This window comes from Microcebus murinus, chromosome X, assembly GCF_040939455.1.
Source record: "Microcebus murinus isolate Inina chromosome X, M.murinus_Inina_mat1.0, whole genome shotgun sequence".
Taxonomy (NCBI): Eukaryota; Metazoa; Chordata; class Mammalia; order Primates; family Cheirogaleidae; genus Microcebus; species Microcebus murinus.
In genome coordinates, this window is record NC_134136.1 from 47432428 (window position 1) to 47493375 (window position 60948).

Consider the following 60948-nt stretch of genomic DNA (forward strand, 5'->3'; position numbering starts at 1 on the left):
ATTCAGGAAGCTGAAGTAGGAGGATCAATTGAGCCCAGGAGTTCAAGAACAGCCTAGGCAACATAGCAAGTCTCGAAAATATAAAATAAGGGCTGGAGGAAACTAGTTTATGCCCCTTTTGCTCTGCCACCTTCTGCCATGTGAGGACATAGCATTTGTTCCCTCTGACAGACACAGCAACAAAGCACTATCTTGGAAGCAGGAATAACAGGGCCTTTACCAAACCTACCAGCACCTTAATCTTGGACTTCTCAGTCTCCAGAACTGTGAGAAATAAGTTTCTGTTCTTTATAAATTACTCAGTCTGTTATTTTGTTATAGCAGCACATACTAAGATAAATATCATAAAGGTCCACAGGGGAGAGATGGAAACATACTATTAAACTGTAAGTGAAGTGGGATAATATCACTTGAAGATAGGCCGGGCGTGGTTGCTCACGCCTGTAATCCTAGCACTCTGGGAGGCCAAGGCGGGCGGATCGCTTGAGGTCAGGAGTTCGAAACCAGCCTGAGACCCTGTCTCTACCAAAAATAGAAAGAAATTAATTGTCCAACTAAAATATATATATACAAAAAATTAGCTGGGCATGGTGGTGCATGCCTGTAGTCTCAGGTATTCGGGAGGCTGAGGCAGGAGGATTGCTTGAGCTCAGGAGATTGAGGTTGCTGTGAGCTAGGCTGACACCATGGCACTCACTCTAGCCTGGGCAACAAAGCGAGACTCTATCTCAAAAAAAAAAAAAAAAAAAAAAGAGAGAGAAAGAGAGAGAGTGAACATCCTGCCTGATTTCTAAACTTAGAGGGAAGGCAATTATTCTTTCATCATTAACTGATGTTAGCCACAGGCTTTTTGTAGCTGCTTTTTATCAGATTGAGGTAGTTCCTCTATCATGCTAACTTACTGAAAAAAAAATGTTAATCATAAATGGTAGGTTTGGAATATGTTGCTTCTTAAAAAATAAAAATAAACAGGTGTTGGATTTTTATCAAATGTTTTCTCTGTGTCAATATACATGATAATATGATTTTTCTTCCTGGGCCTACTAATTTGGTGGATTACATTGATTGATTTTTGGGTGATTTTGATTTTTTTTTTTTCTTTGAGACAGAGTCTCACTCTGTTCCTGGGCTAGAGTGCTGTGGCATCAGCCTAGCTCACAGCAACCTCCAACTCCTGGGCTCAAGCAATCCTCCTGCCTCAGCTTTCCGAGTAGCGGGAGTACAGGTATGCGCCACCATGCCCGGCTAATTTTTTATATGTATATTTTTAGTTGTCCAGCTGATTTCTTTCTATTTTTTTTTTAGTAGAGACGGGGTCTCACTCTTGCTCAGGCTGGTCTAGAACTTCTGAGCTCCAAAGATCTGCCCGCCTCAGCCTCCTAGAGTGCTAGAATTACAGGCTTGAGCCACTGCGCCCGGCCTAGGTGTTAAACCAGCCTTGAAAACAGGCACATCTAATTTTATTGCACTTCACAGATATTGCATTTTTCACAAATTGAAGGTTTGTGACAATTCTGCATCAAGCAAACCCATTAGCACTATTTTTCCAACAGCATGTGCCCACTTTGTGTCTCTGTGTTAGCATTTTTTAGCAATAATTTTTAAATTAAGATATAGGCCAGGCATGGTGGCTCACACTTGTAATCTTAGCACTCTGGGAGGCCGAGGCAGGCAGATTGCTCAAGGTCAGGAGTTCAAAACGAGCCTGAGCAAGAGTGAGACCCTGTCTCTACTATAAGTAGAAAGAAATTAATTGGCCACCTAATATATATAGAAAAAATTAGCCGGGCATGGTGGCACATGCCTGTACTCCCAGCTACTTGGGAGGCTGAGAAAGGAGGATCGCTTGAGCCCAGGAGTCTGAGGTTGCTGTGAGCTAGGCTGACGTCACGGCACTCACTCTAGCCTAGGCAACAAAGCAAAACTCTTGTCTCAAAAAAAAAAAAAGATATGTACATTTTTTAGACATAATGCTATTGCATACTTAATAGATTAGGGTAGAATGTAAACATAACTTTTATATGCGCTCGGAAACAAAAATTTTGTGTAACTCACTTTATTGTGGTGGTCTAGAACCTAACCCACAATATCTCCAAGGTACGCCTGTACTGTAATAGCTAACTTTATGTGTCAACTATCTCTACCATATTACTTTTGTGCTTTTTCTAAGCTTCTTTTCCCACTTTCTTTCTCTATTTCATTGACCATGTTTCCCCACTCTACTGTTTTGATGTTACGTATTCTATTATGTTACTGTCACCCTTAAAATATTTTTTAAAAAATTTAATTTACATACAGTAAAATTCATTTTTTGGTGTATAGTTTTTTTTATTGTTTTTTTTTTCGGTGCTACTGAACTTCCTGCAATGTGCCATTTTTTGGTGTATAGTTTTTTTTTTAATTTTTTTCAGTGCTACTGAACTTCCTACAATGTGCCATTTTTTTTGGTGTATAGTTTTGAATTTTTATTTTTTTTTAAACAGAGTCTCGGTTTGTTGCCCAGGCTAGAGTGAGTGCCATGGCGTCAGCCTAGCTCACAGCAACCTCAAACTCCTGGGCTCAAGCAATCCTCCTGCCTCAGCCTCCCAAGTAGCTGGGACTACAGGCATGCACCACCATGCCCAGCTAATTTTTTCTATGTATATTAGTTGGCCAATTAATTTCTATTTATAGTAGAGATGGTGTCTTGCTCAGGCTGGTTTAGAACTCCTGACCTTGAGCAATCTGCCCACCTCGGCCTCCCAGAGTGCTAGGATTACAGGCGTGAGCCACTGTGCCTGGCCTTAGTTCTGAATTTTGAGAAATGCAGAAAAGTTTCATCATTCCCCCAAAATTCCATCTTACTATTCCTTTGTAGTCGGCTCCTCCCCCCACCCCCAACCCATGCTCAGAGGCAAACAAGTAAGTTTTAAATTGCATGCCATTCTGAGTAGTATAATGAAATCTCACACTCTCCTGCTCCATCCCTCCAGGGACATGAATCACTCCTTTGTCCAGCATATCCATGCTGTATATGCTACCCACCTATTAGTCACTTAGTAGCCATCTTGGTTATCAGATCAACTGTTGTGGTGTTGCTGTGCTTGTGTTCCAGTAACTCTTAGTGTACTTAATAATGGCCCCAAAGCACAAAAGTAGTGATGATGGCATGCTGCTATAATTGTTCTGGTATTATTGTTGTTAATTTCTTATTGTGTTTAAATTATAAATTGAACTATGAAGGGTAGAGAGAAAATTATTTTTCCTTCCCTAGAGTTTCTGGGGATAAGGATAGGATGTACAGGGCACCCCACTCACTCTGGGAGCCTGACAGAAACTGGCTAAGTATAAGAATTCTTACCAAAGTCAGCTGTTCTGGATCTGTCTTGAACACAAGCAGAGCAACACAATAGTCTGATAACCGAGATGGCTACTAAGTGACTAACAGGTGGGTAGCATATACAGCATGGATATGCTGCTTGAGAGAGGAAGGCAAAAACGTGTCCCTTCCTTTCCAACTTAAGGTTAGCAGAAGAAAAACATTTGTAAAGCTAATTCTTTGGATTGTGATTCTGGCTTACTGGCAACCCATTTGGATTGATCCTTTCCCTCTCAGAGACAGCTGTTTCGTCTCATCTTGTGTCCTGAGAGCTTACCTTGGCCTTTTACCTGCCAGAATATGCAGGTTATCAGGCTTACGTTTGCAGGCAGCCAACTGAAAGGTTGTGGGCCCCCAAAAATGTGACCAGGAAATGTAGGTTGCACCCTATTTGCAGTTAGAATCCTACCGACTGTTGTGAGTGTTCAGGTGGATTGTCTTTCTTTTGGCTATCCTTGGAAGTGGCTCTGGATCTTGGGAGGGCTGTATCTAGTAATATTCTTTGTTATTTTTGATCTTGCTCTGCCCATGAGAACCTCAGTTAACTGAAACTCCTTCTTTGAACTCCTGCAGATTATATGCTCTGCCAACTCTCCCTACGCCCTTCTTGTTGACATGATTTTGCTGATTTAGTAATTTGAAACTTCATTGGCTTTTTCAGAAAATTTTTTTTTTTTTTTTTGAGACAGAGTCTCGCTTTGTTGTCCAGGCTAGAGTGAGTGCCGTGGCGTCAGCCTAGCTCACAGCAACCTCAAACTCCTGGGCTCAGGCGATCCTCCTGCCTCAGCCTCCCGAGTAGCTGGGACTACAGGCATGCGCCACCATGTCCGGCTAATTTTATATATATATATATATCAGTTGGCCAATTAATTTCTTTCTATTTATAGTAGAGACGGGGTCTCGCTCTTGCTCAGGCTGGTTTTGAACTCCTGACCTTGAGCAATCCGCCCGCCTCGGCCTCCCAAGAGCTAGGATTACAGGCGTGAGCCACAGCGCCCGGCCCTTTTTCAGAAAATTTAAGATCTCCTCAAATTGGCTCCAAAACCTCATTGCTTCTGGTCCTCTTTCTGCCCCCTTCAACCTTCAATTAATTCAGTTCCTTTGAATTAATCGATCTGTTCCCTTCCAAACCCCTACCTCCTCCATCCCTCTGTCCACCCACCAGACCTTTTTCCTTCTCATTCTGGCTCCTCAGTTATGTGACCATTAGGCCCCCTGCTCTCAAGGGACTCAAGGACCCTGGAAAGCAACTACCTGAGGCTGAAAGAAAAAGTAAAAAAAGGCTAATCAGAAATTGACTGGATATTTTATATATTCAGATGGGCTTTGGAGACATTTAGACAGCAGCAAGATGTCTCCCCAGTCACTCACCTAAAAATTTAGTCCATGGGCCTCCATAAGATTGACCTCTGATAATAGACAAATATGCTCCAAAACTCCTTCTAGGAAATAACTATCATCCTTTCTCTGTGCCTTTGAAATATAAATTTTCTACCAAGTCTTCTCTAGGGCCTGAGGGGTATAATTTTTAAGATGCATATTTGAAGGAGATGACTCTCATCAAAGAAAAAAAGGGAGCTACTATTTGGGCAAATGAAAAATCTTACGTATTTTTCACAAATATTGATAAAAAACCTTAGCCTTCTGAGTGGGCAATCTTAACTTATTCCATCTTCCAGGAACATAATTTAGACCTAGCTGTTCTTTTATAAACTAGTGAGTTTTATATTATTGTACCTGACATATGGCTAAAATTTTAAAATAAAAGCTGTAAAATCTGTTTGCATCTGTATGCTTATGTATGTCTATTTTTTCCTACCTCTGGATAGTATTGCCTAAATTAATTTGTAAACCTGTTCTATTTAATTGGCTTAAAGAAAAATACACTTATATAAATTAAGTATTCTCTCAGAAAATATAAGAGCCCCAAATGTTTTTCAAGTTCATGTGACTTTGATAATCTTTGGTAAATAAGAATATTGTTTAGTTTTTTTTACAAAAGGAAATGCCTAAATGCTTTCATTGTTGTCAACATTAAATATAATGCAGACACATATTTTTTATTCTATCTGGGTTTAGTAGTCAAATAAGCCTATGTTATCTCTACCAGATGTTTAAAGTTATAAAGCTATAAATTCAACCTAAGAACAAATGTACAAGCAAAAATGCAGTATTCATTACTTCATGTGTATCAAGCATAACAGTAAAAAAAAAAAGAAAAACTCATGTATTTTTAAAAAGTACACAACATAAGGCAATAATAAAGGTTTTTTTTGTTTGTTTTTTTTTTGAGACAGAGTTTCACTCTCTTGCCCAGGCTAGAGTGCCATGGCATCAGCCTAGCTCACAGCAACTTCAATTTCCTGGACTCAAGCGATCCTACTGCCTCAGCCTCCCGAGTAGCTGGGACTACCGTCATGTGCCACCATGCCCAGCTAATTTTTTGTATATATATATTTTAGTTGGCCAATTAATTTCTTTCTATTTTTAGTAGAGACGGGGTCTCGCTCAGGCTGGTTTCGAACTCACGACCTCAAGCAATCCGCCTGCCTCGGCCTCCCAGAGTGCTAGGATTACAGGCATGAGCCACCACGCCTGGCCAATAATAAAGGTTTTGAGAAAAAAAGAAGATATAAGATATATAGAAAATAAACAGAAAAATGGCAGAAGTCCTTCTTCATCAGTAATTATTTTAAATGTCAAAGGATTAAACTGGCCAGGTAATCCTAGCACTTGGGGAGGCCCAAGGTGGGAGGATCACTTTAGGTGAGGAGTTTGAGACTAGCCTGGGGAAAATAGCAAGATCCCATCTCTACAAAAACAAAAGAATAAATAAATAAATAAATAAATAAATAAATAAAAGGATTAAACTGCCCAATTGTAAGAAACATTCCTAACTCAATCTATGAGGCTAGCATTACCTTGATACCAAAGCTAGACAAAGATACCACAGAAATACTACAGACCAATATTCCTTATGAATATAGATGCAAAAATCTTCAATGAAATAGTAACAAACCAAATCTAACAACATATCAAAAGTATCATACACCATGACCAAATGAGATTTACGCAAAGAATGTAAGAGTGGTTCAACATATAAAAACAAATCAATGTAATACACATGAACAGAATGAATAAAAAACATGATTATCTCAATTGATACAGAAAAAGCATTTGATAAAATCCAACACCCTTTAATGATAAAAACATCCAGAAAACTAGGAATGAAAGGAAACTTCCTCAATACAATAAAGGGCATTTATGAAACAACCACAGCTAACATCATACTCAATGGAGAAAGACTGAAAGCTTTCCCCCTAAGACAAGGATGCTCACATAAGCATCTTCTATTCAGCATTGTATTGCATGCTCCAGCCAGAGAAATGAGGCAAGGAAAAGAAATAAAACTCACCCAAATTGGAAAGGAAGAAGTAAACTATACTTCTTGGCAAGAACACTGTATATAGAAAACACATAAAAATACATGAAAATAGGCTGGGCGTGGTGGCTTGTGCCTGTAATCCTAGCACTCTGGGAGGCCAATGCAGGTGGATTGTTTGGACTCAAGGGTTCGAGATCAGCCTGAGCAAGAGCAAGACCCCGTCTCTGCTAAAAATAGAAACAAATTAGCTGGACAACTAAAAATATATCGAAAAAATTAGCTGGGCATGGTGGTGCATGCCTGTAGTCCCAGCTACTTGGGAGGTTGAGGCAGAAGGATTGCTTGAGCCCAGGAGTTTGAGGTTGGTGTGAACTAGGCTGATGCCACGGCATTCTAGCCTGGACAAGCGAGTGAGACTGTGACTCAAAAAAATAAAATAAAATAAATCCATGAAAATATATTAGAGCTGATAAATCCAGCACAAATGCAGGATACATGACCAAGATGCAAAAATTAGTGGCACATAGTTATATACACTGGCAATGAACGTGAAAAGTAAAGTCAGAAAATAATTGCACTTAGGCTGGGCGCAGTGGCTCACGCCTGTAATCCTAACACTCTGAGAGGCTGAGGCGGGCGGATTGCTCGAGGTCAGGAGTTCGAAACCAGCCTGAGCAAGAGTGAGACCTCATCTCTACTAAAAATAGAAAAATTAATTGGCCAACTAATATATATAGAAAAAATTAGCCAGGCATGGTGGCACATGCCTGTAGTCCCACCTACTAGGGAGGCTAAATAGCATCAAAAATAAAACATTTAGGAATATATTTAACCAGGGAGATATAAGACTTGTGCGCAGAAAAGTACACTTTACTGAAGGAATATTTTCTTTTATAATTATTTTTAGAGACAGGGTCTTGCTATGTTTCTCAGGCTGGTCTTGAACTCCTAGGCTCAAGCAATCCTCCCACCTCAGCTTCCTAAATAGCTGGGATTGTAGACACGTGCCACAGTGCTCAGATGAAAGAAACTTTAAAAAGACCTAAAAGTAGAAAGACTTCTTGTGTTCATGGATCTTAATATTTGCTAAGATGACAATACTGCCCAAAGCAATCTATAGATTCAATGTAATCCCTATCAAAATCTCAATGGCCCTTTTTGCAGAAATGGAAAAGCTGATCCTAAAATTCATATGGAATTTTAAGGGGCTCAAGTAGTTAAAACAATCTTGTAAAAGAGGAAAGCTGAAGATTCACATTTCCTGATTTCAAAATTTACTAAGAAGCTACAGTACTCAAAACAGTATAGTGCTAGCATAATAACTAACATACAGAATAGAGTCCAGAAATAAACTCATATCGCTATGGTCAATTTATTTTTGACAAGGGTGACAAAATTATTCAAGATCTTGAAAGAAGGCCAGGTACAGTGGCTCATGCCTGTAATCCTAGCACTCTGGGAGGCTGAGGCGGGAGGAGCACGCAAGGCCAGGAGTTCGAAACCAGCATGAGCAAGAGTAAGACCCCGTCTCTACTAAAAATAGAAAGAAAGTAATTGGCCAACTAAAAATATATCGAAAAAATTAGCCGGGTATGGTGGCATATGCCTGTAGTCCCAACTACTGGGGAGGCTGAGGCAGAAGGATTGCTTGAGCCCAGGAGTTTGAGGTTGCTGTGAGCTAGGCTGACGCCACGGCACTCTAGCCTCTAGCCTGGGGAACAGAGTGAGACTGTCTCAAAAAAAAAAAATCTTGAAAGATAGTTCAAAAACAAGTAAAAAGAGAAAAAAATGGCCAAAGGATGTGAAGACGTTTTCTTCAAATGACCAACAAGCACATGAGGATGCTCAACGTCATTAGTCATTATACGGAATTCAAAACCACAATGAACTATTTCACACCCACTAGGATGACTGAAATAATATTTAAAAACCCCCAAAAAGGCAAGTGTTGATGAGGGTAATTGAGGAGAAATTGGAAAACCTGTATGCTGCTGGTGGGACTACAAAATGGTGTAGCTGCTATGGAAAACATTTTGGTGGTTCCTCAGTAAGTTATTAATAAACACAGAACTACCATATAAGCCAGAAATTTTACTCCTGGGTATATTTCCAAAACATTGTAAAACCGGGACTGCAACAGATATTTGTATACAAATCTTCATAGCTGCATTATGCACAATAGTGAAGAAATAGAAACAACCCAAATGTCTAAAAAGTGATGAATGGATAAACAAAATATGGCATATACATACTATTATTCAGCCATAAAAAGGAATGAAGTACTGATACATACTACAACATAGATGAACCTTTAAAACATCATGCTAAGTGAAAATAAACCAGACACAAAAGGTCACATGATTTCTTTGCTATGAAATACCCAGAATAAGAAAATCCAGAGACAAAAAGCAGATTAGTGGTTTCCAGAGGCTGGGTAAAAGGGCAATGGGAAATGACTGCTTAATGGTACCCAATTTCCTTTTGGATTGATGAAAATGTTGTGGAACTACATAATGGTGATCATTGCACAATATTGCTAAACGTCTGAATTGTACACTTTAAAATGGTTAGAATGGTAAATTTCATGTACTCCACCAAAATAAAAAAATTAAAAGGTTCTACCAAAGAAAGGTTTTTTTCTTTTTTACTATGCTAGACCATAACTTCTAAGGATTGCTAAATATAAAAGTATGTGTCTATTCGAAAGAATAAATATCCTTTCTTTCTAATAGCAAGGTGGAAAAGGAAAAGAATTGAACAAAGCATTAGATATGAACCAAGTGTTTCCACGTGAGCAAATCTGTTCATTATTCAAATGGAAAGCAAAATATTTTTGTTAAGCAACTGAAAAAATATTCACTAATGAAGCATTAGCAAAGATACCATTTTATAAAGCATAATTATGCAACTTCCCATCAGTACTGCTTTTTTCTTTTTAATGAACAATTTGTTTTGGCCATTTTATGTAAATGAGAGAACAGAATATAACACTCCTGCTATTCACAGCATTAAACACAGTGATCATAAAAACAAAAACCAGCTAATTTAAAAGGATTTACGGACACTAAGATTAAAAGATAAACTTCTCAAACATTTAGACACAGATGCCCAACTAGAATAAACTGATTTCCTGAACTGTACACTCACATACACAGTAAAAATTTTAAGACTATGGCTAGATATCATGTTAAGACCATTCAGTAGGCTCAGCAACTGAGTATAAAAACCTTTGAGGAACAAACATCTTACTGTGACAGTATTTTGCTTGGGACTCAAACTATTAACAGAAAAGGTATATCAAGTGCCATAAGTAAAATAAGGGTAGTTAATTTTTATTCTCCCTGCTCAACTCAAATCTTGACTTGTTTCATATTGTCTATTTGACTCTGAGGATGTGAATGAAACAGACTTGCTTTTTCTAAAATGATATTTAAGAATAATTACCCACCTTGAAGATTCCTGCGAATTTTACCCTTGTTGCCATACCCTTCCCCACACTCCTCCATCATTACGACAAAACCACCCCCAAAATAAAAATAATACAAAAAAATAACAAAATTGACAAATGTGAATTCATTAAAAGAAATCATTGGGAAGATTTTAAGTCCTATGGTTTTATAACTTTCTTACAATATTTGAATTTTAAAGATCTTCTCCAGGAGCCTTTTTTAAATAAAAGTTTTATTGGAGAAAAATAGAACCACCACGTACACAGGGAAAAGAGCACAAAAATTCAACTGATACAGAACTGAAAGTCACAATTATCCAATGTAGTTTGCGATTACTTTTCAATTTCTCAAACAGCTCCCCTCAACTTGTTTTTTAATAGTCTTGCTAATTTTTCAGCTGAAACAGAATCAAGTTTTCAAAAAATTATGAGTCTCAGGGAGGGGACCCACTTTCAAGATAATGAAGGTGACATCAAGAGTCTCCTCCTAACAGGACCAACTCTACCTAAAAATTGCTTAAGAGTAACTATTGAGTCTTTTGTAATAGTCTACATATCTCAGAGACCATCAGGGATGAGTTAGAACACTGATGTAGATGGTCCAGTATGGAGAGGGTAAACAAAATAGTTGAATTTCCTTGTCAGATGGGCTCATGTAAGGAAATCAGGGAGTAGCTGAGAAAACACAGGGGCAATGGCTGCTCAAAAAAGAATTAGGAAGTAATTCTAAATACCACATATAGTTAGACAACAGTGTGCAAGTTGATGCATTTAGAAAGAAACAGGCAACTTTTTAAAATAGCTGGCCACAGGTCTTTGATAAGAAAACAATCAATAGTAGAAACAAGAGCCAAAAGTCTCCACAATTGGAGATTCAGACCTCCTAGATATTCTTCCCAATGGCTCTAACAGGCAAGGAAGTATGCTGTTGCAAAAAGCATTAAGGTAGTTCTGATTTTTAAAAATAAAAAAACCAAAAGTTTTTGCTTCTCCTCCATGATCAATTCCCTTCAAAGCTTCAAGGAAATACAAACAAGGAAGCAAAATAAAAACAAAATACCACTGATGGTAAAGAGAAGCCTTTTACTCACATTATTAATTTGAAAACAATATTTTTGCCATTTTCTATGTATGAACAATCCTGGGACTCCCCTGAAAAGTAGATGTCCAGTGGCTAAGACACCTCTGAACTTCAAGCAATTTTGAAAAGAAGATCAGCATGACATAGAATTTCAAATTCCCAAATAGGAGGTATATGGGGAAAAATGAGGGAGGACCTTTTTGTCTAGGGTTTTAGGAAGGTAAAATGAAGATGAGAGGAAAGGCTTATTTATAAAAAAAGAGTTAGGATGCTTCCAAAAAAACTTTGGTAAATAGGAATGCTAAATCCTAGGAAGCCTGTAACAATCTACAATTGGTCCAAGTTAAAGACAAAATGTCCAAACAACATTTAAAGTCTAAAGTATGTTGAAAACTAGGTGGTGAGTTTTTGTTCCTGTAATGACTTATAAAACAAGTTGATATTGGTCTCTTTTGCATTTTCTTATTGTATTCATTTTTAATATAAAGAAAGAGTTGGATTTTCTCTCTCCTATGATGTTCCTGTAGTACAACTGATCAGCAATTTTCTATTTTAGCTATTTTTGTAAGTACTTATTAATCAGCACAGTAAACTCAGGGGATAAGCCCTATATGCACATCCCATACTCATAAATGGAAAATTTTAGGATGTGAATATATAAGATATTATGTAAGCAACTGTCTCCTTACTTGAAAACTTGTTTCCAAATAAGTTTTGTTTTAAAAAAAACAAAAAACATCCCTTTCAGTGTAACAGAACATTACCTAATAAAATATCAATAGCTATGACAACTTATTTTTCATTTCAAGGGAAATCACAAAACAGGTGAACAACCAAGTCAAGGGTGGTTTTTCTATTTGATAAATACATCCAGAACTCTGTACAGTAAATAAAGTTTGCATGCAGTTTAAGTATTTTTAAATGACATTTTAAGCAAATAAACCTTTTGCTTCATAATTAATGGTGTATAAGAACCCCCCCCTTTTAATAGCCATAGGGACGTCTTCCCCAGTTCCAAAGAGGAATCATGAAGACCAGGTACTTTCTTAAGTGTTTTCTGCACATCATACTAAATAACATGCAAAGAGTTCAAAAACATTCTTCTTAAAGGTAAGTATTACTCTTTAAAATGGGCATGTTAACCACTGAGAAAAAGTCCACTCAACTATTTCCATTAATTACACTGCTTCATTTGGTCATCGGTAGTATAAAAGAAGTCAAATAATATAAGATCAACAGGTTAGTTTATCCACTGGCTAATGCATATGACACCGAATGCTCCAAGGCCAACATTCTATGCAATATAGTTGTACTGATTTGGATTTTCTTTATCTCTTTCCATGTAGTCCCGGTCAATTAAAGATTCTATTCTCTTCTTCAAATCAGCAGGCTGTAAGAGAAAGCAAATTTTCAATGCAAAGTTCATAGTGGTTGGCTTAAGCCCACTTACCAACACCCCATTAAAAAGAGAACAGTTTTGGGTCACTGGTTTTCTCAATTTTTATTTATTTAAATCTCTTTAACTTTTTAGAGACAAGGATAATGAAAATCAATAAACCATGTTAATAAATGTTCTTATACAGGTTGATAGTACCTTATCTGAAAATGCTTGGGACCAGAAGTGTTTTGGACTTTTTTCAGATTTTGGAATATTTGCATAGACATAAAGAGGTATCTTGGGGATGGGACCCAAGTCTAAACATGAAATTCATTTATGTTTCGCATACAACTTATACACATAGCCTGAAGGTAATTTTATACCTTTGGTGTTTGAAACAATGTTTTGACTGCAACCCATCACATGAGGTCAGATGTGGAATTTTCCACTTGTGGCATCATGTTGTCACTCAAAAAGTTTCAAATTCTAGAGCATTTTGGATTTTCAGATTAGGGATGTTCAACCTGTATGATAATACTATACATATGCTATACTGTCATTCCCTTGCAAAATTGTTATGTAATACATTCTATTACTTTTCTGTTTTAAAGAGGTCTTCCAAGAAGCAGCTACCCCCAGCATGGTTAAATATAAAAGACTTAAATTTATCACATCTTCACTTGAGAAACACATTATAGTTTAGCAAAACAGAATGCTATTTAGTTTTGCCAAGACAGTTTGAGAAGATAAGAACATATTTACTTTGGGCAAAACCTAGGTGGTTTCAATTTTATAAATTAAATTTAAAAATGTATTGTGGAAATCACTATTTAAAGAATACTACACAAATGGCTTGATAAATGATGTATCATCTCATAATTTAGATCTTCATATTTTGGGTTTAATGTAAGATTTAACTGTTATCTACTTTAAGTGATAAATCATCAAGAAAACTTGTAGCTTGTCTTCATGATTGCCATTCTGAGCTCTTGGATGACAAAATTCCACTATATGTCTTGTGTATCCAGCCTGTAAAAAGAATATAATCTTATTTGCCAATAGGAAGTTTTCCAAAATATGTAAAATGACCACTTGATCAAAAGGAGAAAAAAAAAAGTAGTTTGATGAGGAAGCGAAAATTTCAGCCACAATTTTATCCAGTAATCCCAAGGTTTGAAAATCAAATGACTTTCTCTTAATTATGGTGAAAGACCTAGAACCTTGACACAATATTTATTGTAGTGATCCCTCAACTTCCCTAGCACCAGTGATCTCTCTGGCTGGAGGAGAAATGATTGTTAGGCAGAGCATGAGGGAGAGAGCATGGTAATGAGGAGGCAGTAGTAGGTTTGGAGCAGCAAAAAAGCTTGCCTTCTTACAACTAATACCTATTGAGTGCTTATTATATGCCAGGTCCAGTGTTAAGTTTTTACATTTATGATCTCAGTTAAGCCTTTCAATAATCCTACGAGTACTATTATCTATCTCCATTTTACAAAAATGAAACAAGCTCAGCAAGGTGAAGTAATTCACCAAAGTCCAAAGTTCATAAGAATCCTAACAGCCAGGAGTTTATCCAAACTGTACTGAATATTTATCATCACAAGGGTTTGGGTATCTCCTAAAACTTGGAAAATAGTCCAGTACAACATTACATTGTCTAAGTGTCTTTATTATTGGGCATTTACACTGGAATACTTCCATTTAATGATCAGTTTCAGTTTATCAGAACTATTGCTGAACTTTTCAAAAAGATGCTTTAATGATGACCAGTTATCTGTACAGTTTTTTTTTTATTATTATTATTTCGGCTTATTATGGGGGTACAGATTTTAAGGTTTCAATAAATGCCCATTTCCCCCCTAGTTTTTAAATAAACAATTATATAAGCAAACCAAACAGAAGATTCAACTCAATCTATTTATTTATTTATTTATTTTTTTAAAGCCAGTCAAATTTAGCAGTGGGGGGTTGAATACCAACTTTAGTGACACTAATGTGAATAAGTTCTGATAACCCACTACCATCGGACCAGCCTCAACTCAATCTAAAATAACCAAATCTGTCAAATACCATAGTATTTCAAGGAGAAAAGAAGTAAATAAAACAAAAAAGAAGCTCAAAAGAAATACAGTGAATGAACTTGAAAATTTCAAGGACGCATTTAGCAGTTAAACTTTCAGGTATAGGAGCTTTTATACATTGTTTTCTTCTTTTGTCACAGCTGTTCACAAATGCCAACAAAGATTTTTGTGAGTTTTTTTTAAGAATCATACACACAATCACAGGAAATTAAAACTTTTATCTCTCTGAATGGTCTTGAGGATTTAAACTATGTTTGTAAGATCTGTGCCTGGAAATCTAATGTATTCTCTTTTATTTATAACAAGCCCAATAGGAAAAACAGAAGTACCTACCTTTACTGGAAATTTCAATTGGTTGTACACTTCTGAAACAAGGAGATTGTGGCTAAGTGTCTTTCTCATCTTCATAATTCGAACAATTGCAGCATCAATTTGATACTGTCTGTCTTGAAATACTCTTTCTGTAGTGCTTGCTTGTTCCTCAACCTAACAAAAAAGTTTCATACTTAAGAATTGTACCACAAACAAAACTTGACTGTTTTTACACAAATTGTAGATTCTAGGGTCATGATAATATTATTGCTTTAAAAGTACTGAATTACATAAATGGGACCTTAACAAACACAGAAAATAACAGAAAAAAATCCTACAAACATAACTCCTTTCTGTTCTAATTACACTACCCTGTACCAATGAAGTAATGTCAATATCAGCGAACAGAAAAACACTATCTTTAACTGACTTTCTGGAAGTAGAGATGGTTGACGTGGAATTTACGATGTTCTTTTTTTTTTTTCCCTGTCCTTAAATATCTTCTAAATGCGTGTATCAGTTACAAGGGGTTTTTGACCAGATTTCTGTATAACAATAGTTTATCTATAAAGTGAATGACTCCGACTCAAAGCATGGTACTAACTAAACAAACTAGAGTCAAACTCTTTAAAAATTAATTTTTATTTTGTAATATATAAACCAGAAATGCATAGTACTTACATTCTTTCAAAACCTACAGAAATTTAGGTTTTTAGGAGTTAGCTCTCCAATCTTGATGCTGAAGTAAAATGTTAATCTTTTAGTAACTAACCCAAAAGAACAGTTTGGGCTTTGTGCAGCAGTTTCTTTCTGGAATGGCATAAATGTTTTAAAAGGACATAGTAATCTTTTAAGGGAATATCATGCCTTTGATGTGTATGGGAAAAAGATAGGAATTTGTTTGAAGATACTGACCCTTGTCCCACATAAAAACTTTTTCTCAAGTATCGCATTAAATCTCACTGGAATTGAAACCAACTGGTTTCAGGATGCTACAGTTGGTTTCCTTAATAAAAGTCTCTTACAAATTCAAATGGCAAAGACAAAATATTTACCCTCACTGTTAATCAAAGAAATACTAAATAATCATTTGGATTTTTCACCAAGCAAGTCTTTTTTAAAAGAAAATATAACCTAACCTAAGAAGTGTTAAATAAAAAAATGTATATATATAACCATTAGTGCCAGTTAGGGCACAGTAAGATAGGCACTCAATATGCTGTGGGCCAGAGTATAAATTGGTCCATCCTTTCTGGAACACAATATGGCATTATGTACTAAGACTTTTAAAATGTTCATAGCCTTTGACCTAAAAACCCTACTTCAATGAATTTATCGTTAAGAGGAGAGATCAGAGAGATTAAGATTTAGGTACAAAGATGTTTCTTGCAGTTTTATTTACAATACTAAAAAATAATTAATTTAATTGCCCAGCAATGAACAGCTGTTGAATAAATTATAACAGCCATGTAAAAGAATATGATGTAGCCATTTGCCATTTTTGAAGTTATTAATATTTAATGGCATGGAAAAGTTCTACGGATTGAATTTTTTTTTTTTTTTTTGAGACAGAGTCTCACTCTGTTGCCTGGGCTAGAGTGCCATGGCATCAGCCTAGCCCATAGCAACCTCAAATTCCTGAGCTCAAGCGATCCTTCTGCCCCAGCCTCCAGAGTAGCTGGGACTACAGGCATGCGCCACCATGCCTGGCTACATTTTTCTACATATTTTTAGTTGTCCGGCTAATTTCTATTTTTAGTAGAGATGGGGGTCTCACTCTTGCTCAGGCTGGTCTCGAACTCCTGAGCTCAAACAATCCTCCTGCCTTGGCCTCCCAGAGTGCTAGGATTCCAGGTGTGAGCCACCATGCCCAGCCAGAATTGAATATTAAATGAAAACATTAGAATATAAAACTATGTTGAATATCAACCTAATCATGTCCACCCCCTCCAAAACCCCAAATCAAATACTGAAATATATTAAGTTAGATAAAGGCACAGAAAAATGTTAATGGTAGTGGTAATATTATGGGTATAAAATCTTCTTTATACATTTCTATTATGAACATACATAATTCTGGTGTATGAGGACTAGGAGAAAGTAAAAGAAATACCGTTTCTTTCATTTGGATTTGATTAATCTTTATCCTGAAAAGTTTGTGTTTGAAATCATCATTACAAATGAACTTGTCACCATCTTCGATATCTTTGCCCTTTGGATTTTTCGCCAGAACTCTAGCTTTGCCACAGGCTAATGACTGTAGTGTCCTCCTTAACTCTCCATCCTCTGAAGAACAAATAGAGGTTTAGTTATTTGTTATCAGCTTATCAGCTTGAACTAGTACATTCAACCTCAATCTAGCTTCTACTCTATCCCTATATTAAAACTGTTTCTTTTTCCCCCAAGGTCACCAACAACTTTCTCTTTGTTCTATCCAATGGCTTTTTTACTAGTCATCTTCGAGAGATGTCAATTATTACTTCATGTAGATAACTGCCAAATCTTCTGAAATGACATTTCTATCCTGTCTCACATTTAAAGGACACCTCCCTCTAGCTATTCTTCTATCATCAACTCTACTTATGTCCAGAATTATAGTCATCATTTTTTGCATACAACTGTGTCCTCTTTCCAATTGTTAGTGGTGATACTACCAACCTAGTCTGGTGACTGTAAATCACCTTTTTACTCTTCTTTCTCCGCCAGCCTCCATGTAGTATCTAGTACTTGCTTCCTTAGAGATGCCTTTTCTCCATTTTCATGGTCTCATTCTAGTCTAACTCCTTTATCACTTTAAGCCTGAATTATCCCAATAGCTTCAGAACTGGGATATCTTCACCCTTCAAATTGCCCTGTATATTGATTTCAGGTTAAGTTGTCCAATTATTTCTATTATGTCAAACATTTGAGATCCTACAATGTAGGTTTCATTTGCTAGATTTATCAGATTCTCCTTGATCCAGCCCTATCCATCTTACCTATCTAATGTTGTAGCTCATTATTCCATGCTATAATTAAGCTATTCATGATTCCTGCCCACGCTGCCCATTCGTACCTCCAAGCTTTTTCTTGCAATATTTCCCCTTGCTGCATATGCCTTCTCCCTGACCGAAACTTGGTGGCCCAGCTCAAGTCCCACTTCCTTCATGTGGGCTTTCCCAATTGTGCCAGTCAGTGATTTCTTGCTTTGCTTAACTCCCAAGACACTTCTAGTCAGCACCACAAACTGGTATTTATTGGTTCTGAAATTACTTCAAGTGTCATTTTCCCCTTTCCCCATGGTTATATTAAGAGTGCTGAGGTGAGGAATTGTTCCATTGTATTTCCCAGAGCTCTTAACACAGTGGTGTACACACAGTGGACACTTAATAATGCTTCGACACAAACCTATTCCAGTAGCCTGCTTGATCTCTTCTAAACTGAACTCTTCTCCCTCATTAAACATTAGCAGCACCAGTGTTTGAAAAAGAGAGACCTGGAGTTCTTTTTTACCCTGTTGGAGAAATAGTAGTGTTTAGCCATCACTTTAAAAAAAAAAAAAAAAAAACACGTGAAAAATTTATCAAATAACTAATCTCTCATAGGAAAAGCATTTTTCAATTAGTGGATTTATAAACATGGATTAACATTATCCAGAAAAGCCACCTGAGATAGTAATACTATATGTTTGGTGTAGGGTTTAGGTATGAACCTACCTAGAAGGGGGAAAATATTAGTCGACCTTTTAACAGGTCTTTGCCCAGGCTAGAGTGAGTGCCGTAGCATCAGCCTAGCTCACAGCAACCTCAATCTCCTGGGATCAAGGGATTCTCCTGCCTCAGGCTCTTGAGTAGCTGGGACTACAGGCATGCGCCACCATACCTGGCTAATTTTTCTATATATTTTTAGTTGTCTGGCTAATTTCTTTCTATTTATAGTAGAGACAGGGTCTCGCTCTTGCTCAGGCTGGTTTCGAACTCCTGACCTCGAGCAATCTGCCTGCCTCGGCCTCCCAGAGTGCTAGGATTATAGGCGTGAGCCTCCACGCCTGGCCTAACAGGTCTTTTTTAAGCCTTATAATTAAAATAAAACAACAAAGTAATGAAAATGAATAACTCAGCCCTATGTGTCATTACAGATATTCATCACAAGCACCAAGAAATCACTATTTCAAATGCATTTTCAACTTATTTGATTCAGATTAGCCATGAAAAGCTGCAGGAGTTTCTTGAAATTAGATATGGGAGCTGTTCCCCTTAACTCCCCCCTCTATTCTCTAGCTCCCAGCAACAAGATTTCTGTTAAGATGTGGCAATGTGAATTCTGTATCCACAGGTGCGGAAAGAGAGGAAAAGTTTACTGCTTTAGGTTTCCATAGGAGGGCCAAATCTTAAAATATACACAAAGCTGAGACAAGCTATCAGTGTTGTTGTGCAGATATTTATTAGGATACATTTATAAAACAGCTTAAACCTTCAAGTTTTTTTTTTGTTTGTTTGTTTGTTTTGAGACAGAGTCTCACTTTGTTGCCCAGGCTAGAGTGAGTGCCATGATGTCCTATCTCACAGCGACCTCAATCTCCTGGGCTCAAGCAATCCTACTGCCTCAGCCTCCCGAGTAGCTGGACTACAGGCAAGTGCCACCATGCCTGGCTAATTTTTTCTATATATATTTTTAGTTGGTCAATTAATTTCTTTGTATTTTTAGTAGAGACAGGGTCTCGCTCCTGCTCAAGCTGGTTTTGAACTCCTGCCCTTGAGCAATCTGCCCGTCTCAGCCTCCCAGAGTGCTAGGATTACAGGCGTGAGCCACCACGCCTGGCCAACCTTCAAGTTAAGAGAGATGACCTCAATATTATAGATAAAGAGGATGAAAACTGAAAGTTTTGGCAACATCCACTTACCTCTTTAAATTCTGCTTTTAGCACACAGTGTCCTAGGGTTGATTGCCATTGAAGTTTCCTGCCACTGTGTTTGCCTAGGTAAAATGTCTTAAAAATCTCCTGAAGTTTTACCATCTAAAGTAAATAAAATAAAGCTTTAATTAAGCTCTGCATTCAATACCATATTCACCACTCTTTATACTTATGCGTAATACTTTATGGAAGTTTTTTTGTTTTTTTTTTGTTTTTTTTTTTTTGAGACAGAGTCTCGCTTTGTTTTCCAGACTAGAGTGAGTGCCGTGGCGTCAGCCTAGCTCACAGCAACCTCAAACTCCTGGGCTCAAGCGATCCTCCTGCCTCAGCCTCCCGAGTAGCTGGGACTACAGGCATGCGCCACCATGCCCGGCTAATTTTTTTATATATATATCAGTTGGCCAATTAATTTCTTTCTATTTATAGTAGAGACGGGGTCTCGCTCTTGCTCAGGCTGGTTTTGAACTCCTGACCTTGAGCAATCCGCCCGCCTCGGCCTCTCAAGAGCTAGGATTACAGGCGTGAGCCACAGCGCCCGGCCTTTATGGAAGTTTTTAAGACTATATCCAATGGGTCAATCGATCACTTTGATGTAAAATATCTCCCAACCACCAAATCTAATGGCATTTATCAGTCTTTATATTCTGCCTCATTTAATCATCCCCTCTTTTGAAACAGTCACATCCAGGGGCTTTTGTGCCTCTGTATTATGCTAGCTTTTTCATCTCACTGTTGCTTCTGCATTGGTTTCCTTTGTAGGTTCCTCTTCCTGCCATCTGCCCAACGTGAGCCTTTTCTAAAGTTCTGCCCCTGCCCTTTTTTCTTCCTCTTCTCTGTATTTTCCCTCTTCTTGAGGGAGACCTACTCCCTGCATTTCCATGGAGGATTCTCAATATCTATCCCTGTAGCCGTAACCCCTTTTCTAGGCACTGTTGGTCCTGAGCTAGATGTTTCCCCAGGCGTTAGAATGGATTTACTCAAGCACCCATCTTTCAGCTATTCCACTTCTGGATGAAATATGGGCAAGAATTTTTAATAGCTAGTCAGAGAGGTATAATCTGGGGAGATGAAAGAGCAGTCAGGGAAATTGACCCTGAACCCAGAAACTTGGCATTATCAGCTACGTACTAAACTGGACTTGGAAATATAAGTACAAGAGTAAAATATTAAATAGTTGGCATTTGGTGTATGTTTACCAACATAAGTTTTTAAAAGGTATCTATTTTTAAATGACAAGTAAAATAGAAATGCCATGATTTCTATTCCTATAACTCAGGTCCTAAATAGTAACTCTTACCTCTGGTGGTAAATGGACTTCCATAGGCACATATGTTGGCCAATAACCCATTGTCAGGATATTCACAGTTAATTCAATATTCCCAGGTACATTCTGATTCTGCATATACTGTAAGAAAACCAAGACATACACTGAGATCTTAAAACTGCACATATTTCATGTCATAATAAACCCATTTTAAAAGTTACCCATTATACAACTGCATGCAAATACTGACCATCCTTAAGATAAAAGGCAACAATTTAAAGGATTTTAAATGAAGCCTACACAAAATGCACTATATGAAAGTGCACAGCTTAACATTATGATACAATTGCATACAAGGATCACATGATCTCATTATAGGCATTATGAAGTTAAATAATTTCTCACATATAGCTAAGCTGTTCTAGGATCTCTTCTCCATTCTTTTCCCCAAGACCACCTGCAGTCCTCACCTTTGGAGACCCCTATTTGGCTTTAACACCTTGTAGCAACCCCATTCCTCACCCCACCAGCCAGCCCAAGTCTCCAGCTTTTCACTTGCTCCACTGCCTGTTTGCAGGGGGTGACCTGAAGTAGGGAAGGAAGAAGAAGGGGGGAAGGGCAAAGCAGGTAAACTCTATTCTGTAGCTACTATAGGATCCATGATCCTACTATCCCTAATCTTTGCCTGAGTCTTTCACTTTCATTTCCCACCTTAGCAAGATAGTGGTAAAGAAGTCACTACTAAAACCCTAAGAAAGGAAAATTTAATTTGCTATCACTACCACCTATGTTCTTAAATATTTTAAAACTACTTTCTACCTACATCTTCTAAACTATGGATCTAAATTTTGATTGCCAATGTTCCCTGAGGCTTTATACAAGCACTTTATCATCTCACCTCCCTCCCCCTCATAAGCTCTGAACGTGCAAATCACCAAACGATTAGATGTTGAGGAAAGTCCTGTTCCCACTATCTAGCTACAGCTCTTCTTGTGCTGACTTCAGTTCAATACATTTTATTTCTATGTTTGTGTTATTTTGAGTGTTTATTAAAAAATCCTAAAGTAGGTCAAATATACTTACATTTCATTATTTTTTTTTCCTGTACCGTGAACACCATCTGAGTTGCTATGAAGTATTTACAAAAAAACGTGTTTCTATTTATCCTCTTCAGCACAAACCACAGCAAGGAGTTAACTAAATATGACTGAGTTCGAGGAATTAAGTAAGAGTTTAACTCACTTTTACCTGTTTGAACTGAATCATGATGTCTTTAGAAAGTTCCATGTCTTTAAACATTCCTTCAAGTTTGCTGGTGAAAGCAGCTCCGCATTCTATTAAAGATGTTTGTACATTTATAATATTTTAAGGTGGTAAAAACATAGAATTTAAAATGGAAAACATGAAATATAAAACTTACTTTAGCATGAAATATGATCTGTAGCTACACATAAAAATAAAAAGAAATCCTTACCCCAAAGGGTATGCCCCACTAATTCACAGTCAAATTCTTTAATCCTGTAGTAACCTTATCTACTATTTAAGCATAAGATAAATGGGAAATTTTATATAAATAATAAAAACAAGAACAACGCTTTATTTTTTAAAAAACTGCAACAGCTCTGGACATGTACAATAGGTTGGAAACCACATGAGTGTGTCAATTTTATGTTTTCATCCCATGTACATACACATGATTGATAAAAGAGGAAATCATTTGAAAGTAAAAATTAAGCTAACATTTTCCCTCAGAAATCAAAGAAAACAAACAGAAAGAATGACAAACATACCATGTTTGAGTTTGGACAGCATTGATTTTTCAGCATCTACAGATGCACTCTTCCCAACTAACAAGCGCTTGGCTAAATCTTTCTTATAGAAGGCCTCAAAAACATCCTTGCCTATGTTAAATAAAAAATATGACACTCATAATATTCTAATAAAAAGTTCTGACAAACTACATTAAAGTGCTTAATAAATCATACCATTGCTTCAAAGTTACTTTACACATTTTATCCAAATTTGTTAAATGCAAGAAATATTAGAGGTCCATTTTTTTTGTGCCAGACATTTCAAAAGGTCTTTATTATAAAAGAAAAAAAATTAAGACTGCATTAACTTTTCTTTCTTTCTATTTTAGACAGAGTCTCACTCCACTGCCCGGGCTAGAGTGCTGTGGCGTCAGCCTCGCTTACAGTAACCTCAAACTCCTGGGCTCCAGCAATCCTTCTGCCTCAGCCTCCCCAGTAGCTGGGACTACAGGCATGTGCCACCATGCCCGGCTAATTTTTTCTATATATTTTTAGTTGGCCAATTAATTTCTTTCTATTTTTAGTAAAGACGGGGTCTTGCTCTTGCTCAGGTTAGTTTTGAACTCCTGACCTTGAGCTATCCTCCCTCCTCGGCCTCCCAGAGTGCTAGGATTACAGCCATGAACCACTGCACCTGACCACTGCATTAACTTTTCTTAAGAAAAGCTTTAGTCAACTGGTAGCTTTGGCACCAATATTTGGGACATTAAAACAAGTAGCGGGGTGAGGGGGGGCATGGGCAATATACGTAACCTTAACATTTGTACCCCCATAATATGCTGAAATAAAAAGAAAAACAAGCAGCAAAAATTAAGGCTCTTAAGAGTAGAAAAGTCAAAGCACAAGTGAGGAATAAGATACAATTTTATACCTCTAACTCCCAAATAAATATTCCCTCTAGGTTGAATATACACTTACTAGCTTCTCTGTTGAATGCTTTGTTTTAAATGAAAAATATTAAAACAATAATACTTACCATAGATAAATCTAAATATGATCATAATTTTATCCAACATCTTCTCAAGTTCTTCATCTGTAGCTTCTTTGTTGCCTGCACGAAGCTTTGAATCTACATACTTAGCTAAAATGGGGGAAAAAAATTTGTTAATGACCTCGGGTATCTATGAGATACTAGGTACTATACATACCTGAAGACCAGTATGATATACTGAGTTTTTCAATGCTTCAGAGATATATATGCACTATTTTAAAGTCTCCAAAGTAAGGGATACCAAGTGTCTTGTTTAATACCACAGAGCTAACACCATAGCCTGAACTCAAACACAAGTTTTCTGACTCTAAATCAAATGTACTTTCCACTACACTGATGTTCATTAAAATGGGATATAGATATCCCTTGGGAGAGGTTGCATGTAGCCCTGTGTAGGGGTAATTAAAACCACTGAAAGACATGAAGCATCTTCTGAAGTGTCCATTTTACACTGAGGGTAAGCAATGTTGAACATTACTTTGCTTTTAAAATAAACCAGATACATTATAGAATAGAAAGTACAATGTGTTAAATGTTTAAGGATAAAAAGAAAGAATTCAACAAAACTTCATCCTTTTGGCAGAGGTCCTAGACCTTCTCAGGGTACCCCATCCTCTAACATTAAGGGGTACTTGGGTGAGAAAACCTTAGAAGCACTGCAGTATATACCACACCTTTACACTAAATGGGCCTGGGTTATTAGGTGGTGTGTTTTTTTTTTGCCCTGGACTTTCTCCTTTCTCACTGGCAACTATAATTTCATGCTGCCCTTTTGTGCAGCTCTAAGTGTAGGCCTCTAGACAAAGCACCCTGCCCCATCTCTAAATCACTGTAGGCTTGGAAAACAGATAATCAAGCTTATTATGAATAAAAGTACATAGGGTCCAACATAGGGTCCAATGTACTGTCTTATGAAGAAAGCACATCATGTCTGACACGAGAGCTTTGAGATGTTCTTTAGCTTTAAGGGCTTTATGCTTATATCCAGGTTCTTAGAAACACTTTTCAAACTTGGTAGTACCAGCTAAGCAACCCCAAATGAGGTTTCAGTATACTACAACCTTGTCACAAATTCAGATTGAGATTTCATGACTAAAAGAACTTAAATAACTGGAAAAAAGACTGGAAAAATACCTATAAGTTCAGCAGGCTTATTTGGTCTTTTGTTAATAAATGTTTCAAATGCTTCTTTCATGGCGTTGATAAATTTTTCATTCTTCAGAAAGCAGATATCAATTATATGGTCAACTTTATCTTTAAAATCCAACAATTCTTGAACCATGGTTTTATCTTTTTCAGGATTAATTACAATAGTGCTGCCAAATGCCTAAAAAAAATTGCCACTTTTTACTGGAATTGAATTATCTACAATGAAAATCCCCAAATCGTACTTTAAGCTAGCACATATATTTAAAGATCTTAAAAAATTAAAATTAAGTTGTTTTGAAGTGAGGAAAAAAAAATGAAGTGATAAAATATGCAGCCTGCTACCATTTATCCATAATCACAAAAATAATTAGGAATGATCACTGGGTACACAGTATTGTAAGTCTTCCCTTTTCCACATTCACTGCTTTAAGTATTGGAGCTAGAAACCATATCAGAGATTAATCATAAATTTATTGCTGATTTGCCACAGAGCTATCATTCTCAGGTTGACTACCATTTTCAAAATTCCCATTACTTAAAAAAAAAATCAAAATACCCCTACTTAAAAAAAAAATCAGATCAAACAAGTAAGAAATGGTTGCCAATATGCACTCCTGGTGCGTGGATTATAAGCCACGAGGGAGAAAAATCACATGTAAATTGTTAATACCTTGATGTATTCAATCCACTGCTGCAAGAGAACCTGAACTCCACCTCGAACTCTACTGAAGAGCTGATATAGGAGAGACAAATCTTGAATTCGGTTTTCATCAAGGAGGTTATTTAAACCTGAATTTTAAAACATTTTGGCATTAAAATATGGTAAACAAAAGTGAAGAAAATTGTCAGATATTTTAATGAAATTTAAGTTAAAATTATTACTGTAATATTGGTCTGAACTATGACTAGTTTATGAGTTCTAATGTGAGATTTCTTCTAAATTAAAACCGAATAGACAATTCCCTATCTGGGTAAAAACTAAATATAGCCACTTTAGTCGCTATAGAAATAGCTGACTGTGTAACAGTTTATGCCATTTAGCATGACAGACCAGACTGCATAAATAAATTTATAAAAACTGGTTTACATAAATATACATTATAAATGCCTCATATATATACTCACTATATTATATCTGGATCTGGCATTAGTATATATAGGTATATTTCAGAATATTAGATATGGCCTGTGATATATCAAAAGCCATGCATAAATAGGTTGAGTTTAACTGGGGTTGTAATGTATTTGATTTTCTGAATGAAATAACAGTATAACTGCATTAATGTTCTATATATATCCATTTTATACAAAAGAAAAGATAGTTAGAGAAAAGGTTAAGACTTTTGCCTGCTTACAGCATTGTCAAAGTAAAATTCAGGGTATACTCTAAGATCCCCACTTAGAATTAGTAGAAGTGCTTGGTTTTACATACTTTGAATAACCAAAAAAAATCCACCTCAGTGGAAAAGAATGCCTTTCCTTACTGTAGTCTTACATATTAAGTCAAGAATTTCCCACATTCCCACTGCTTTTTTTTCTCAAAGACAGAGTCTCACTAAGTTGTCCAGGCTGGCCTCAAACTCCTGGGCTCAAACAATCCTCCTGCCTCAGGCTTCTGAGTAGCTGGGACTATAGGTGTGCGCCAACCATTGCTTCTTTATTGGTATTGGTAGATCCCCCTTTTCCAGTTCCTCTCACACTCATTTAAGGAAATCAGCATCTCAAGAAAGTTTACTGTGATGAACAGGTGAAAAGGACTGTGCCTATGCTCAGAAATGCAGCTACATGCTATCACGTTTTTTCTTCTTTTTTTAATCATTTTTTTTGAGACAGAGTCTTGTTCTGTCACCTGGACTAGAGTGCTGTGGTGTCAGCCTAGCTCACAGCAACCTCAAACTCCTAGGCTCAAGAGTTCCTCCTACCTAAGCCTCCTGAGGAGCTGGGACTACAGGCACATGCCATCACGCCCAGCTAATTTTTCTATTTTTAGTAAAGACGGGATCTCACTCTTGCTCAGGCTGGCCTCAAACTCCTGACCTCAAGCAATTCTTCCACTTTGGCCTCAGAGAGTGCTAGGATTACCTACCTTTTAAAATGGCAATATTTTTTTAAATTCCCTACTTGTTTGCCACTACCATTCTAAAAGTAAGTTCTCATATATAAATTGCCAGTTACCTTTCTGAAGAATTGCTGTTAGGTGTTCACCTAGAAGTTGTTTTTCTACAGTAGCAATTAATGACTTCCTATAACGAAAAAAAGTTTAGGATTACTGACATTTGACTTTCCTTAAAATGCAAAGCCTCTCCTAAGAGAAAAAAAATCAAATAGCTAATGTTATGTTACTTTCAATATTCCTATCCTATGTATAAATTATTGGTGCTCAAAGTTCTCTACTTTATGTCCAGAAGAAGGAAATGCTGCGTATTTCAGAATTTGATTTACATCACAAAATAAATTATCCCCATGGTGTTGCTGTGGCTAGCCTTTCCAAGTTTCTTTCCTTTTATTGGGAAGGTAAAGAAATTATCCATACTACTTACGGAAAACCCCTTGGTTGGTAATATTTAGGAAGTATAGAAAGTTTCTCCTATGAAAATCCACTGAATTTGAATCAACCTGAAGATTTCAAAGATCACACCAGCCTCTAATACTATTTTTAATTACATCCTAAACACACAAACAACCAATAATCAAGTCCTTGATTAAGTCTAATCCACTAGGGAAAACAACAACTTGAAGTTTGCATTACAAAAAAAATTGTTAAAACTTCAAATCACACCCACAAATAGTTACTAACATGTTTAGGATGCCTAAAGTGCCTTAAGTGATCTGATGACAGTTTTAAGATCAGGCTGAGCGTGTAATACTTACTGGGTGGTCTGATCTAAGTAAGTAATAAGTCTGTCTGCTTCTTCTTCTAGACGTTTGTTAACATGATGAAGATATTCAGGAACCTACAAAGACAGTGTTTTATATTAATTGTTTTCCTCCCCATAAATCACTCAGAAAATGTCAAGTCCAAAAGATCCTGGGAGCAGCCCTGTCAAATGTGACAGGGTAGAATCATATGTAAAATTATAGGTAGAGTTTATGATCCAGAATTCTGGCCTTTAAAAAGAGAAAAAAAGGGAGCACTAAGTAAAAGAAGAGTATCACAATGTTGGGAAGATAAATGCAAAGGGAAATTTTTATTCTATCAAGTAAGATCTATTGTGAGAGACAGAATTTATTAATCATGATTTTTAAATACCTCTCTTTCTTGCATTAATTTTTGACCTTCAGCTGCGTAGAGCCGGTTAGTTTCTTCCAAAAACCTTTGTTCAAAAGAATCTTGATAAATCTGGGAGGCAGGAACAAAAGGAGTTCATTTATTCAATAAATATTTACTGAATGTCCTCTATGTGAACACCACTATGGGGACAGCAATTAGCTTTGTTGTAAGTGAAGTGGTTAACTTACTTGCAAATCAGAGAGCATACTTAAAAGGCTTCGGAGTAAACTTCTATCAATTGCTTCACCATTTCTTTCCCTCTCAATCAAGAGAAGAATGCCATCAATTGTCTTATTCTGAACTTTCTGATCACTTATGATATGAGCCCTGAATAACTCCAGTCCCATGTCCCTAAAATAAAAAAAAAATATTATCTAAATTAATTGACAATACTACTACTACTAAAGAGGCTTGCTTAACTTCTTACCACATGTTAATTAGGACTCCATGCTTTGAAGCAGCAATTGTAAAAAGGATAAAATCCAACACATTTAATTTTGAATAACATTATTAGATTAAAGCATACAGGAAACTCATTTTGTCTTTAATGAGGACTGAAGCTAAATTATTGTCTTTCTCCATAACTAAATTTAGTTGTATTATTTCCTCTGGTGGATTTCTTCCTTGGTCAAATCAAGAGACAAAATTAGTTCAAAGACATAAAATGGTTTTCACTGTACTGGATCATTTATCAAGTGGTTTCAGTACTCAAAAATCAGTAAACTCTGATCATTGCTGTAGGTAGATGCTAGGCACATGGTAGGGGGAAAAGTTCATCACATTATTCTATTTTCATGTATACATGGATTTTCCATAATAGTGTTAAAAGAAAATGAGTGAATTCCCGATGATCAGCAGCAAAATGATTCACTCATAGATATTCCAGAGCAAACTTTAAAGTCCCTGGCTAAAAAACTTCTTCCTAAATTAATACATGCTCAGGGAATGTTAACTACCTTCAAAATTCGTATAAGCAACATATCATTAAGAAGAAGGTAAAACTGTTATAAATAAAAATGTAGAAGCCAAATGTGAATTTTTAGGAGAATATTCACAGTATTGCTCACACTCTTTCATTAGTGTAATTAAGATTTGACTGATTTGTAACAAATCTTTTCATAATGCTTTTCTGGCATCCTTACCAAATGGAGGGTAGCATTGAATTCTGAAGAACGTAAGTTCTATCCAGAAACAAAAAAATGCTCCTGATCATGATCTGCCAATGAAAAAAAACAGAAACAATTTTTATATTTTGTAAAGCTGAAATATTTGCTCCCAATAAGAATAAAACTGAAGGATTTATTTCTATATATATTAGATGACTAGGATCAAATATGCAGATAAATACATCTACATCAGAATATGCCCATACCATTTTCATTATCTACTGTCTTAATCCTTGCTGTGGTTTCTAGAAAAAAGACACTTAAAATGATCCTCTGACTTCTTTGCTACTTAGGAGTAATACTGAAAATAAAAACAGGGAATCGAGGTGAGATGCATATAATTATTCCTTAGCAACAGTGCTGGGGGAGTGAAGCTGCTTTAAATTGTACAAGTGTGAGGTTTTTTTTGGGGGGGTGGATTTTAAGATTGTAATTTGCAAAATATAAGGTATAAACTAATACCAGACTAGGGAGAATAGAGGTTGTCATGTGAATGAATTATAATATAGGTTGATCAGGCACATTCCCAGGTAATCAAATAGTGGATGGGATAGCCATCAAGACTGACACATAAAAGGTAACTTTTTAATGAGATAACATAATTTTTGGTAAGTATGACAAAAATAAGAATGATCCTAAGGTGCAAATCATTCTAAATGCTAGTTTACCTGTAACTTGCAGTTTTAAAATAGAAAATGCAACCAAAATTAGTTTCCAATTCAGAAAAAAAACAGATAGAGGCAGTCACCCTATTGCAAAGCTTTTAAAGCTAACATTTCCTGTATTGAAGAAATGTGTTTTTCGGCCAGGCGTAGTGGCTCATGCCTGTAATCCTAGCATTCTGGGAGGCTGAGGCAGGTGGATTGTTTTAGCTCAGGAGTTCAAGACCAGCCTGAGGAAGAGCAAGACCCTGTCTCCACTATAAATAGAAAGAAATTAACTGGCCAGCTAAAAATATATAGAAAAAATTAGCCGGGCATGGTGGCACATGCCTGTAGTAGTCCCAGCTACTCGGGAGGCTGAGGCAGAAGGATAGCTTGAGCCCAGGAGTTGGAGGTTGCTCTGAGCTAGGCTGACGCCACATCACTTACTCTAGCTCAGGCAACACAGTGAGACTCTGTCTCAAAAAAATAAAGATTTGTAAAAAAATAATAATAATAATAATAGTTTTTTTAACTACAATGTTTAGCTGAATTGTAATACTTTTTCCAGCTTACCATTTGCCTGCAATGGTTTTGCCAGCATCTGTCAATCTTCTTTAGAAAAAGAACACTATCCAATGAATCCGTGAGATATGTGTTAAAGATATTTTAAAGTGCTTAGTACAAGTAATATATATAACAGCACAGGTGTCTTAAATATGGAATATCTTATTACTAAATATGGAATATCTTATTACTAAATGAAACTAAATGGCAACCATAGAACAAAATGCTATTTCTTAAACTGTGAAAAAAAGTTAGACCCTACTAAGAAACACCTTTAAAAACAAGTCTTAGACATAATTGAATGTCATATTTTCAGTTTACTGTTTCCCTTAGAAGACAAAATAGTGTAAAGACATAAAGACATCTTATTTACATGTATACCACCCTATAGATGTGGACCTCAATTAAGGCTGAAAAGTGAAAAATTTGTTTCTTCTTTTTCTAGAAAAAATAAAGAACAAAAAATAACAAAACACAGGCATTCCACTTCAAGCCAGGTTAAACAGTGAAGGATAGGGAGAAAGGAGAAGATAAAAATACAAGATTCTTTGTTTTTTAAAGGATATTCTCTGAACTGATGAATCTGTGCTTTGATGTGATCTTCACAAATCTGTCTCAGTTGTTTGTACAAGTTTGCAGAAATCTTGTAAGAACAGAGATTTTCTACAGCCTGCAAGATTAAACACACACTTTTTAAAGGAGAGGATGGGAGGAGAATTTCTCAATTATTTACATCAAATTCCTATTATTATGATATTATTACCACATCAGCTCAAAAGGGTTATTCACCCACTTAAGGCACAAGGTAAAGCAACAAAACATATCAACGTGGGTGGCAAACTTTTTCATAACCAATGTACTGTATCCAAAAAGAACAAATTACAGGTTGAATCTGTCTAATCCAAAAATCTGAAATCTAAAATGCTCCAAGATCTGAAACTTTCTGAGCAGCAATATGACAGCTCAAAGGAAATGTACACTGGATCACTCTGGATTTCAGATTTTCAGATTAGGAATGCTCAACCAGTGAGTGTAATGCAAATATTCCAAAATCCAAAACACTTCCGGTCCTAAGCATTTCGGATAAGGGATACTGAACCTGTACTATATTTTTTAGGGCTATACAAGATAAGGATGGAGGGAATCAAGCCAAGACCTCCTCTGTGAAGACATGCAATTTATAGCAGCTGCTACATATAAAAATTGTCTTGTTCTTAAAAATGTTAATCATTTTCACAAGCAGAACTCCATTTTGAGTTTTAAAAATAATTTCACCAATTGTTTATATATCAGTCAGGTCAGGCAGTCCTTCTACAATTGAATTAAAATTTATTTATCCTTTCTTGAGTTTTCCTGAATAGAACAAAGCAGAAATTATTGCCAGTAGTACTATAATTAAATACTGAAAAAAATTTCTCCAATATTTTAGTTTAAGAATAGTTAAATAAACATGGAGGTTTGAAAATTCACACAACTCAATAGACATTAATTACAAAAGAAAAGACTATGCTTTTAACTTCATTCTAATAGTTGAATTGGTCTTCCTTTATACTCAGATCCCAAAAGGACAATCTTCAGATTTCAGTGAGTTTCCTGTTATGTGTATCAAAAGTCTTTCACATTTAAAACAACAGGCCGGCATGGTAATACTCTTTGGGTAAACTCAGATATAATCCAATTGTAACTGGTAATGACGTAAGTATAACACTAAGATTCCTTTCTCACCACAACAAAAGGGAAAAATTCCATTAAAATGGACTCTAGGGGGGCATCCAAGTTCTGTTGGTTGGAGTGGAATTTTATAAATATGTAGTTCGAAATTATATTCCCAGTGTGCAGGTCCAGTAAATAAATTAGCAAATGGAAAGAAAGCTTAAAGGAAACCTCTTATAACATGGGAGGGAAGCCACACCTCATTGAGAAACAGCAGGCCAATTAGATTCAGCAGCTATGAGGGAATAAGAAGGTTAAGTCTCTGTTAGCCTGGACACTTTCCATGTGATCTAGGGTTAGGCCACAAATGCCTAAGGGTATATTTATATTTATTTCATGTGCCCATCTGTTCACACTGATCCTCTATGAACTGTTCCCCTTACTCCTTTTGTATTCTTCTCATTATATCTTGGAGCTCCATTTGAGTGACTGACTCGTTTTCTTAGCACTTCTCATTTCCCTGCTTAGATTCCTTTTTTTTTTTTTTTTGAGATAGTCTCTCACTCTGTTGCCCCACCTAGAGTTCTGTGGCGTCAGCCTAGCTCCCAGCAACCTCAAACTCCAGGGCTCAAGCGATCCTTCTGCCTCAGCCTCCCAAAGGCTGGGACTACAGGCATGTGCCACCATGCCTGGCTAATTTTTTTCTATTTTTTTTTTTTTTTTTTTTGGTAGAGACAGGTTCTCACTCTTGCTCAGGCTGGTCTCAAACTCCTGAGCTCAAACCATCCACCTGCCTCGGCCTCCCAGAGTGCTAGGATTACAGACATGAGCCACTGCAGCTGGCCCCTGCTTAGATTCTGTCATATGACTTAGTGTGTACTTCATCTTCTCCACATTTCCCACTTCCAGTACTTCCCTAAGTCCTATTTATTCCATTTTGTTCTGCTACGTTCTCCTTTCTCCTATAAAACAGTTCTTGAAGCACCTATTTATCTTTTCACACAAGATACCATATTCCCTTACTACTCAATTAGGTCCCACTTCTTCCAATAAGTTCTTCTTAATTGCCTCAGCTGTCAGTGACTCACATGACACTTGTACCAATCATACCACACTGAATTATCACTGAGTCAATTATGATTTATCTTTTTATGTGTATATCCTGACTCTCCTTAAGGACAGAAAGAGATCATGTGGTCATGTATGTATAAGTTCTTCAATAGTTTGGGGACTTTGAACTAGGTGAATGTATTAAAAGTATTCAAAAAACTAATGTATCTATAAAACAACTAGCAATGTGTCCTGTACATAAAAGTGGCTTCTAGTATGATGAGAAAACTTGCCAGAAAACATGCAATTACAATAGACTGTGCTAGATGCTATGATGGGGATAAGCAAGGAGACAAGGCCCCTAGGCCAGCTTTTAGGGCAGGGCAAGTCAGAAAAGCCTTCCTGGGCAGATGTAAAGAGGAGGGGCCCTAAAAACTCAGAAGGAAATGGATAAAGAGTTAGTGGAAATAGTGAGATACTGTGAATTAAACTGGGGTTTATAGTGTACAGCCTCACCTGTGTTTAGTTGGAGGGTGGTTTAAGAAGTTTGACCCAAGAAAAGCAGGAACATCTAACATGAATTTTGAAAGCCAAGTTCAAAGAGAACACGCTGCTTCTCTGATTTAGCCTTGACTGCTTCTTAACATATAGACCAAATCTAGTAATTTTCCTTCCTCAACAACCTTCCCTCAAGCTTTTCATGTACTGTTATGGAGAAATCCCATAATATGCATAAATAAAAAGAAAGGGACAGAACTGTGTAGTGCATGGTCTACTATCACTTATGTAAAAAGGGGAAAAATAATAAAAACACACACAGCTATTTTGACATACATAAAACATCTCTGGAAAGATACTCAAAAAACTGTTGAGAGGAGAACTAGCTTGGGGGTTGGAGAAGACTTTTCACTAAATGCTCTGCAATACATTTTGGGCTTTGAACCAGAGGAATATATTAAGTATTCAAAAAACTTAAACCTAACTTCCCCACCACCACACTTTTTAGCATGGCGTTCAAAGCCAATCGTACCATTTTAGTCTCATGTCTGATTATAACCTTCCATACCCCGCAATCTAAGCACTCTGCTTTCCCGACTTTTGAGCAAGGTTTGGAGCAGTGTGCCTAAAAACAGTGGCTTTTAAAACTTTTTGACTCCAAGCAAAAGAAATGTTTTATGTCACAATCCATGGTAGATAAAATAAATTTATGTAATTGAGACAAAATCTTCATGAAGCTACACATCATTACAACATGTGATGCATCCTGATATTTTCTATTTTGTTATTTTTTTAAAAAAATGCTGACCACAAACTATTAATTTCATAAACCTACGAGACCATAAGCACCTTAGGGGTAAGGACTAAGTGATCTCTGTATTCCCAAGGTGTCTGTTCAGCTCTGCACACAGTATGAGTGTCAACAGTCACTGATTCAACAAGAAATGAGTGTTTATTAATACTCTACATCCTGTTAGGTGCTGGGATAGAAACAGAAGTAAGAAAGTGTTTGAGCCGGGCATTGTGGCTCATGCCTATAATCCTAGCACTCTGGGAGGAGGCCGAGGCAGGTGGATCGTCTTAGCTCAGGAGTTCGAGACCAGCCTGAGCAAGAACGAGATCCTGTCTCTGCTAAAAATAGAAAGAAATTACTAGGACAGCTAAAAACATATAGAAAAAATTAGCCATGCATGGTGGCGCATGCCTGTAGTCCCAGGTACTAGGGAGGCTGACGCAGGAGGATCGCTTGTGCCCAGGAGTTTGAGGTTGCTGAGAGCTAGGCTGACGTCACGGCACTCACTCTAGCCCGGGCAACAAAGTGAGACTGTCTCAAAAAACAAACGAAAAAAAGAAATAAACTGTTTTAGAAAGCTGTATTTTATTCTAGATTTTTGAAATGTGCTTTTAGAAATGTATTAATTATTTTACATTTCACTAATAAAACACTTTGGAAATCACTGAAAGTTTGAATTAGTATAATTATCAATAAAATAACCTCTTGTCACAGAAACACCTATTTGTAATAAACAGATTCTAGATCGTTTTACACATCTTTTAAAATAAAACCATCTTTTTACTGAAGCTCCTAATAATTACTGGTAAATATGTCTTAAACCCTTTGAAGGTAGTCAAGTACAAACATCCTAGCAAGCTTTTAACCTTTATTCCTCCAAATCCCAGCCCCTCCCATCCAAAATCCATACATGTCATATCAAAAACATGTTTGTCTGAAAAATGGAAACAAACACATCAAAGAAAATATAAACATGCAGCAAATGAAATGCAAATGTTTACTGAATGACAGCAGACAATAAGAAAGATACTGAATTTCATCAGGGTGCTGAACTCTGGTCACTGGCCTAATCAGTTGGGTCTTATTTTTCAAGTTATGTTTAAAGAAAGTAAAGCATACCACAAAACTTTTCAACAGCTGATACAGCAATAAGAACTAAATTTTCTCTCTTTTTAAATCTAGTAAAAATGGCTAAAATAAGATGCTCCAAATACATCAAAAACTAAGAATCTGTATAAGGGAAACCGACTATACAATTAAATCTAAACTCCTTTTCTTTTTACATCTAGTAAACAGGGATTAAATAAGACTTAAAAATTAGATCCTTTTGTAGTTCATAAGCGTGATGATTGGGTTTTCAAGCGCATGCGTGAGATGTGCCTCCCTCAAACCTTGTTACGATATCGGCACATTACCCGTCTGACGTGAAAAGAAAAAAAAAAAATTATTAAGGACTGGCTGGGCGTGGTGGCTCACACCTGTAATCCTAGCACTCAGATTGTTCGAGGTCAGGAGTTCGAAACCAGCCTGAGCAAGAGTGAGACACCGTCTCTACTATAAATAGAAAGAAATTAATTGGCCAACTAATATATATATATATACACACACACACACACACACACACATATATATAAAATTAGCCAGGCATGGTGGCACATGCCTGTAGTCCCAGCCACTTGGGAGGCTGAGGCAGAAGGATTGCTTGAGCCCAGGAGTTTGAGGTTGCTGTGAGCTAGGCTGACGCCATGGCACTCATTCTAGCCTGGGCAACAAAGCGAGACTCTATCTCAAAAAAAAAAAAAATTATTAAGGACTGAGAATTTATAATTTCACATTTTTAAAAATAGCAGTGATGGTACTGATTAATAACAATTCAATAAAAAGAAGAGAAATATATAACATATAACAGACTAAGCTTTAAAACATCAACAGGGTGACACACAGCATCCAGTAGCTAGACGTCAACACTGCTAAGAATCTAACTGCTCTCCTGTAACTGCTGCCAGCTTAAGCAACCAGATTTTACAATGGATAACCTATACTATTTGCTTACAGTCTTGTTGTCCTCTACTCTATAAATGAATCATCAATAAAAAGGTTTGTTATTTAAGATTTATTTTAGAAAAAGCTAACCAGAATCTCCATTATTATGGCAGATAAAATCATTTTCATTCAAGTATCGACTAAGCTTGCCTTCAAAAATAACTCGACATTTATTTTTTATTTATTTATTTTTGAGACAGAGTCTCACTTTTGCCCTGACATCAGCCTAGCTCACAACAACCTCAAACTCCTGGGCTCAAGCAATCCTCCTGCCTCAGCCTCCCGAGTAGCTGGGAAACAGCTATGCACCACTATGCCTGGATAATTTTTTCTATATATTTTTAGTTGTCCAATTAATTTCTTTCTATTTTTTTTAGTAGAGGCGGGGTCTCGCTCTTGCTCAGGCTGGTTTCAAACTTCTGACTTCGAGCGATCCACCTGCTGATTCACCCAGCTCGGCCTCCCAGAATGCTAGGATTACAGGCGTGAGCCACCACACCCGGCTGACATTTATACTAATAACAAATGTTACACTCATGTATAAACTTTTAGCAGCTCCACAAAATGTAGCTGATTTTATTTTTTAGAGATGAGGTCTCGCTATGTTGCCCAGGCTGGCCTCAAACTCCTGGGCTCAAGTGATCTTCCTGCCTGAGGCTCCCCAGTATCTGGGGACTATAGGCATGTGCCACCCAGGTAGCTAATTTTATTTTTTTTCATTTACGTTTTTATTGTCTTTACAGTATTTTATTTTTAATTCCAGAATATTAGGGGGATACAAACATTTTCATTACATGATTTGCTTTTGTGCAGTTTGTAGCTAATTTTACTTTTTTTTTTTTTTTTTTTTTGAGACAGAGTCTCACTCTGTTGCCTGGGCTAGAGTGCTGTGATGTCAGCCTAGTTCACAGCAACCTCAAACTCTTGGGCTCAAGCAATCCTTCTGCCTCAGCCTCCTGAATAGCTGGGACTACAGGCATGTGCCACCATGCCCAGCTAATTTTTTCTATATATTTTTATTGGCCAATTAATTTGTTTCTATTTTTAGTAGAGACGGGGTCTCGCTCTTGCTCAGGCTGGTTTTGAACTCCTGACCTCGAGCGATCCACCCACCTCGGCCTCCCAGAGTGCTAGGATTACAGGCATGAGCCACTGTGCCCAGCCTGTAGCTAATTTTAAAGTGCGCAGCTAGTGCACAGCTAGGCATGGTGGCTCACGCCTGTAAATCCTAGCACTCTGGGAGGCCCAGGCAGGAGGATTGCTTGAGCTCAGGAGTTTGAGACTTGCCTGGGCAAGAGTGAGACCCGGTCTCTACTAAAAACAGAAAAATCAGCTGGTTGTCCTGGTATGTGCCTATAGTACCAGCTACTTGGGAGACTGAGGCAGGAGTATCGCCTGAGTCTAAGAGTTTGAAGTTGCAGTGAGCTATGATGACACCACTGCACTCCACCCAGGGTGACAGAGTGAAACTGTTTCAAGAAAAATAAACCCACTACCAAAAAACTCACTATGCAGCCACTCACATAAAAGCTGAGAACATGAGGAAAATAACCCCATTATTTAAAATATTACTTAGTAAAAAAACTCACAGGAAAGCCAACCTTCCAACTGTAAGATAGCACATGTGAAATCTTCAGAAGTGCAGAGGGACACTATTCTTAGAGACTTTCTCTCTTTTTCTATTATTTTTTCAATTTCACTAATGGTGTCTACTGAAGCATATTTGGAAGGTAATCTATTTATCAGCCAGCTGTTCTGGCCTAGTGTGGATTTAGAATTTAAAAACATGTGTGGCTTTAGAGTTCTAAAATATAATTTTTAAATAAATATTTCTTTTTTAAAAACAAATATTTATTATCATTGATGATACCAATATATAGGAGAGACAGTACTAAGTACTTTTTTGGAGTATTTTATTCACAACTAAACAACCTTGTGATATAAGTAGCTGTTTGTTAGTCTCCCCATTTTGTAAATCAGGAAACCAGGGCTTAGAGAAGTAACTCACCTGAAGTTTTATGATGAATGACAGGTCTCTACTCTAAGGCAGGCTAAACAACTCAAAATTCAGTGTATTTAACCATAGTCTTATTTGTAGTTAATCAAAAATAAATAAACAAACAAAAAAGCCAAACCAAAACACTGACTATTGACTCACTCTTATAGGATTTCAAGGTTGTCAAGAAAAGACAATTTTAAAACTCAGGTGCAATTCTCATTTAAAATGACTTTTAAACTACCATGTCTGCTTATTGCTAATGCACTCAGAACAGTATGTTCTTTTCTAGAAATGAAAAACTTAGTAGGCAGTACATCCAACCCACACTAGGGACTTCCATACTTAAGCTTTAAAGCAAGGTTTTTCATGAAGAAAAAAAGGTCTGAATAGATATATGCCAATAAGTATTTACTTCAGGGAATAGAGGTATAAAGAAGTTTTAACTACATATTTCTATATTGTTTCAATTTTAGGAGAGTACTTTTAATTACATTTCAATGAATGAAAAATCAAATAAGCACCTGAAGTTCAGATGGTATGAAATAACTTTATGTCCTTTATCCTCATTTTTGAATTTGAACATCTCAAAATAATCTTGCTGAGAACAATCCATAGGAGCATTTATAAAATTAAGGTCAAAAACAATTAAAAAAAAAGCTGAAAACCAATGTTTTTGAATTTGTTATAGCAAAAACAGTATGGTACTATGAAAAATGCAAACGAGAGCAGGTAAAACTTATGAAGTACAAGAAAGTAAAAACACAAAAAAATGTAAGCTGTAAGCTCTCGAAACAAAAAGATTTAACAGAATCAACATTATCAGGGAAAATATTTTCAAATCAAAAGCTCTGGAAAAATATTCAAGATAAAGTAAATAGGGTTCATTAACAACTACAATAAATATTGGTTATAAACATGGAATATATAAAGTAACTATTATTCAAATTAAACATGCTGCATACCAGCATATCCAAGTAAACACCATATATATACACGGATGAAAAATTATCTACTTTGATGATAAAGGTTTTTCTAAAATAAAACAATTTAATTGCTTCAAAGACTGCATTACAGTAGTATTCAAATGGCAGTGAAAGTGCACTGGACTAGGAATCAAGCATCTCAGTTTGAGTCTCCCCTGCTCTGCCAATATATGACTCTGGGCAGGTTATTTAACTTTGCTCACATTCGGTCTCCTCATCAATAAAGTATTAATAACAACTACTATGCTATCTACTTCAGAAAGGGTTCCTGTAAGGCTTATATGAGATAATATAAGATGAACCTGCTTTGTAGATTGTCATGTACAACATACAAAGAAAAGATACTGGACCACACACATGATCTCTTAAAGGCCTTTCCAACTCTAATTCCATAATTCTTTTATTATTGTGCGTATCAGGAGCCACATATGTAATATACCAAAAGAGCCAAATGAAAGGGGCCTATCCTTAGCTAATAGCTTAGTACTACTACCAGCTGACATTTATATAGCATTATAATGCTTATATCACATAGCATTCTTCAGGCCAGCAACAATGTGAAAAAAAATTACATAGCATTATTACAATGTGTTGAGCATCATTCTGAGTGTTGTGCATGCATTGATTCATTTAATTTTTACAGCATCAGAAACTGGTGATCTCAATTGACATATTACAAGTGAAAAAACTATACTGTGGCTTATGAAAAAGTCTGACTAGCGATAACTTCATCTCGTAAGATTATAGTGTTGAGGTATTTTTCACAAAAATCTTATTTGATTCTTGTAAGCAACCCTGTGAGGTAGATAGGGCAAAGATAGGAGAAAGAATTTTCTCCTACTTTACAGAGGAGGAAACTAAAGGTTTAGTACCTTGCCTGAGATCACAAGAGTTAATAGCAGTTAAAACTAGATCTGAAGCCTGTGTTATGACTCCTATTCCAAGGTTTGCCCATCACCACACTACCTCTGCAACTAATATGAAAACTACAAATAATGATAAATTGAACCAACATAATTTCTTACAAGGTACTCATCAATACAAAACCTCAAGCTATATAGTACTCTGAAGTACTTTTTAATACCAAACTGCTGATGCTACGATAGAAAGTAATTTTTTGAACTGGTTATGTGAGTCCAAAACATAGTAGGGCAAAATCTCTTGGCAGCAAGAAGTCTAAGTCAGTGGTTGTCTGTGAGATTATATTTCTGTTAAACATTTCAAGTAAGGATCCATCTATTAAGCAAAAGAAACACATCTGAACCTCAAACTAAGTTGCTGGGCTACAACCTACTGCTCTTTTCTGGGCTAAGGTGTGTCTTACAGCCCAGGAGATAAGACAACATAAAGAGCAAGACAAAGAAATGGTAAAGGCTACTAATAGAAAGGAGGTAGAATAAAGGATGTGAAGAATATCTGCATGTCTTGAGGCCTTTCCTATATAGGTAGGTGGTATGACTAAGTAAGAATTCTCACAATGGAATGACATGTTACTAGAAATCATCTTTGGGATCCATGATGTAGGAATCCATTATAGGTAAAACCTCTATTATACTAAGGTACACCTAACTGTAATTCCTCATCAGAAGTGCCAAAGATAAGCCCAGCTTTCACCGGTATGATTGTACCCATAGTTTATGTGAGAATATGTGAAATTGTAATTAAAAGGGAATCAAAAGTCTACTAAAGGACCATTTTAGAAAGTAAAATCCATATACATCCCATCTCAATTTATGTTAATCAAATCTGGTTATCCACATTAATACATACCTGGTAGAGTTCTTCTAAATTGTATTTAATTGAAGTACTATTCTGAATAGCTTCCACTGCTTCTTTCAGTTTTTGCCATGTTTCATCTGTGTAGTTTTCTGGTAATTTAGGCTTATCTAGATTACATATAAAAGAGATTGATATCAGAATAATTTGTAGGATATACTAACCAACGATCCATAAAATACAATAGCATTACCATTTTTTCTAGGGTAAACTGTGATCTTTATAACAATTATACCTAAATATTAAAGTAACCACTGTATTTAAATTTAACATAAAGAATAAAATTTGAAATGCTGGAATACTGGTTAAGTAATTTTGACTCATCAATTAAAACTGAAGGTGAGGTTTTCTATTGACTCAAGAATGACAGATAAAAAATAATAATCCTGATCTTATTTCCTCATGTGTAATCCCTAACTCAACATGAATTTTGTACCTGAGATTTAAAATACTGAGTGTCTACTATGTGCAAGGTATTTTATAAATCTCTTCATCTTCCCAACAATGCCCTGAGGAAGGTATTTTCATCCATATTTTACAACTGAGGAAACTGAGGCAGGAACTCATTTAGTAAGCTTGCCCAAGGTCACCAAAGCTAGTCAATGGCAAAGCTGGGATTCTAATTCAGGTCTGTTTGAACCCCAAATTTATGCAGCATCTACAGAAATGGAGAGAAACATCTTAACTCGGGTTTTAAACTACATTTATGAACAAAGTGAAATTTTAAAAACATAAAAACATCCAAACGACTCCAGACCTATGTAGTATTTTCAGAATGGAAAGAAACACCTTACTCTAGGCTTTAATTTAAACTTCATTGGCCAGCAATGAGTGAAGGAAAATTTCTAAATAAAACATCCAAATGCCTTAATAATGTGTTTTTATTTTAGGAGGGAGAGAAAAACAAAATCTTTGAACCCAATCTGCAAATGCAATTAGGATCATAGCTCATTTCTTAAAAAATCCTTGGCTATTAAATCAACATATCTTTAAGTAAAATAATGAATACATTAGTCAATTACAATTCATAGTCACTTCAGAAAGCTCTACTATTAAATCACAAAGTAAACAACATTCTTGAGAACCCGGGATGGATATTAAAAAAGAAAGGGTTAAAAATAGACAAGACTATAACCCTCTGCTTGAGACAAAATATAGCATATTCCTGATTTCCACACTAATACTGGAAATACAAGCATGGAGAACCTAATCTTCTCAATACTAATATTTAGCCACAAGGCACTTATCTGGTAAATATTACTTAAGTTCATTCATTTACTTCTCTAATAAACATTTTAACATTGATTACCTACGGGTTAAAAGTGTTGAAAAAGTCAGAAAAACAGAAACATTTTCAAGACATAAAAATTAATTCGGCTCAAATACATTTTTTAAAAATTGCTAATTTTATATTTGCATCAATGCATTCATAATACTCTCTATCACATAGCTCATGCACAATATGAAAAAAAATGCCTAAAAGCTTCAGGTTAATACTTTAAAACCCATTTTAGTGATGGAAAAAAAATAGATGTAGTAATTGTTCCTCTCTTTAGACTAGTGGTACACAGAGTTACTACTTCTGTGTATCCACAATATTTTTCACTTCCAAACCTTACCTTTAGAAAGAAATGCAGAGATCATAAATATATTTCTCCAAACACTGCTTCCACAATGAGTTTCATGAATACAGTATTCAACATTATAAATCTAATTATAAATCTTATTTGAGCACAAAAAGATCACCATTAATACCTGCATTTCTAGGGACTGGAGAATGTGGCCTATTGAAGCATAAAAATAAAAATCCCAGCAGTGTCAAGACTCACTATGCACCTGAAATAAATAAACCTCTTTAGAATACAAATTTCTCACCTGTAAAATCCGGATCAATCATACCGATTGTCAATGTTATAAGGATTAAATACAATAGGATTGAGAAAGACCTCAAAAAACTGCACAGAAACACCCGGTATATGCTTCAGTACAAGGATACTAACCACCCCCTGAAAATGAACCCTCAACTAAAAAAAGGACCTCCCCTCCTCCTCATTGATTATGCATAAAACATTAGGCCACCTCTATAATGTTTAATATATTAACACAAATAGAGCACGTGACCCCTCAAGTGTCAAATCCTTAGTAAGTGATTATGGATTTTGGCCTTAGTTACCTTTAAAGTTCTTGATCACTAACTTCTTAGCAGAGCCAGGCTTGCTGTTAGCAAAGCTAGAGACGGTGGTAGATGATTTAGCTAGGCCGTTTGCATGATGCACCGAAGCCACAGAGGAGATTAATATACTCTTATTTTTAAGTTGCTGCTGCTGAGATGTTGCAGCAGTTGGTGAAGAAGAGGAGGAGGAGGAGGAGGATTCCTCAGCCATCTTCGCATCAAACCCTACAAACTCCAGGGTGTCTTCAAAACGCAGCTTCTTCTGTATCGGTACGTGGCTGGAAGCAGCCACTGAAACCCCCAGGCAGAAGGACGAGGTTGAAGGGGATGCTGAATCCCTGGATTGTAAAGGAGGAGTGGAAGAGGAGGAAGAGGTGGAATCAAAGTCTTCTCTCTCGTTACTACTGTTACTGCTGCTACTGCTGCTGCTGTTTAACTTTCTCTTCTTGGCAGAGGTGGGCGGAGTGGTGCTGGTATTACCATCAGTGGCAGATCTGACCTCCTGAGCAGCAGCAGCAGCTGAGGGATTGGGGGAAGAAAAACCTGTTGGAAACATGAAAATAGCGGGGTCAACAGGCAGACGAGCATCAAAAACCAACGTTTATATGCCTGCGTGCGTGTAGGAGAGAAGGTGGTAATGCTAGAGGGGGAAGGGAAGAGAGGAGAAACACAGAGGACGAGAAGGAAAGTGAAGGGGGGGAGCTACACCGGGGGAATGGGAGGGTTTGGGAAGGCGGATAGGCTGACACCAGGAGTGAGCAGAATGAGAGGGGAGAGCGAATGAGGATGCAGACAGGTAAACGGCCGTGCCGTCCCCCTCCCCTGCTTTTCAATCTCTCTCCCCCCCTTTCTGCAGGAGCGACTCAGCGAGTCTGTGAGGCTGCGGCTCCTCCTCCTTTTCTCCCTCTCTCTGGGAGGGGAGATGCTGTGGTTGGGGGGAGGAGGAAGGGGGAGGGGGAAAAGAACCAGGGCTTGTTATTGTCAATAGCACAAGAGGCTAAAGATGGCGCTACTTCCGGTCACGCGGCGCAGAGGGAGGGGCAGCGACTCTCTCTGGGAGCGGAGCGGAGCGGGGGGGGGGGGGGTGGAGGGAAGCACCACAGCCGCCCGGGGGGCGGAGGACTGGCGTGTGGTGGGGCGGCGGGAAAGGGGCGGCCTAAGCGCCCCAGACACTCCCGCTAGTTCGCTCCTGCTCCTGCTTCCCTTCCCTGGCAGCACCCTCCTCCCCCGACCCACCGGTAACTCCCACCCCTTCCTAAAGGGTCCCGCGGGAAGCTTCGCGCTGCAGCGCCCTTACCGGAAGTGACTGGGCAGACACTTTTCATAGCGCCCAAATCCCGAAGCCCCCAGGTCCGCAGGACTTGAGTGGGGGGGGGGCAGGGGAGGGAGAAAAGGGGGGGAAGAGAAGTGGAAAGGGAGGAGGGGGCGGGCCTTCGAGACCACTTCGGAGCTTCTGATTGGAGCTTTCTAACGCGAGGGGTGGGGAGTGGCGGGAGAAGGAGCGGGAAGGAGCCTGAAGGGGAGGGAAGGTGGTGACGGCAAGGGGCGGGGTGAGCTAGCTGGGAAAAAAGAGGAGGAGAGACGGAGGGAGGGAGTAAAAAGTAAGGGAACTGGAGAATGGAAACTTTGAAAGAGATAAAGGAATAAGGAGGGGTTTGCATGGCGAGGGGAGTAACCCAGAATAGTGGAAAACATAAGCATGCCATTATGCGCGCTGTTGGAGAGGAATGTCAAAATGTTAAGATAAGAAAGAAGAAGAAAAAGAGCTTAGATAGGAAGAAAAGCAGTTTTTGATTCGGTGCAGCTATAAATTATTTCTCTTTTAGGTCAAGGCACCACAGACCCAAAGGTGAATAGGGCCTGAATTTTGATACTTTTCTCAGTACTGTAGCTGCAAATCCTTTTACCTTCCTACCAGGAGCATTTTTCTAAGATGGCTGGACAGAGTTAAGGATGCATTCTAAGGCCAAGAAACTGGAAGGTAACTAACCTCCCCCAGCACAATTTCCAGGGACACCCCTACCCCCACCCCATCAGTCATTAACTCAGTAATTTATAGACCAAACAAAGCTAAGACGCACTTCCTTCTTTTACCAAATCTCAGTTTAAAGACTGTCTCAAAGGAGACATTTTGGGAGAACAATATTGGCAAAAGTCATTGTTTTCTATCAGTGCGTTATATGAACCCAAGTTTTAAACTTGATTACTGATTAAGAAAAAATATCTCTAAATTTGGTTAAATTAGCAACAATAAACCTTGTAAATTCCCTGTTGGTAATTTTTACTTAACTCTAGGGCATTCTCAGAGAGAGAGAACACAATGGCAAATAAAACCACATTTGCCAACCTGTTGATCATACTAACTGCATAAACATTCAAGGAGCGTATATATTGAGAATCCAGTGGGGGAAGAGTCTTTCAAAATTAATTTCCGTAATGGTACTATAACAAATGTACAGAGTACTGTGGGAAGAGGCAAAAAAAAAAATTTAGGGGAAATCTGGAATAGTCAGGAAAGAGTTTCACAGAGATGATGTTTATGCTGGTTCTCAAAGTGTAGTTGCCAAAGACAAGAGAAGAGAGGCTGAAAGGCATTCTGGGCAATGGAAACAAGGGGCAAAGAAAAGAGTTGTGAAAGGGCCTGGCCTGTTTTTGGAAACATGAAAAGTGCAGTGGGGCTAGAAATTAGGGATGTCTGGTTGGGAGTAAGGAAGATGAGGCCCAAAAGTGCCTGGCACACCAAGCCAAGAATTTTGGAGTCTACCCTGCATGCAATGGTAAATTGCAGGCAGACAATCCAGCAAGCTGGGCTTTTATAAGCCAGGGAGTGACAGGATTGTGGGTGGACTTAAAATCAATTTGTTTGGTATAGCTTGTGATAGGTGAATTAGAACCCTACAAATAAATCAACTTTTTAACTTTGTTTAAACAGGCCCCCTTGTTTTTAGTCTTGAAAAGTCTCCGGTTAAAATGCAAATCAACCTTGCACGTTATCAGCCAGTATCTTTGTGCTATTTGATGAGGCCCTGCAGAGATCAAGGCTCTAATGGAATTTAGGCCCCAGGGCTTCAGAGTAGGAGACAGAGGCCTGGAAAGGGACCTAAGGAAACACTCAGATTTGTTTTGAATAAACCAAATAGTTCTTGCCACCCAAAGTGAGACAGTAAAATCTTGAGGCCAGGGAAAATGTTCTAAAACATTGAGCTTTTCTTTATTGTGTCTCACATTTCACACAATGCCAAATTACTGTGTAAATGCAGAGTAAGTACTTATTGTATTGAATATTCATTGAATGAGAATAAAATAATGCTGTGTCTTTATAAGGGAAGATTATCTGGCTAATTTTCAGGAGTTAATGAACAAGGTTGTTCTAATTCATGTAAATTCCTTAGAAGGCTAGCCATGTTTAAAATTACTGATATTAACACAACTGAAAGGAAATGGACATAAAGATAAGAGAAAGCTGCTTTAGCCATACAAAGATAAACTGTTATACAAACCTGAAGGATAACTGAGTCCTGTTAATATTCAACTACATTCTAGTAGTAATAGCTCCCAGTCTCACATGGTTATCTAAGCCCTTCAGTCTTCTGAGTTGTATCTTAGTTCTTTTTTTTTAAATTTTTTTTATCTGACATATAAAGAGCTTATGTATCTTAGTTCTAAAAGCACAGATCCTTGGCTCCTGAGCTCTAGCTTACTTTAAATGACCCAGTAGTCTAACCCACTATTTAAGTTTTCCATTAAATATTCTTAAGTGAGTTTTGTGGGAAAAAATAATTTTTCTTAAGTGATTAATAATAATATTCCTTTTGGTATTTTACCACCTCATTTTATTTTGTGACAGGTCAATCCTCACATATTTAGCAGATCTTAATATGGAGATATAATTTTAATGATTTTTTTTTTCTTTGAGACAGAGTCTTGCTCTGTTGCCTGGGCTAGAGTGCCATGGCGTCAGCCTTGCTCACAGCAACCTCAAACTCCTGGGCTCAAGCAATTCTTCTGCCTCAGCCTCCCGAGTAGCTGGGACTACGGGCACGCGCCACCATGCCCAGCTAATTTTTTTCCATATATTTTTAGCTGTCCAGCTAATTTCTTTCTATTTTTAGTAGAGACAGGGTCTCACTCTTGCTCAGGTTGCTCTTGAACTCCTGACCTTGAGCCATCCTCCTGCCTACCTCCCAGAGTGCTAGGATTAAAGGCATGAGCCACCAGGCCCGGCTTGATTTTTTTGTTTTAACATTTGCATTTTGTGGCACAAACCAACTTAGATTATCACTGTATGATGTGTGAGGCACATATCATACCTTGGACCAATTTAAAAAGCAGAAAAACTCCCATGTTGCTTTGTAAAACATCTTTTACATCAAGAATCAACCAACTGAGGCTAGCTAAAACAAGTATATATTTTATACACCCAAATGTTTGCCAACCAATGTTAAACACATTCTCAACATTAAAATACGTTTTCAAGGTTAATATCATTGAAGCCACAATAATCAAGATGTGTAATGTAGGACACCATACAATTATTGCCATTATCAGACTAAACTAGATTGGGCATTTAACAGATATTCCATATATAGAATCTTTCATCTTGAGTTCAACTCATACCTTAGAAACATTAATTAAACTTTATGATGCTGCCAGATGAGGTGCAGTTATTATTGGCCTTCTTTTAACCAAGCTATTTATAAAGGTAAGTATATGCATAAAGGAAGAAATACACAAATGAAGACAGAGGACTACTTTTTCTAATGTCCATTCCCCTATTTCTATAGGCATCTTCTTAAAAAGGCAGAGTGTAACCCACTTTTTTATCACAGTGATTCCCCAGTGTGCCTCGTTTTAGGTCCTCTGCAGACATTTTATAGCAGGGGCTTGCCATTAGATATACTCCTAGAAGCCTTGTTATCCAATGGTTGGAATTTTCCTTAAAAATAGAATAGACTGCTTGCTCAGTGAAATACCAAAGATTAATCTGAAGAAAGCATTGTTTAAGAATGTATCAGGCAGGCCAGGAGCGGTGGCTCACGCCTGTAATCCTAGCACTCTGGAAGGCTGAGGTGGGAGGATGCCCTTGAAATCAGGAGTTGGAGACCAGCCTGGATAACATGATAAGACTCAGTCTCTACCCTCCCCCACCACATACACACAAAGTAAGGAACTTAAATAATAACAAGTACTGAACCTACAGTGCTAAGTAAAATGTAAATAGATAACCAATCTCATATTTTTAACAAAATCATTTACTGGCCTGGCATGTGGCTCACACCTGTAAACCCACACTTTGGGAGGATCGCTTAAGGTCAAGGGTTCAAGACCAGCCTGGGCAAAATAGTGAGCCCCTGTGTCTGCAAAAAATAGAAACTTTAGCCTGGCATGGTGGCAAGCACCTATAGTCCTAGCTACTTGGGAGGCTGAGGCAGAAGGATTGCTTAAGCCGAGGTGTTTGAGGCTACAGTGAGCTATGATCACACAACTGCACTCCAGCCTGGGCAACAGAGCGAGACTCCTTATCTCTAAAAACAAAAATCATTAATCTTTTATGTAAAATTATCTCATCACCTGAAGACTTACTGACTTGGTATTTCAACCATTCAAGTACTTTGCTCTTTAGTGCAGAGATTTTATGTCATACCTGTGAAACATCTGGAAAGTAGATTTAAGGACTAAAAGTTAGAGATAGGCTGTTTTCCCTGGGACTTTGGGAGTGAGGAACTGACCAGCCAAAGATGGCAGCACTCCCTTAGGTGCTGCCAAGCACTTGCTTATTATGGATTTACTGAGCCTATTTTTAACTTTCTGTTTCCTTTATCAATGACTCTCAAAGTTCCCCTACCCTGCTTCAATGTCTGACCTTCTTATGGCACTCAGCTTTTCTTTTTCTCACAAACAAAGCCAATTTAGGTTTAAATCAGTAGTTTCTAACTCTGACTGCACAATAGAATTGCTTGGGGAATTTTTTAAAAAACATATTTGCCCAGGTCCAAACCTAGTCAGTGCAATTCAGTCAGAATCTCTGTAAGTAGGGCCTCAATGAGCAGCATTTTTTTTTTTTTTTTTGAGACAGTCTCACTCAGCCGCCTGGGCTAGAGTGTCTTGGCATCAGCCTAGCTCACAGCAACCTCCAACTCCTGGGCTCAAGCAATCCTCCTGCCTCAGCCTCCCGAGTGGCTGGGACTACAGGCGTGCACCACCATGCCTGGCTAATTTTTTCTATATATGTTTTTTAGTCGTCCATATAATTTCTTTCTGTTTTGTTTTGTTTTTTTTTTTTAGTAGAGACCGAGTCTCCCTCTTGCTCAGGCTAGTCTCGAACTCCAGAGCTCAAAGGATCCTCCCACCTTGGCCTCCCAGAGTGCTAGGATTACAGGCATGAGCCACAGAGCCAGCCAATGAGCAGTATTTTTAAGAAGCTCTATAGGTGATTCTATATTCCTGTAAAGTTGAGAGGCCATAGTTGTAGGTAAAGTAAGTATGTCTTATGATTTGAACAGGGCGTATAAGCCCTTACACTCCCTTTAATGCCTAAAATTTCACAATTATTTATTTACTCCTTTGGGTAAAACATTGTCCCCTTCTCTAGGAATCCTTTTTTCAAATGCAAATTAGCCAAGGACACTTTGTTCCTGACCCTTTAAAGTGAATGCCTCTTGGAGAAAAATAGGATAATAGAAGAATCCTAAATGCCCTGAGGTAAAAAGAACTAGGAGAAGGCACTGAAGTAGGGGGTGGTGAGAGGTAAGATTACTAACAAGGAAGGAAAAACTTCTGAGAGTACATCTTGCTGACCTCACAGTACTGCCTAGAGCCAACCCTGCTTTATGATGACTGCATATTTAAAATCTAGTCAAGTATGATAGCTTATCTCAGCTGCCAAATCATGTTCAAAGAAAACTTAATTTTTTTTTTTTTGCAAGTCAGTAACATGGAAAACTTAAATTTTTTAAGCAAATAGTAAATATTGGTAACACAGGTTTAGAGCTATCCATAAATGCCCACTTTTTGAATTATCACTTACCATATGAAAGTTTCTACTACCAAGTCATCTATTTTTCCTGATTCTATAATTAAATGTCCTTCATTCCCACCAATAGCAGTATTTCTCTTGCCAAGTCATTTGGTCACTTAACAAAAATGTATTGAGCAACTACTCTCAGCAAGGCAAGGTACTATACGCTATGATGGAATATAGAACTAATAAAATATTCTATTTGTAGTTGATTCTATAGTTTTTTCAAAGCACTTTCACACACAATCTTATGTTATCGTCATAACCATACTGTGAGATAGGTCAAGTACCATCCCCACTTTATAGATGAGAAATAGGTGCAGCAAAGGAGGTTAAAATTACTTGCCAAAGTCAAAAAGCACACAGACTTAAACCCAGTTCTTCACTAACTAAAAATACAGTACCTCCCATAGTTTACAATTTCATAAGGAGACATGCCATAAAATAGTCTCAAACAGTGGACGAAAAGGCATTCAGGGTTCCACTCACCAGGAGAGAAAAAAATGAGGATTAGTAAAATAATTCCTTTATTGAGATGAGCCAAATCACAGTGCTTGCTCCAAAGGAGACCAAGGTTGAAGGCAGTTCAGGCCATCATCAAGCAGGTAGGACAAAGTAGCAAGCAATGCACATTTAAGGAGACACTAATTTGGCTCTATGGAATCAGTCCATGCCCTGGCTGGAAATGGATCTTCATAGGAGGTAGAAACCACTTCCTTCTCCTGGACAAATCCAGGCAAACACTGAACAAACCTTGCTTGAGGACCCATTATGATCTAGTGACTGAGTATACAAAGACAACCCTTGCCCTCAAACAGTTCTCAATTGGCCTGGTGGGTGAGGCAGACAATTACAGGACAGAGCAATAAAGGCTGCTATGGGAACACGGAGGGGGGGGCACTCTAACCAGCTAGGAGGGTGAGGTGGGGTGGAGTAGAGGAAGGTGGAAGGTTAAGAATAACTTCCAGAGAAAGAAATTCAATTTAAATTTCCAAGGGTGAGCAGGAATTAGCCAGGCAAAGGGAGTGAAAAGGGGTAGGGGGCACAAAGAAGGAAAATAGGGAGCATAAATACTGAAGGTGAGAGAAATGAGGCATATTCAGGAAATTGCAAGGAGACTAGTTATTAGGGCATAACTTTGGGCCAAACCAGAGACTATGGAAAGCTAATGAGGGAAATCAATATAACATCCCAGTCTCAAAACTAGTACAGCAATTCCTAGGTCTTTTAGCACCAAATCTTATTCATATGCCCTACTTACCATTGGAGCTGTGACTACAGATAATATTTATTGCCTTGAGCTACACTGGTTCAGGAACTGGACTTACCAATTGGTAAGATTTGGGCTCACCCTTAGATATAGGAAGTGAGAAACACAAAAGGGCTTGGGGGAAGTGTTGACAGTGGGAAATAAGACAAGTGTGGACTTGATAATATAACCACAATACTAGGCAATACTACAGAAATTCAGATGAACTAGAGCAGGGTAAAGGAAACTATAGCCCATGGACCAAACCTAGCTCTTTGCCTGTTTTTGTAAATTAAATTTTATTGGAAGACTGCCATACTCATTTGTCTACAACATATTTTGTGGTTGTTTTTGTGCTAAAGCAATAAGAATTCAGAGTTGTGACAGAGACCATATGGACCAGAGAGCCTAAAATAGTTCATATCTAGTCCATTAACAGAAAAAAAAATGCTGATCCTTGCACTTAAATATACTAAGTGCTAAAAATAGAGATTTGGAGAATGTTTAGTTGTGGCACAAAGAGAACGTAATTTAAAACATACCAGGGATTTTCTATTAGTAGTCTGCATCATCTTTGATACAGACTTCAAAGGATGGCAAGATAATATTCTTTTATAGGAGGATGGCTAAATAAACTGTTGTATATTCACATGATGAAATACTATACAGTATTGAAAAATGAATGAATTACAGCTATGTGCATAAGTTTCAAACAATGTTACATGAGGCCGGGCGTGGTGGCTCATGCCTGTAATCCTAGCACTCTAGGAGGCCGAGGTGGGAGGATGGTTTGAGCTCAGGAGTTCGAGACCAGCCTCAAGAAAGAACAAGACCCCATCTCTACTAAAAAAATAGAAAGAAATGAGCTGGACAACTAAAAATATAAAGAAAAAAAAATTAGCCGGGTATGGTGGCGGGTGCCTGTAGTCCCAGCTACTCGGGAGGCTGAGGCAGAAGGATTGCTTGAGCCCAGGAGTCTGAGGTTGTTGTGAGGTAGGCTGATGCCACGGCACTCTAGCCTGGGCAACAGTGTGAAACACTGTATCAAAAAACAAACAAAAAAAAAAAAACAATGTCACAGCACTCTAGCCCAGGCAACAGAGTGAGACACTGTATCAAAAAATAAAAACAATGTTACATGAAAAAAGCAAATCACAGAACACATAGGATCTGACAGCCTTTTTATAAAGCTCAAAAATAAGAAAAACTTACAGACGTATTATGTGGTAAAACTATTAAAATATAGAAAGGAAATAGCTAGGCTGAGTGGCATGTGCCTGTAGTTCCAGCTACTTAGCAGGCTGAGGCAGGAGTATTGCTTGAGCACAGAAATTCAAGACCAGCCTGGGCAACATAGATAGTAAGACCTTGTCTTCCCCCCAAAAGGGAGAAATAATGAACATAAGATCCAGAATAGGGATTGCTCTAGGACAAATGACGGGGAAATTTTTAGAGAAAGAGAATTTAGGTAGATTTAAAAGTATCGGTAATGTTCTAGTTGTTACACTGGTGATGGATTCCTGGATGTCTATTTTATTATTATATTCCATAAAGTACACATCATACATATTCTTTTTTTTTCATTTTATTTATTTATTTATTATTTTTTTAGCTGTCCAATTAACTTCTTTCTAGTTTTGGTAGAGACAGGGTCTCGCTCTTGCTCAGGCTGGTCTCAAACTCCTGAGCACAAACGATCCCACCTCGGCCTCCCAGAGTGTTAGGATTACAGGCGTGAGCCACCATGCCTGGCCCCATATATATTCTTCGTATGTATTAAAATTACATAATAAAAAGCTTTTAAAAAGTTTTAAGACAGCAAGTGGTGACCTGTCGAAAGTTAGAACATGGCAATTTGGAGAAAGAATAGCTGGCAGAGATGGCAAATGACAACTGGGACTGATTTTTAGAACATTTAAATATATTTTGTGGATTTCTTGAAATCATTCAGAGGTGAGGGGCAGGGGGAAGCACCCTCCAACCTGTGGAAGAATAGACTTTCCATTGACCACAGATGGGGGCTTAGATTTGTTGTAATTTGTATATTAATCATATAAATCCAAACTTAATTTGTAGGATCAGAATAGTGAGATCTGGAGACCTATGTGTTACTTGCAAGAGGGAACAGCATGTACAAAGACATGGAGGCATGAGAAAGGTCATGGCCTATTTAAGCAAATATAAGTACAGGTGACCCTTGAACAACACAGGTTTAAACAATGCAGGTCCACTGACATGGGGATTTTTTTCTATAAATACAGTCAGCCCTCTGTATCTGCCAATCCCATTTGTGCAATCAAACTCGCATACAAAATACAGTATTTGTGGGATTTGAAACCCGTATATACAGAGGTGGTTCTGGAGAGCCAACTGCAGGACTTGAGTATGCACGGATTTTAGTAACTGGAGCCAATCCCCTGCGGACAGAGAGACGCAAGTGTATTCCCATGCTGTGTGACTGATGTGCAGTAGGCCTGTAAGGGAATTGTGAGATGAAGACAGAGAAGAAGGCAGGGTTCAGATCATAGTAAGTATTGTATGCCATGCTTCACAGTTTGGATTCTATCCAGTAAGTCATGGGTAAACACTAAAGGCCTTCAAACAGGGAAGGGAATAAGTACAGTTAGAAATATCCAGGTCTTAACAACCTTTGACTACAAAATAAGGTGCTATCTCCCTTCGTTCCCTGCTCCCCACTAACCATCCCCCTATTTTTGGACTTTGGGTTATTTTTTGTGACTACAAATATGCTGCAGTGAACATCCAGTAACATAAACCTTTGTGCATGTATAATAAGTATTTTGGGGCATATATTTGAAGTAGAATTGGGTCAAGGGGAAGGTATATTTAAAATTTTGATAGATTGCCATATTACCCTTCAGAAGTGTCGTGCCAATGTACAATCCCACCTTTTGAATGACCATTGATTGCTCCACATCGTTAGCAACACTAAATTTTATCAAGCCTTAACGTTTTTGCTAAAATATTACATGAATCCATTCTCACTGTAAAACAACAAAGTAAAAGCAGGAGTGCCCTCTTGACCACCATCCCCTGATCCGAATTTTCTTTGGGAAAATTTATTTCCACCTTGCTATTAAAGTTCTTACCGTTTTATTATGCTTGATCTTCTTAGGAATAATTTCTTAATAATTTACTCAAGATTCCTAGACATAGTGTTAACAACTACTTAGAATTAACTCTTAAGTTTTAACTAGTCAATTTACTCACCATTGTCTTCTGAAGTGGTCCCATCATCACTCCCATCTCCTGATCCAGATGACTGTGACATCTTCTATCTTTTGGGTCTATGTTAGAAAACAGAGAGTACAAACCTCTTCCATATTTGTATGGTGTTATGAATTTACTGATTCTGGTTTCTCAACCGATTTTATCCTATTCCATTATCTTCAAGAGAATCCTCAAAATTTTCGTCTGCTAATCACACTCTCCCGTTATCCCTTGTGATTATAGTGCTAGTCTTACACTTTTCTTCTTTCATTTAAAGCTAATTTGGGTGGAAAACACAGTTTTTCGAGCTAACATCTTAAACTGGAAGTTTGACACGTTCTTTTAAAGTACAATGGCTTGAGATCCCACCAACTTGAAGGCCAACAAAATAGACTCCCCTCAAAATGTCCTCCAACTATTTCTGTGGGTTCTTGAAAGTACCATCTCACTTGTGACCTGAACCAGATCACTACTTTTCTTCTGTTTTGGCCTCCTCGTCAAGCAGCAGTGCTGACTGTTGAGGGCCCTCCTGTGATCACCATTTTACTGGGTAGTTTTCTCCACAGAAAACTGACTCTACATGCTTTTCCCTAAATTCTCTACATCAGAGGTAAGTAAAGGCTATAACTTTTAACATACCGCTTCTAAATGTCTGGGAATAACGAAACTTCGTACAACATTGAGAATAACTTAAAATTGCCTCAAGTGGTTTCTCTTAGAGTCTCGGGGCCGAAACCAGGCTCACCTTTGGTAAGTTACAAAACGATACCTTCCCCTCATTTCACAATCGTATAAGGGCGGTTTAGCTCACCGTTACTGGAAGATTTGTTGTAGTTCTGTTCTATCTAACGTCCGATCTCTAGAAACTAGAAAGCTGCGAAGAAAACACCCTAACGACTCGTGCCTTATCGAGCTAAAGTCCACCCCCCGAGGTTGGATTTCCTGTTTATTTAACGGTTTTCAGGGTGATCGACAGTAGATCTGACGAATCCCTGCCAAGGGGGCGGGAAACCCCACTCGACTAATGGGAGCGGGGGCGTTGTCGGCTACAACAGCAAACATAAAAGAAATAACAAAAACACGCAAAAGTAAAACAACATAAAAACATAAAATTCAACATGATCAGATAGCAACACATTTCCGAAAGCCTGTGTTAGTCTATCTTTAATAATACCATCTATGGGATATCAACCGTTCGGCCAAAGTTTTCCTGAGCTGCCAGCTTTCTAAACTGATGCCGTTGGGAAAGGGTAACCTGGTTACCACTGAGAGGTTCTGACCACACCCCCGCGGGAGGGGGAGGGGAGGGTCAGACGTCACGTGGCTTCCGGTAAGCAGAAAGCGGGGGAGAGAAGCTGGTTGGAAGATGAGGAGGCTAGCCTCCTTACAGCCTTCCAAGAGAGGAAGTCTGGGCTCCCCAACTCTGCCATTACTGGCATGGATGAGGGTAAGTCCACAGTTTTTTATTTTTTATTATTTTTAAAAATGTTAATAGATTTAGGGGTATAAGTGGTTTTGTGTTACATGCATGAATTGTATAGTGGTGATGTCTGGGCTTTTAGCATATTTGTCACCCAAGATAGTGTACATTGTAAGATAGAGTCCACGTTTTTTTCTGTGGCTTTGGTTAGAGTAGATCAACTATCTAAAATTTTCTGTATTGCTAGGTTGCTTCTTTTCTGGTTCTGTGAAGAGAGCAGAGTTTTGTTGGGGCTTCATTTGTGCCTGTCGGTGTTTCATACATACCTTATTCCAGTGTTGTGAATCAGATATATATATATATATTTTTTTTTCTGTTTCTATTTCTGTTATTGCTAGAGTAAGAGAAAGTTATTAGAATATAACAATAGAATGCTAACTATAAAATCTAGGTGGTGGGGATATTGGTGTTCACTGTAAAATTCTTTAAACATTACTGCATGTTTGAAAATTTTTATAATAAATGTTGGAAAATAAAACAAAAGGGAACTATTTTTATAAACTGGATCCAGGGACTCACATAGTATCTAGGCTCTCACTCCTCTCACTTCAGCTTCTGTCTGTATTGCTTCATTCTCTAAGACTCTTTTGTATGGTATAGACATGATATGGCTACCAATTGCTCTGGGATCACATCCTTACCGTTCAAGATCCAAAGAAAAGAGAAAGCTAGTTTTTACCTTTGATTTGGAAAATTCCAAGGGAGATATTATACCTCTGGCCCAGATCTCATGCCTACCACTTAGAGCTGCTACTGGGTCCAGTGGAGTTTGATATTACAGTTAGTCCATACGGGGTTAGGTGCATAGCCATGGGCAGGGGAGAGGAGTATTGTGATTGACCGTACCAAAGACTATATTGGAAGGACAGTGAAGGAGAAGCAGATTTCCAAAGAAAGAGGAGTGCTATTACTAGAAGCAGGGAGGAAGGAATACCAGGTAAAGCAAAACAGCAGATGTCCACTACATAGACTTCTTAGTTTTAACGTTTTTAAATGTCATTTCTTGGATTCTCAATGCATATAATCATATCATCTACAAATAATTATCTTTTTTTCTCTTTCCTTCTTTTAGATTTATTTTTTTTTTTAAGAGTTAGGGTCTCCCTCTGTTACCTAGACTGCAGTACAGTGATCTAATCTGATCTGATCATAGCTCATTGTAACCTTGAATTCCTGGACTCAAGAGATCCTCCTGTTTCCTGCCTCAGCCTCCCAAGTAGCTAGGATTACAGGTATGTGCTACCATGCCTGGCTATTTTTTAATTTTTTGTAGAGAAGGCCTGGGGATGTCTCTCTGTGTTACCCAGGCTGGTCTCAAATTCCTGGGGTCAAGCGATCCTTACCCCTCGGCCTCCCAAAGTGCTGGGATTACAGGTATACAGGCGTGAGCCACCACACCTGGCTCTTTCTTTTAGATTTATACAACTTATTTCATTTTCTTGCCTTATTACATTTCAGAACCTTCAGAATATTATAGTGGACATCTATGCCTTCTCCCTGAATTTCAGAGGAAATTTGATTATGATGCTTATTGATGGCTTTTTGATACCCTTATGTTTAAAAAGTTATTTTCTATTCTTTTTGTACTTAGAGTTTTTATAAGGAATAGCTGCTGATTTTTATCTAGTACCTTTTAGCCATACATTGACAGCTAAGACTGCATCAAAATTAAACATTTTGTAAGGAGGATAGGGAAGTATAGAAATCACCTGAAAATAATAATAAAATGGAAAAACTGGGATGTAGATTCCACCTTCTATGAAAGTAGGAGATAAATGTTACATGAAAGTACAATTTATGAAGATGAGAAGCAGATGGACAGGTTACTTAATGATATTAGCTACCACCAGTAGAAGTATTCATAATATACCATGGACTGTTCTAAATTCTTTGTGTATGTTACCCCAACAAAAAAGGTCTATTATTTGTAGAAATTCACCAGAGATATCTGGTTGTTCATTATACAGCCAGTTTTGTTTGTGCAAATTCACTGAACTGTGTACATGTATGATTTGTGCGTTCCCATATCTTATTTATCTATTAAAAAGGGTGTAAAATAGACTAAAGTACAAATAAATGAAAATGAACCAGAGAGGTTATAGACTTGGATACAAATAGGGGTAGTGGGATATGCTAGACTGAAAATGAGGATAGATGAAAGCTTGGAAAATGAGGATAGATGAAAGCTCTACTTCCCACATCTAGTTTCTGGAATATAAACAGCCAGGCTTATCTTCCAGATAAGAATTTTAAACTGTCCTTCCCTGGAGAACTGAACCACCCCAAAGCATCACGCCATCCAGTCACCATACATCAAAGCCCTCCCGTTTTCCCAGGCACTCAGAACTTCAGTCAGCTTTTTAGTGCCTCTCTATAAAATATGAACAAATCACCAAGAATTTCAGATAGTTAAAGGAAAGTTTTAATGTAAAAGCCAGAGGCCAGACCCCTCCCCCCCACACACACAAAAAAAAAAAAACAGAAAAGGGGAACTTGGAGAAAATACAGACAAAGCAGGAAACAGGCAAAAACATAAAAACAACCACTATGCTTCTACTCCAAATAGTATACTCAGAAAAATAAGAGACAGTGTTATATTCACAAAACATGAAGCATGAGTGAGAAAAAGACCCACATAAAGGCATATCATTGTGAAATTTCAGAATAATAAAGTTAAAGAACAGACCTTAAAAGCTTCCAGAGGTACGAAAAAGTAAAAGTTTCCATACAAAGGATCAGGAATAAGAATGACATTGGACTTCTCAACAGAAATCAGTGAAAATGAAAGACAATGGAGTCATGCCTTCAAAATTCTTAGTGAATATAATTTCCAATGTAGAATCTGTATTCAGCTGATCTATCCATTGAATATTAGGGTAGAATAAATATATTTTCAGGCATGCAGTGCTCAAATAATTTTCTTTTCATGCACACACTCTCAAGAAGCACCTAGAGGACATGCTCCACTAAAACTAGACAGTGAACCAAGAAAACAGAAGACATGGTATCCAGGAAACAGAAGATCTGACACAGGATATTGGTGTAGTAAGACAGAGGCCTCCAATGAAAAAATGGAATCGATGGATTATACATTAATTTAACTTTGTATAAAGTTATATTTTAAGCCTGTTGGATAGTTTAGAATGATAGCCATAGGTACAAACAGGGCTGCCATGTATAACTGCACAGGCTGTGCACTGCACAACTCCACAGAACATCACAGGAAATGAAGCAAATATAAAGGAGAGACAATTATTAAGTCCAGAAAAAGTAAAAGTTGTTTAAGAAAGGAATTGTAATCATAATATTCTACTTGGCTCATCAGTTGATTATTTAGATATAATCATAATGATGTAAACATAATATTAATAGTTTATCCAAATGTTGCTATAACTCTATTGAGAGGATGAGGAGGAGAGGATTGGGAAGATAAGAAAGTCTAAATGAATTACAGCACATTCATTAAAAAGAAAGTGATGGAACTATATATACCTATCTGAAAGGTATCTGTGATACGTTAAGTGGGAAATAAAACAAATTGTAGCTGAATGTCTATTGATTAATCTCATTTTTTGTTTAAAAATATATAAATAAAGGTATTAGCCATCTAGTAGATGTGCTGATGGCCAAGTTGGGTGAGTGGGGTAAGTTGTGGGGGGCAAATATATCATTCATGGCCAATAGAAGCCTTATCTCTAGTTCCTGAGTACAATTCCTGCAGAGGCCTACTGGCGGTTGAAGGTCTCTAAGAGCTGTTGGTGGCATCTACGTTAGAGACTCTCCTCTTGGTGCTGAGTATGACTCAATTAGAAGCCCTAGTGACGAGGCCTAATCTTTAAAACCAGAGTTCCCTGGTTGTTGGAAGGATAATCTCTGGGATCTTCTGCAGTGTTGGCTCTGCAAGGGCTTAGGGAGGTCAGAGGCTTGTCTCTTGGTGCAGTGGATGGTAGGGCTGCTGTCACAGTAGGTCTACTTTAGCAAAGTCTCCTTGAGCTTCAACTTGACATCTGAGACCTGTGGATGGAGTTGGGAGAAGCTCCAGAGAACAGAGGCCTTCTTTCTGGGCATTGTCATTGGCACTGGCAGAGGCTACCATACAGTAAGTATAAAATGGTTCTGCAGGCTGTGCCCTGCACAAGAGTGTATATGTGGAAAAATGAAATCTTGAGTGTATTCCACTAGTCAACCAAGCCTTGTTCCCT

The 60948-nt window shown here is 37.6% G+C and overlaps 1 protein-coding gene and 1 non-coding gene across 4 annotated transcripts; one reads left to right on the plus strand and one right to left on the minus strand.

The window, feature by feature from the left end:
• Positions 1-10404: 10404 nt before the first annotated feature.
• CUL4B (cullin 4B) lies at positions 10405-45158 on the minus strand. 3 transcript variants are annotated; one of them, XM_012738972.2, is made up of 21 exons: positions 45066-45158; positions 43769-44311; positions 41590-41705; positions 31367-31470; positions 30810-30879; positions 29569-29642; positions 28615-28777; positions 28406-28495; positions 28027-28109; positions 27331-27398; positions 25826-25944; positions 25141-25333; positions 23992-24096; positions 22995-23105; positions 22447-22538; positions 21238-21345; positions 19929-20042; positions 18434-18539; positions 17160-17332; positions 15068-15220; positions 10405-12662 (listed from the first exon to the last, which is right to left on the minus strand). In XM_012738972.2, exons 1-21 carry the CDS (start codon positions 45091-45093, stop codon positions 12567-12569), a joined length of 2709 nt encoding a protein of 902 aa, XP_012594426.1. In that variant the 5' UTR covers positions 45094-45158; the 3' UTR covers positions 10405-12566. The 3 variants fall into 3 exon arrangements, with proteins under 3 accessions (XP_012594426.1, XP_020140504.1, XP_075855663.1); XM_020284915.2 differs by having other exon boundaries at positions 22453-22538; positions 45066-45157; XM_075999548.1 differs by lacking the exons at positions 43769-44311; positions 45066-45158 and adding an exon at positions 43471-43597 and having other exon boundaries at positions 22453-22538.
• LOC142866136 (small nucleolar RNA U13) lies at positions 36116-36219 on the plus strand. The gene has a single exon (XR_012916196.1). It is a non-coding gene; the product is annotated as a small nucleolar RNA U13 (small nucleolar RNA).
• Positions 45159-60948: the final 15790 nt, after the last annotated feature.

Bases quoted from the DNA above. Each gene is read 5' to 3' on its own strand.
- CUL4B (XM_012738972.2), bottom strand. From the start codon at position 45,093: ATGAAAAGTGTCTGCCCAGTCACTTCCG. The intron at 28,496-28,614 runs GTAAGTTAACCA...CCTGCCTCCCAG, and splicing joins GTATGCTCTCTGATTTGCAA to ATTTATCAAGATTCTTTTGA. The intron at 24,097-25,140 runs GTATTTTTCCAG...CCCCCATTTTAG, and splicing joins TAAGCCTGCTGAACTTATAG to CTAAGTATGTAGATTCAAAG.